This window comes from Carassius carassius, chromosome 11, assembly GCF_963082965.1.
Source record: "Carassius carassius chromosome 11, fCarCar2.1, whole genome shotgun sequence".
Lineage (NCBI taxonomy): Eukaryota > Metazoa > Chordata > Actinopteri > Cypriniformes > Cyprinidae > Carassius > Carassius carassius.
Genome location: NC_081765.1, coordinates 11557477 through 11629565, shown reverse-complemented (window position 1 = coordinate 11629565; position 72089 = coordinate 11557477). Strand labels below are relative to the sequence as shown.

General features: G+C 40.6%; 1 protein-coding gene across 3 annotated transcripts; it reads right to left on the bottom strand.

Moving 5' to 3' along the window:
- Window positions 1-21502: 21502 nt before the first annotated feature.
- Window positions 21503-46192, bottom strand: LOC132152769 (fibronectin-like). 3 transcript variants are annotated; one of them, XM_059561641.1, is made up of 46 exons: window positions 45872-46192; window positions 45514-45639; window positions 45200-45337; window positions 44968-45099; window positions 44321-44458; window positions 43885-44043; window positions 43536-43733; window positions 43216-43398; window positions 42530-42706; window positions 41007-41162; window positions 40794-40922; window positions 40462-40605; window positions 38714-38835; window positions 38443-38611; window positions 38079-38264; window positions 37812-37940; window positions 37369-37458; window positions 37063-37263; window positions 35925-36203; window positions 35463-35726; window positions 35254-35348; window positions 34901-35069; window positions 34699-34785; window positions 33614-33805; window positions 32867-33139; window positions 31539-31730; window positions 31367-31456; window positions 31018-31284; window positions 30807-30923; window positions 30111-30275; window positions 29806-29961; window positions 29583-29696; window positions 28671-28940; window positions 27766-27953; window positions 27236-27323; window positions 26961-27137; window positions 26762-26851; window positions 26502-26690; window positions 26305-26394; window positions 25059-25513; window positions 24332-24470; window positions 24082-24249; window positions 23592-23717; window positions 23395-23501; window positions 23147-23263; window positions 21503-22312 (listed from the first exon to the last, which is right to left on the bottom strand). In XM_059561641.1, exons 1-46 carry the CDS (start codon window positions 45987-45989, stop codon window positions 22244-22246), a joined length of 7428 nt encoding a protein of 2475 aa, XP_059417624.1. In that variant the 5' UTR covers window positions 45990-46192; the 3' UTR covers window positions 21503-22243. The 3 variants fall into 3 exon arrangements, with proteins under 3 accessions (XP_059417624.1, XP_059417625.1, XP_059417626.1); XM_059561642.1 differs by having other exon boundaries at window positions 28671-28937; XM_059561643.1 differs by lacking the exon at window positions 42530-42706.
- Between the last annotated feature and the right edge of the window lie 25897 nt (window positions 46193-72089).

The window sequence follows — 72089 nt, the reverse complement described above, 5'->3', positions numbered from 1 at the left end:
AGGCTTCCATAGCTGCTACTGCCTCGTCCCCAAAAAAGATGGTGGCCTCTGGCCTATTCTTGAACTCAGACACCTGAATCATGCCCTCATGAAAAGGTCATTCAGGATGACTATGCTGAAACAGATCCTTGTGCAAGTTCACTCAAAAGACTGGTTCTTTTCACTGGATGCATACTTCTGGCCCCCTGCACTTTTACGAAGTACATGGACATGGCTCTCTCCCCTCAGAGACAGATTGTAAACCACATTTTCAACTACCTCAATGACTGGCTCCTTCTGGCACAGTCAGAGGCAGAATTAATATCACCCAGGCCCCTCCTCCTCAGCCACCTGGAGTGCCTGGGTATCAGTTAAAATTTGCCAAGAGCATGTTGTTCCCCAGCTAGTGAATACCGTTCCAGGGAAGAATTTTAGTCGCACCAGATTGGGCTCTGGCTATACGGAGGCTGACGACCTCCTTCAAAACTGGTTCCGCTTGCCCCCTCAAATTGTTTCGAAGGATGCTGAGCCTCATGGCAGCAGCATTACCAGTGTTACAGTTGGTTGTATTTCGTATGTGCCCCATCCAGCTGTGGTTGAAACCACGAGTTCCATCCCATGCGTGGTGTCATGGACGCCTGCACATCAGGGTGAGTCAGGCCTTTGTAACAGCCCTGGCCCCTGGACGAATTCCCGTTGGATGGAGAGCTTGCAAAAGGACAGTTGTCATGACAGATGCCTCCAACTCAGGTTTGGGGCACTGTGCGAAGGCACACCAATTTTCGGCCACTGATCAAAGGCGGAAAAAGGGCTTCCATATCAATTGCCTGGAGATGCTAACAGTATGTCGAGCCTGTCAGTTCTTCCTGCCAATCCTGAAAGGATGCCACGTGCTAATCCAATCGGACAACATGCCTGTGGCGTCCTATATAAATCGCCAGGGAGGCCTCTCCTCGAAGAGTCTTTTCAGAGCTCACAGAGGGAAGCACACGCAGTATACCAGGCAAATTGAACCAATGAGCGGACATGTTAGGAGCAATGTCCCCTCAGGGGAGTGGGAGTCTGCAAACGGTTCAGAGGATCTGAGAGATCTTCGGTGCAAGGCCGAGGTAGAATTCTTCAACGCATTAGAGAACTCTCACTGCCTATTTTATTTCTTAAAAACCAAGGATGCATTGGCCCATGATTGCGCCAACCTCCTTCTTTATGCTTTCCCCCTGATCGTTCTGATCCCACATGTAATCAGGCGAGTAACGGAACAGAAACACAAAGTTCTCCTGGTGGCGCCCTTTGGATGAATCAACTGAGGCTATCAGCGCTAACTCAGCTGTTGATAGCAGCCCCTTGGCCTTTTCCGCTGAGACGGAATCTACTTTCTCAAGTGAACGGGACCTATGGGTCCTGCACCTCTGGCCGCTCAATGGAAGACTTCTAGCCTCCCAGAGCCAGTTTTGAGTACAATTTCTGAGGTTAGAGCCCCGTCTATGAGACACCTCTATGTCTTAAAGTGGTCTATTTTCTCTGCTTGGTGTCTAAACCACGGCAAAAACTCTCAGACTACCGATTTGACAAAGGTGTTGCCATTTTTGCAAAAGCTGTTGAATAAGGGACGCTCCCCATCCACACTCAAAGTCTATGTGGCAGCCATAGATTGTGGGACCTCGTCCCCCTACTGTCTCTTAATGGGATCTGCCCACAGTGCTACAATCTACAATCTGCCAGCATTCAGTAACTATTGCTGAAGACTGCCCTGCTTCTAGCACTGGCATCAGTAAAGTGAAGACCTGCAGCCGCTCTTTATTAGCCCTGCCTGCCTGTAATTCAGGCCTAACATTAAAGTCGTCCTGAAACCAAGGCATGGTTACACACCTAAGGTGCTCTCCACTCCATTCAGAGCACAGGTTATTATGCTCTCCGTGCTTCTTCCCTCTAAGAGGACAGAGATCTATATCTGCTCTGCCCTGTCAGAGTTGTGAGAATCTATATTAAACACTCTGTCACCTATAGGCAGTTGGAACGGCATGATTATACTCTGTTCCCATATGTGTCTAGCAAGACGCAGTACGAGTGTAGTATCGGGAATACGTAGTAAAGGGAATACGAGATACGGGAATGAGTACTGTGTTGCTAGCCGTGCTATGTAGCTGCATGACTTAGTCATCGCTTCTGTCCAAGTAACCTGAGAATCCTGTGACGAAAGCTCATACGTATATACAGACAAAGCGCCCCACCCATTTTGGCAGGCTTGGCGGTCTTCATCGCCATAGGCTGGTGCAGCTCCGCTACCCTTTGACGTGTACGATCACACTGGTGTTAAGACGTAGTGATTCTGGCTATGGCAGTTAACTCAAAATCACACTTCACAGACCTGTAAATTAACCACACATTTACAAATTGCAAAACAGTTTTTCTCTTATTCTTTTTAATGCAACTCAAAATGGGCTTATTTCTTTTTTCAATATCTCTTGCTTCAAAGCATGTTAAAGTAAACAACCAATAAACAACCAAAAATAAACCATCTCATGAATCAATACACCATATAGGACAGCATCAAGGGATCCTTTGTCTTTCAAATGAGTGAGAATAATACCCGGGTCAATGACTCAAGACAACATCAATAAAAATTCAAACAATAACATTACTTTGGTGCATCAAGTCCATAACTGAACCAAACACAACCAATCAACTCATATCACATTCATTCATATACATAAGGTTCTTTCAACAGTTCTGATGACTCTTTTGAATGATTGTGTTCTTAAATGAAGAGTTTAAAGTGGAAATGACTGATGTGTGTGTGTGTGTGTGTGTGTGTGTGTGAGAGAGAGAGAGAGAGAGAGAGAGAGAGTTAGATGTCCAGTAGACCAATTCTTTTCGAGAGTCATTGATGATTAATTAGCTTAGTGGAGATAATGAGTTTTCAAGGCCTACCTGGAGTCCAATGCACAATCTGGGGATTTGCAGTCCAGCCAAAACACCACAAACTCACTCAAAGTTACAGCGTTCCAGTCCCGCGTAGTTCAAACACAGCTCATAAACGAATAGCATACCAAACATCTGAACACTCGTCCACTGTGCAGCCAGCGAAACTTCTGTAACACCGTAGACTTCAAGCTTGTAGTTTCATTGTCAGCGGCTTCACTTCACAGCACCTACTGTCTGCTAATTCAGCTTTCATATGGCCCAGACACCACGAGGAAAGGAGCAGCTTGCAGGAATTGTAGAAGCCAGGCATTTCTCCATAGTGCAGCAAATGAAGCTTACTTAAGACAGTCATCTCCCATTTTGTTTCTTCCTATTTTGCACAATTTTAAACATCTATCTCCAGGCAGCTCAACCTTCTGACCATCGATTCAGCAGACAAAGACTCAGCGGACACACCACTCAACACTCACGATCACCTGTTTTAAATTGATTTGATCACTAAATTTCCTCCAGCTGACTGACTCCTCCCACTTGATGCATTGCATTTTGGGCTTTGTAGTTCGTTTTCGTCACACTCCCCCTCCGTTGGACAAGGCATCTCATAGTTCCTTATGAGATGTTGAAACATTAAAATCCGAAGAACTCTTCATCATTTGAGGATTCCTGAAAGAGATCAATAAGGTTTTGTTTGTCTTGTGCTTTTACTTCAGAGGCAGTTGGAAAACAGGGCTTTAAATTGCAAACATGGACAACACGAACATCTTCACCTGTAGATTCCAGTGCTATTTGGTAATTCACTGGTCCCATTTATTGGATTACCCGGTATGGTCCTTTCCATTTTGGTGCAAGTTTAGCAGTGAAATTGTGCTTTGCACTGTACTATGGAAAGTTTCTCATCCATACTCTGTCCCTTTGTTTGAATAACATGTCCCGTCAAATCTTATTGTAATTTCGAAGATGTCTTTGATGTGCTTTCTTACTATTCTCTATTGCTCTAACTTGCAATTGTTTTAAGTGATACACAGTGTCATAATGGGGTGCATTGGGTGACAGATCACAGCTTTCACCTTTCAGAAGCTTGTCCATGGGCCCCTGTAGTTTCCTTCCCAAGTGGAGTTCTGCAGGAGACATTCCAGTGGTTTCTTGCACTGCAAAGTTAATCGCAAATCTGATTTCTGGTAAGTATTGGTCCCATCGTTTATGATTATCTTCTACAAATGCTGCAATCATACTTTTAAGAGTTCGATTGACTCTTTCGGTCATGTTTGTCTGCGGGTGGTATGCTGTAGTTAATTTTGGTGTTACATTCCAACTCTCACACACTTCTTTAAATATTGCAGACACAAACTGTGTACCTCTGTCAGATACGAGAAAGTCTGGAACTCCCCATCTGGTTAGTACCTCTTTTCGGAATACAGTTGCAACAGTTTTGGCAGTAGCAGTACGAATGGGGAACAGTTCTACCAAAAGAGTGAAGTAATCAAAGATTAAAAGGTATTCATTTTGGTTAGTGCTACGGGGCAACGGTCCCATGAGGTCTACACCCATGATCTGATTTGGTCGTGTGCTATAAATCTTCTGTATTTTACCAGCAGGTTTCCGTTGTTCAGATTTCAGGGTCTGGCATTTAACACATCTTTAGACAAACTGTTTTATATCGGACCACATCCCAGGCCAGAAAGCAACTTCTTGAATTCTCTTGTAAGTTTTAAAGATTCCTGCATGTCCACTTGTGGGGTCACAGTAATAGTGTTCCAGTATAGCTGGCACAAGATCTTTGGGGAGAAAGATACGATAGTGTGATTTATTTTCGGACACTGTTTTTAGATAAAGCTTATCTTCAATTACCTCATATTTTTTCTGCTGCACTCCCTTGTCCTTAGCCAGAGTTTGAAATATCTGCACAATCTCTGGGTCACTGTGCTGTTTCTCCCAAATTAGTTCATCTGTAATTGGAAGGGTATTCACATTTTTCTGATTTGAATACAAATTAAAGTTTGCATGGGGGGGTGAGCCGTGAAAGTGCATCAGGAGCAGCATTCAGTTTCCCTTTCTGATATTCAACAATAAAATCATACTTTTCCAATTGCAGTGCCCATTGAATGAGATGGCTGGTAGTTCTAGGTGAATTCATCACCCACTGCAAAGCGGAGAGATCTGTCACAACAGTGAACATTCTGTGTTCAAGATAGTGCTGACATTTCTCTAATGCCCATATTACAGCTAAGCATTCTTTTTCTGTTGCAGAATAATTTGACTCCGCGGGATTAAGAGCTCGACTGGCATAAGCAATTACCTCTTCTATACCTTGTCCTCTCTTTTGGGTCAGCACTGCACCCAGTCCTGTCTCTTTGGCGTCTATATATACAATGAAGGGATGCTCGAAATTGGGATGTCCGAGGATGGGTGGAGTCGTTAGGCATGTTTTCAATTCTTCAAAGGCCTGTTGGCATTGTGGTGTCCATTGAAAAACTCGGCCCTTTTTCTTTAAGGAATTAAGTGGTTCAGCAATTCTTGAAAAGTTTGCAACAAACCGGTGGTACCACCCGGCTAGTCCTAGAAACCGCTGGACTTCCTTCAGATTTCTTGGAACAGGATAGTTTTGAATCGCTTCCACTTTACTTGGGTCAGCTGTAATGCCTTTGATATTTATTACATGACCTAGGAATGTAACTTCAGGCAAGCAGAACTTTTAGGAAGATTGATGTTAAGCCAGCTTCTTGTAATTTCTGGAAAACAGCTTTGAGGTCAAAGAAATGCTAAGCAACAGATGGGGAATAGACAAGTATATCGTCGATATATACAAAGCAAATACTTCCACGTAGGTCTCCCAAGACAGTCTCCATAAGACGTTGAAAAGTTGCTGGAGCATTTTTAAGTCCAAAGGGCATTACATTGAAGTGAAATAGCCCCGCAGGGGTGGTAAAGGCAGTCTTCGCTTTACTGGAAGCATCCATAGTAACTTGCCAGTACCCACTGTTAAGGTCTAGGGTGGAAAAGATAGCAGATCCTGAAAGTGACTCCAAAATTTCAGTGAGGTTTGGCATTGGGTATGCGTCGCTGTCAGTTATAGCATTTAACTTGCGATAGTCAACGCAGAACCGAAGTTGTCCATTTTTTTCGGCACTAGGACCACCGGAGAAGACCAACCTTATTGTGAAGGTTCCACAATGCCGGTCTCCAGCATTTCCTGGAGCTGCTGATTCACTATGGCTTGCTTGAAAGGTGACATTCGATTAGGCCTTTGTTTTATGGGTATTTGATGATGCGTGTAGATTTGATGTTGAAGTACATTAGTCCGTCCCAACCGAAGGGTGCACACTTGAGGATTTGTTTGTAGTAGGTGATTTAACTGTTGCTTTTGATCAGGTGGTAAGTGAGCTGCATCCACTGCTTGGTAGATGAGTGTTGCATCATCCTCACGGTCACCATCTTTCAAGGCAAAAGGCAACATTAAGGGTGGAACTGAACTTAATAGGGCCATACTTGGAGTGGAATGGTGAGCAATGGTTCCATCTTGCAGACATTGGAATCTCATCGGTGGTGGCACACTGGCATGACCAGGCTGGAAGTAGTAGTCCACTTCTGGAACAGAGTTAAAGGAATACTTCCCCCGAGACACATTTATCTGCATTCCACTAAAGATGATGAAGTCTAGACCCAAAACAATAGAATAAGCAAGAGCTTGGGTTGTCAGCACAGCAACAGGTAAGGGGGAAATTTGGTCATGCAATTTAAGAGAAACATTCAACCATCCCAGAGGCACTTCAGTCTTCCCATTGGCCAAATATAATGGTCCAAGGGTCCAAGAGTCCAGGGACTAAGGCTTTGTTCTGAGGGATCTAGTTCTTTACCTAAGCTTTCATGAATTAGGGTATAACTTGCCCCGGTGTCAACAATGGCTTTACCGGTCCAGGTACCAATACTGACTGGCACGATTAATTGTTAGGGTACAACAGCAAATTTTGGTTCATGTCTGGAATTTACATTCTTCTGTAAAGCATTTACAGTAGTCACCGAATTGTTAGTGGGTTTACCTCTAGATTTTGAAGGAAAGGTTGGTTGCATGTTAACAGCATGTTGGGCTGATGGTTGAAAAGGCTGTGAGGATGAAGTAAACTGTGGACAGTTACCAGGAGAATGATGGCCTTTACACCTCCAGCATTGAACTTGAAGCTTATCTGCAAGTCTGTTAATGTTGGGACCTTTAAACCCAGTTTGACTCTGCTTTGAGCTCAAGCGGTAGTCATACTGCATCTGTTGTAGATGATCCTTCTCAAGTTGTTGTCCAAGTCGTACCAATTCTTCCACAGTGGACACACGACCACGCAACTGGCTGGCCAGGTAAGGTTTTATGTTTTTCAGAATCATCTTGACCAAGTCCAACTTGGTTAAGGTAGGCTTCCACCTTTTGCAAAGTGCTCTATATGTAAAGGCAAAGTCTCTTACAGATTCTCTCTCACCTTGGGTTCTGATTCTGACACGTTCAGCAAGTTCATCCTCATAGTCTTCAGAGAGAAAAGCAGCAAGGAATGAAGACTCAAACCAGGTAGTTATCGCAGTTTTTGCAGTTCTTGCCACTTCCCACCAATCCCGGGCAGTGCCATGTAGGACTGTTCTAAAGGTAGCTAGAATTTCAGGATCAGATAAAGGATGTAATGCAAGAAAATCCTTACATTTAGTTAAATACAACAGAGGATCAGAGTCATCCGTTGGTCTTCCGAAAGTAGGAAAAGTTAACTTGAGATGGTCACTCTTGACAGCAACAGCATTCACGGGAGGTGATACACCAATGGAAGATGATTCAGTTTCAGTTTATTTCTGTGGGTTCAGAGGTGTTTTGTGTTCGGTACTCATTGTTAGCGCACTCATTTTATCACTGAGGCGGTCAAGTTGGAAGGTCCAATGTGAGAAATCTTTTACAAATTCATCGTTACTTTTTTGACAGTTTTGTTGGACAGCTTTAATGTCTGAGAAATCTTTAACAAGTTCATTGTGGCTTTTTTGGAAGTTTTTCTGGACAGCTCTGATGTCTTCTTGAACCTCTCGTTGAAGTTGCTCTACCATAAAACAAATATTGGATACCAATGATTGTTCAACTTTTTGGATTTCATCTTTAATTAACAACTTCATTGTTTTTACAATTTGATCTGTCTCCGTTTCAGTCTGTTGTTTATCTTTTGACAAAATCTTTGAAATTTGTTGAGTGTGGTTGTCCACTTTATCAGAAAGACTTTCCAATTGGCTTTTAAGTTGCAAAGAACTCTGCTTCTGTTCACTAGTAAGTGCACTTACAGCTTTCTGTTGTTTCTCCATGAGGTCAAGCAATTTGTCCCAGTTACCCTGGCCCTGGGAAGTAAGATGTCCAATCTCCCTTGCAGGTGTAGGAACCGCTCTGGGCAAATCATACTGGGACCCTGAAGACACTTGAGAACCATTCCCTGTGGTAGAGGGAGTACACAGTTGGATCTGGTTCTGGTTTCCATTGCTTCCATTCCATACAAGAGGTTGCACAGGTGTACCAGGGGGAAGGTTTGAAGGAGCAAACTGCACATGGGTTCTTGATTGTTATGCGGTCGATTGACTGGGAGTATAGGGATAATTAGACTCCCGAGTTTGCAGGGCAGGTGCCCAGACTGGAGTGGCAACATCTGGAACATCAGGAATATCAATGTCCACCAAGGTTAATGATGGGTGCAAAGCATCAGCCATTCTATACAGTGTGAAGGATAGGGTACTTGTAGGCTATGTGTTGTCAGTAGATGAAGTGCAAAACAATTATTCTTATAACTCACAAATGAGATTACCTCTCTTTGGTCTCTGATTACAAACTTAACACCACAGGTTCAAAATTAGAGTTGGTTTGTACAACAATTCACATTATTCACACCCTTCATTTTATAGGCTAAAGTTAAGTTCACATCACTTTAGTTAATTAGCTTTATACTTCAACAATTAAATGAAAATAAAACAATGAAAAAGTGTACAATTAATAAATCAAGGTTTCCAGCACAAAGTGACAAAGTTCAGAACAAGTCTTTACCCTTTCAATTTTTAACTTCAAGTCGGGCGCCATTTTCTGTGACGTAGTGATTCTGGCTATGGCAGTTAACTCAAAATCACACTTCACAGACCTGTAAATTAACCACACATTTAAAAATTGTAAAACAGTTTTTCTTTTATTCTTTTTAATGCAACTCAAAATGGGCTTATTTCTTTTTTCAATATCTCTTGCTTCAAAGCATGTTAAAGTAAACAACCAATAAACAACCAAAAATAAACCATCTCATGAATCAATACACCATATAGGACAGCATCAAGGGATCCTTTGTCTTTCAAATGAGTGAGAATAATACCCGGGTCAATGACTCAAGACAACATCAATAAATATTCAAACAATAACATTACTTTGGTGCATCAAGTCCATAACTGAACCAAACATAACCCATCAACTCATATCACTTTCATTCATATACATAAGGTTCTTTCAACAGTTCTGATGACTCTTTTTTGAATGATTGTGTTCTTAAATGAAGAGTTTAAAGTGGAAATGACTGATGTGTGTGTGTGTGTGTGTGTGTGTGTGTGTGTGTGTGTATGAGAGAGAGAGAGTTAGATGTCCAGTAGACCCATTCTTTTCGAGAGTCATTGATGATTAATTAGCTTAGTGGAGATAATGAGTTTTCAAGGCCTACCTGGAGTCCAATGCACAATCAGGGGATTTGCAGTCCAGCCAAAACACCACAAACTCACTCAAAGTTACAGCGTTCCAATCCCGCGTAGTTCAAACACAGCTCATAAACGAATGGCATACCAAACATCTGAACACTCGTCCACTGTGCAGCCAGCGAAACTTCTGTAACACCGTAGACTTCAAGCTTGTAGTTTCATTGTCAGCGGCTTCACTTCACAGCACCTACTGTCTGCTAATTCAGCTTTCATATGGCCAAGACACCACGAGGAAAGGAGCAGCTTGCAGGAATTGTAGAAGCCAGGCATTTCTCCATAGTTCAGCAAATGAAGCTTACTTAAGACAGTCATCTCCCATTTTGTTTCTTCCTATTTTGCGCATTTTAAACATCTATCTCCAGGCAGCTCAACCTTCTGACCATCGATTTAGCAGACAAAGACTCAGCGGACACACCACTCAACACTCACGATCACCTGTTTTAAATTGATTTGATCACTCAATTTCCTCCAGCTGACTGACTCCTCCCACTCGATGCATTGCATTTTGGGCTTTGTAGTTTGTTTTCGTCACAGTGTGATCAGTCTTGGCTGGTGCCTGAAGCGTACGATCACACCTGTGTGATTAGAACTTTCAGTGCGTCATGTCATCAACTGCTGAATTTAAATCCGCTTTCGTGCTTCGGCTGGTGCAGAGCCATATCGGACGCGCTGATCACTGGTCATATTATCACAGATATTCAGTGTTTTCAACCGTTTAATGCTTTTTTAAAGTTTCAGACATTTAAATACACATGAGTACTAGCAAAAACATACATTTACAGTTTGAAAAATATTCACTGATGTCTGTGGAAACGGCAATAATGATCCTTACAAATATAATCTGACGACATGTTTTTATTGATATCATATACAGATTGTATAGGTAACTAAAGTTTACTCTGCTCCTCTCCCAGTTTACGGGGACTTACTTTTATGTGTTTTTGGGAGGACAGAATGAATGTGTGTAAATTGTCTCTGTGTAAATCCCACAGCTCGGATTCAGCGTGAACTAACATGGTGGTGCCCATCACCCGGTATAGATCAACTAAAACAGTCGATATAAAAGGGTTTAAGCTACCAAATATATTTACTTGCACATATTTCAGAATCGGAATATCAGATATTTCATAATATAGTGAGCATGTTTAGGGGAACATTTTAAATAAAACGAAATAAAAGCGATCCATGTGTCATACAGATCTATTGCGGCTGTGTTGTGTCACATGACAAGCGTGACGCCTCGCCAACAATAAGGCGACACATTCTAAAATAACGGTCGTCCACACCAGGGTCTCAGTTAGTATATTTTAAACTCATGTGCGAAAGGGTTAATATATATAATATATCTTCATTTCAGGAGAAAAAATGCTTTTCCAATATGCGTCTGGCAAGAAGCAGTACTCGTTCCTGTATCTCAGGGAACCGAGGTTACATTAAGTATCTGAGTACATTATCCCTAGTTACAGCAAAACACACAGAGAACTTCAGTGACAGGAATGCTTACTAAGTTATTGAGTCACAGAAGACATTTGTTTCTGTCATTTAAGAGGAAAACTCCTAAAGAAAAGAAAGTGGCTGGAGATTGAGGGTGGAAGTTCACATAGAATTATTATTATTATTATTATTTTCCAAAGCTTTGCTTTAAGGCAACACTGTTTTACACCCCTGAGCACCCACTATATATATATATAGTTTTAACCCTTTGCGGGTTCACTAAATAATCATGTATATCCAGTATATGTATATAAGAGTAAACGTTACAATTTTGCCACAGTGTGTTGCGGTGCCCACCATAGAAACTGTATAATGTAGCAGAATACAATAGAACCTTAAGACAAAAATCAAGTTCAAAATCTCAAAATCAAACATCAAAATAAACAACTAGGATTGCAATGCTTACTGCAGACCAGCTAATTATAAATAATAAGAATTTAATGTCAATTGTACAAAAAAAATAAAACTAATTAAATATGATATATTATATGTTCTAAAAAGATTAGTAAAAACAAATTTAGTATATTTATTTATATTTATCTGGGAACTTTAAGACCTAAGAGATACAACATGAAATGTGCTGGTAATCAGTTTTCATTTAACTGAGGAGAGTCAAAAATTCTCAGTGTTATACTTTTGAGTATCAAAAGAAATTATCATTTTAGGGCCTCTCAAACAGAGTATAAGAGTTGATAAACAGAAGCTTCAAATATATTTTATGCATGTCTTCTTACTAAAGAAATGTTGCTTAACATTAACTCTTCTGTATTTAGGGGTGGAGTGAACAAACCACAGTGTTGTGCAACAGTGGAAATGTTTTGTGGAAAGAGGAATGTGCAGAGGGGAAAACTCCTCAAATGAGGACAGGGTAAACCATGATAATGATAAGGTGACCATTTAGCCATGATGAGAGACGCCTTCACTGATTGCAATCTCATCCCAGACAGCCCTCTTTCACAAAACAACAGAAGATTATTTTTGTCCAGAGAGATGATCTGATATGGGCAGGTCACTGTTACCTGGCTCTACACCTACCTGCCTCCAGGTGCACTCAGTCCACCATTCCTGCAGTATTAGAGAGGGAGGGAAACATTGCTGGTTTGTGTAGTTTATAGGGTTTAGTGTGCTTGTGTCTGACATGACTTTAGGAGGTTATTTCGGAGGTTAGAGCCCCGTCTACAAGATGCCTCTTCACCTTAAAGTAGTCTATTTTCTCCGCTTGGTGTCTAAACCGCTCCAAAGACCCCCAGACTACCGATTTGATAGAGGTATTGGCATTTTTGCATTTTTGCTCCCCATCCAAGCTCAAAGTCTATGTTGCAGCCATAGCGCCTTCTTATGGCCCTATCGAGGGCCAATTGGTGGGCAGACACAGCACAGTTATACACATTCTAAGGGGTGCCAGGAGGCTGAATACGCCTCTGCCCCCTACCGTTCCTTCATGGGCTCTCCCCACGGTGTGAGCCACTACAATCTGCCAGCATTCAGTCGCTATCGCTGAAGACTGCCCTGCTTTCAGCACTGGCATTAGTAAAGTGAATAGAGGACCTGCAGGTGCTCTCTATTAGCCCTGCCTGCCTGGAATTCGGACCTAACGTCAAAGTTGTCCTGAAACCAAGGCATGGTTACATACCTAAGGTGCTCTCCACTGTGTTCAGAGCACAGGTTATTACGATCTCCGCACTTCTTCCCCCTAAGAGAGCTGTCTCTGCTCTGCTGTGTATATCCAGTATATGTATATAAGATTAAACTTTTAAATTTTGCCACAGTGTGTTGTGGTGGTCACCATAGAAACTGCATAATGTAGCAGAATACAATAGAACTTTAAGACAAAAATCAAGTTCAAAACCTCAAAACAATTAGGATTGCAATGCTTACTGCAGACTCACCTGCATTACACAGAAGTGAACTCCACAGAACCCGCACCTGAAATTACCCTCAACTCACCTCTCACAAACTCTCATATCAATAAATACCTTGTGTTGAATTGCTGATGATCAGTTTTCATTTAACTGAGGAGAGTCAAAAATTTTCAGTGTGACCTTTGAGTATCAAATTCTTCCGAAATTATCATTTTAGGGCCTCTCAAACAGAGGAGAAGAGTTAATAAACAGAAGCTTCAAATATTATGCATGTCTTCTTACTAAAGAAATGTTGCCTAACATAATTCTTCTGTATTTAGGGGTGGAGTGAAAAACCACAGTATTGTGCAACAATGGAAATGTTTTGTGGAAAGAGGAATGGGTGGAGGGGAAGACTCCTCAAATGAGGACAGGGTGAATCCAGCAGAGCCCCTGCTAAGATGATAAGGTGACCCTTTAGCCATCCCAGACAGCAATCTTTCACAAAACAACAGCAGATTATTTTTGTCCAGAGAGATGATCTGATATGGGCAGGTCACTGTTACCTAGCTGCCTCCAGCTGCACTCAGTCCACCATTCCTGCAGTATTAGAGAGGGAGGGAAACATCGCTGGCTGTGTCCTCTCCTATCCTGTTTAATGAAACTAAATCATCCACAGATAACAGCATGAGAGACAGTCCTCAGAGTAATGTTTGTCATAAATCACACAATAACACTGATGGAAATTTCTTTTCTTTTTTTTCATCATACATTAACTTTAATATCTATCACATATAAAAGAACATCTTCACCTTATATAATGTGCTAAATGTAAACTGATACCTGGTTTAGAGAAATAAATTTTTGAAGAAGTGTTTAAGTAACACACACAGAGTATGTTGTGTGCATTGAAGTTGATATAACTCATGTTGACAAAGGACGGGCTCTCAACTACAATGTGCTGTGTGTTTTGTGAGCTGCTGGTGCAAATTGATCAATGGCAACATATTAAACACAAGCTGTGTTTAAAATCATAATAGGTGCGTAAGTGCTTGTTTGCTTTAGATTTATGAGTTCTTGTACCTTTAAATAAAATCTAATCTTATTAGTTCCTGGCATGCAGTATGGAGAGGCCTTAAATTGTTATTGTTTCTCAGATGTTTCCCAGAAGAATACTGCTTAATATTCGTTCGGGTTGATTTTACAGGATAGTGAGTAAGATGGATTTTGGGAAAACTGGCAAGTAGTTTCAAACAAATACAAAAAGTTTTTGAAACCGATAACAATAAGTCAGGACAGACTCAAGCACAGGGACAACTCAAGTACAGGGTTTCCCATCTACTGTAAGCTCATTATTTGTATTGTGGTCACACCCACACTCTATCCATACTGTCATCATCAGTGGAATTTGTGAATTCAGTTCATAATTCCAAAGTATAGCCTATAATTTGGAATTAAGAATTACAGTAGACTAATTATGGTGAAAACTTCAGTAAAGATTTATTATTTATTAATAATTATTATAGTATTTTATTATAAATATTATTATAAATATATTTATGTGAGGTTGGGATTTTCCCATGGAAACTATGTAATTATGTAAAATAAATAAATAAATTCTGCTGTTGTCTGTAATGAAAACGTTACCTGTTTTTCTAATAGGCCTAGAATAAAATGAGTAGGCAAAAAATGTCGTTGGAAATCACAGACTAGAGTAAAATTCAAATGCCGTTTAATTGGTTATGAATAAAGGAATTTCTGTTTGGTCAATAGCATGCAGCAGCCATGAATATATATATATATATACGTACAGTACAGACCAAAAATTTGGACACACCTTCTCATTCAAAGAGTTTTCTTTATTTTCATGACTATGAAAATTGTAGATTCACACTGAAGGCATCAAAACTATGAATTAACACATGTGGAATTATATATGGAATTATATACATAACAAAAAAGTGTGAAATAACTGAAAATATGTAATATTCTAGGTTCTTCAAAGTAGCCACCTTTTGCTTTGATTACTGCTTTGCACACTCTTGGCATTCTCTTGATGAGCTTCAAGAGGTAGTCACCTGAAATGGTATTCCAACAGTCTTGAAGGAGTTCCCCGAGAGATGCTTGGCACTTGTTGGCCCTTTTGCCTTCTGTCTGCGGTCCAGCTCACCCCTAAACCATCTCGATTGGGTTCAGGTTCAGATCACTCTCCTTCTTGGTCAAATAGCCCTTGATGCCTTCAGTGTGACTCTACAATTTTCATAGTCATGAAAATAAAGAAAACTCTTTGAATGAGAAGGTGTGAACAAACTTTTGGTCTGTACTATATATATATATATATATATATATATATCTTTATATATATATAAACCTTGGACAACAAGGTAGTAGTGTCTTAATGAACTGGTGTAATAACTGTGATTAAGATGCATTGCCTTCTGCAATCCATGGACTGAATGAAGCAATTATGAAATAGATGTCGGAGGAAAACAACAAAAGTGAATTCAACAGGTTCAGTGAATAAGTCAAATGAAAACACACTGGAGAACCATGACAGGATGTAGGATGAGATGGCAGTCTTAAACTGAGTAAAGAGCAATACTGCCCTCTGCTGTGAAGAGCTAAAAACAACATCATTTTGTGTCAATCAGCATTCAACCTCTCCTACAGATTAGATATATACTGTGCTTCCTGCTCAAAATAAATCTGGAATCCTAAAAATGTGCAGTTTTCAAAACATTTAATGAAAAAAAAATAATAATAAAAAAGGATGTAGAGTCAAAGGGTCAGATGAGTTTAATGGTACAATTGATTATGTTATGATTATATTATGCTGTATGTAAAATAGCATAAAACAATTCTGAGTGATTATATAAATGACTAATGAATCATTAATCTGTCCTGTATCATATCTGGACATCATTTTCTTAATTTGTGCTGATAACTGGGACTGGATCAAATCAAACATGGCCACCCAGTAGTAGACACTGGCTCTCAATCTTTTGACTCCAAGGCCCCACATTATCCAAGACAATATACAAATATACCTCACATGTAGGGAAACATGTTTCTGGTACTTCTGCGGTAATGACAACGAGGCTTTTAATTTATTGAAACTAAGGGTGTCAATATATTAAACTACATGAGTAAAAAATATATATTTAATTAATATACAATATTTTAGAGCTTGTCATAACTAGAACAATTTATATTCATTATAGAAAGTACAGAGTTTTTAAGATTTATATTAATTTCCTTTGCATTTTTCAAGTCTAGAAATCTCACTTAAAAAAAAAAAATAATAATATAAGCTATCAATGGTTTTAAAAACTGTGAGAAACCTGGTTCTTAAAATGAATAAAGAAATATGATCATTTTTCATATTTTAGTTGTTTTAGATTATATATATATATATATATATATATATATATATATATATATATATATATATATATATATATATATATATATACATATATAAGAAAACTTGATTTGTATTATATTTTAAAAGTCGCCCTAATGGAGAACCGATGCATTAGCCAGTTCAGAGTAACAAGCTATGAATCTGTTGCTGTATCCGTGTTACTATGAAATGTTTTGTGACAGAATTATTTGATGATACAGCCTAGATCTGCTCCTCTGAAAGCTTAAAGGCAAATTTCCCTCTGTCCCAAAGCTTAAATGTAAATGAAAAGGGAATTCCAAACAAACGTGTCCTGTCTCGGGAGCCAGAGAATGGGTCTGTCTGAAAAAATAAAGTGGCAGAAGGTCCTGGCTACATCGGTGGTAACGAACAAGCTTCTTTTAACATGGGAACACGAATTAGCATTATCTCCAAGAAGAAACAAACAACGAGGGATTTCACTCACAAAAAATATCTAAAGCAGATCTGCTTCATGCGGCAAGCCAACCTCCATCTGCTTGTTCCAGAGAAATCACTGAAGGAAAAGTAGCCTATGTGAAAACAATTTGATTAGATTATTGAAGTACAACAACAATAATAAAAGCTTACGTGAAAAAAAGTATGTAGCCTATATCACTGTTCATTTCATGAACCTTGTATACTGTACGTTGTAAACTTTTCATTTAATCATTTCCCAGTAGTAAATACAACTTGAGAAACGTTCATGTCTAATTTCCCATTAGGAAACTCATATTTACGATAATTCTGATAGCACGTGAAGGCAGCATTAGTACCCAAAATTCACTGTTATTTCAAATTAAAAATAAGCTTACATAGTTACTTTAACTAAAATGAAGGGAACTATTTTTGAAATCATAGGAACAAACTCTTCATTGAAGCCATATCTGTCTTTCCATATATAACAGAAATTAACTTCTGTTTATACTATAAATATGAAACATGTCATCTCTGCAGGCAGGGTTTCTTTTCAAACAGGTTTCCTAAACAATCTCTCATTGGTCAGATAAACGGGTCTGGATGCTTAAAGAAAATTAATAAGGAATTCATCCTATAAGTGACATATCATAGCTTAATATACATACACAACTAATAGTATTTTAAAGGGTTAGTTCACCCAAAAAGGAAAATTTTGTCATTAATGACTCACCATCATGTCGTTCCAAACCCATAAGACCGCCGTTCATCTTTGGAACACAGTTTAAGATATTATAGATTTAGTCAGAGAGCTTTCTGTCCCCCCATTGAAAGTGTGTGTACGGTATACTGTCCATGTCCATGTCTCTGAATTAAAATAAACCAATATCCCGGAGTAATTCATTTACTCAAACAGTATACTGACTGAACTGCTGTGAAGAGAGAACTGAAGATGAACACCGAGCCGAGCCGAACCGGTTCACGGAAAAGAACCGAACTTCCCATCACTACTGGTGACCCGAAAACCGATGCAACCAGATCTTGACTCGAGAACGAGTCAATCTTTCGTTCGTTATCTGGCTCGGCTCTGTGTTCATCAAAAGGTAGGGACACACGCATCTCGTGTGTTGTCTGCTTGAGAGTGAAGTGTGCAGTGTCAGCTCTCGAGGGAGTTGATGACTGCGATGCGAGTTTTGCTACACTCTCAGAAGGCTTTCTTTGAGGAGGGAGCTTTCAATGGCTTGTGGTTGTGCTTGCGGGTTTTGCTTTAAGATCCGCTGGAAGGATTGTTAACGGGCAAGTCCCTATCTTCTTCCTTAACCACCAGATCCGGCACCCGCATCGCACTGTCCCCTATGGCTTCCTCTGACTCATCCAGCTTCCCTGGGGCTGGACGCCATGGTACACACGTGGCCGAGGCTTCATCTGTACATTTTTCCCTCGACTGCTCTGCTCCTGGGAGTTCTGGAGAGAGTGCGCCGGGACGGAGTCCGGCTGCTGTTAGTAGCCCCGTTCTGGCTGGGCCGGGAATGGTACCTGGGCCTGATTTCTCTTTTTGATGGCACTCCATGGAAGGTTCCCGTCAGGAGAGATTTTCTCTCGCAGGCCGAGGGTGTGCCCCCGCATGGAGCTTAGAGGCTGCAGGTGTGGTCTCTGAGGAGGCTCTTAGCTTCCGGTCGCTCAACCAAGGTTGTTGAGACCGTTCTCCAATCCAGAGCTCCCTCAATGAGGAAACTGTATGCCCTGAAGTGGAAGCTACTCACTTCTTGGTGCGGAGACCGCCAGCTCGACCCAGTTAACTGCCCAGTTGGTACAGGGCTGGAGTTCTTGCAGGCTCTCTGCTGGGTTGACCCACTCCACCTTGAAGGTCTACGTGGCGGCCATGCCGTTACGTTAAGTTCAATTAAAAGACCAAATTCGATATATAGTTATTATTTAATGTACTACAAGGCAAGCAGATGGCTATGAACACAATGCGAACTCTTATGTGGCCTAATAACAGACTAAGATGATAAAGACAATTCAGTAGGTCTAGCCTATAGATACAGACAGTTGGTCTGGGAACGCCCCCGGGAACGCCCCGTCACGTGATGTGAATTTAGCCCGTGGGGGAAAACATTGCGTTGGCGCCAATTAGCCTTTCGCCGAGCCCCTTAGTTACTGTTGCTACTTCCGACAAACAAATGGTCAAACACGACCCAGCGTGACAGATTGCCATGACGGGAAGAGGTATACCCGTGCATGTCAGTGACCTTTTTTGGAGTAATACCTCTGTGATATCCTCCAGATTGAGGCAAAAGGGGTTACAGTATGCCGTGGAGGGAAAAAAAGCGAAATCTGAGAAACACCATGACCTGTACCTCAAATGCAACCAGCACAGCCTTGTGTACCAGTCATGCTCTTGCACTGCCGGGAAAGTTCTCTTTCATATGTTATGGTCTATTATTGTCTATTGCGAGTAGCTATTTTTATTATTATCTTGGTGAGTAAAGGTTTTAAAAATGATAACTAAATAATATTTGAGTCTTAAATGCATAATGTAGACATATAGGCTAGCCTATATAGGCTAATGTTGGCATTATTCTTTTATTAAATTGCAGCTGCTATGGCGAAGCAAATAAGTCTTTATCTTAATTAATTTCGTTATTGCCAAATACCCATCTTAATTTAGAATTTATCTTAATTAAAATTTTTTAAGAAAGACTCATTTTTATTGGTGCGTTGGCCTATCTATAGGCTAAATGAGTCTATACCTAGGGCTATTTAGAGTTCTGAGATGTTACGATGTCACAGAGGACTTATTTTATTTCTTTGTTCAAATTTCCAAGTGGCCTATTATGTTAGTCATGTATAAATTATGTTAAAACATGTATAAATGACTCATTCTTGACAAAAGGCAAAAGAGCTGTGTGCGTGCGTACATTTAAATAATATCGGGCTGTAAACGGGTTCGTGCTTTTAAAAAGCTGTCAATCAAAATGTACTTGTCTGGCTCGGGCCGAAATCTGTCGGGCTCGGGTCCTGTCGGGCCTAACTTTTAAGGCCCGATTACAGCTCTATTCTAGTGTCCGATTTACAAACACCGTGGGCACACCGCTTCACCATCTTGCTTGGTGTCAAAGTTTGTCGGAACTGCCTCACATAGTAATGGTTGCTATGATGTGTGATTGGACAATGCCGTTTTGGGGGAGGGGCCGGCGAAAGGCTAATTGAAATCCACAGGACAATCATGCCGAAGAGTTGTTGTGTCGTTTTCTGTACCTCCAATAAACTAACAAATTATGAAATGAAGTTCTACATCCTTCCTAATAAACATACAGAACCGGAAAGGATGACAAAATGGCTACAAGCAATAAGTTGTGAGGATGATCAAGGGAAGTTGTGGAAATGTGTGCAGTCGGCATTCATCACAGTCAGGCTACGTTTACATTGTGTTCATTATTAACGCTATCAAAACTGTGTAAGGTTGTTTCAGAAAGTGGCATGTATATATAATTAACGTTAGCCTTATCATTCTACCTTAAGCAAAACTATGTAACGTTAGCCTAGTGTCGAACATAAACCCGTTTACCCACTTAAAAAAGCTAACAACTGGACACGTAACAACTTAGTTTTGTGTCAGAACTTTTACACTTTCATTTATAAATTCACCCCGTCTGTGTTTGCGAAACGATTGAATCGCAGAATCCAGTCAAAAATAGAACTTGCTGTATAAAGCTGAACGTCAGGGAATTTGGCTATTTTTGAATGAATACATCTATATTAGGGTGTGTAAAATGAATCAAATATCGATATGGACTTGTGTATATGAATATTAAAGTTAAAAGAGACTAAAATTGTTCTCAATATGTGCATTTTTGTCATTCAGATACACACACGATGTTCGCAGTGTTTTCCCCAAATTCCCCCACGCCGACTCGGCCCTCGCCACGCCCCCAGCTATGACTAGATGCCGACTGTATGTAGCTATATGTCTTGTTGTTGACTCAACGTATATACAGACCAGCAAATATGAACGTGCATTATGAAATGCATTAAGTGATTTTAAAAGGATCAGCTCCGTACAGACAAGCAGACGAGCAGGCCTACAGAACGCAGTGCGTTAAATTGTACAGTAAACGTTTTCCTCCTATAGAAAATCATTATAAATAAAACACATAATGTAGATTAATGGACAAAGACAGTGATATAAACGAGTTGTAGACAGTTTATTCTATATGGAAAAATGCTTAACGCGAAACTTCGCGCGTTGCATTTATTCACCACCACAGCTTCTTGTCTCCATTGGCAACACGCACGATTTGTGTCGATTGCAAGTGTCGCAAGTAGCACAGAGTGCAAGTAGCGAATGCAAGTGACATTGTAATTTAGTTTATTTTTTCTTGTCTTCGCCACCTGGCTACTGTTATAAAATGTTGGGAAATTCAAACAAAAAGTAAAAAATAAAATAAAAAATAAAAAATAAAGACTGCAAGTGATGTCACTAGCGGAATTGCAAGTGTCTGAGAGTGCAAGTCTGAGAGTGCAAGTGCAAGTCTGCAGCCAGACCCTCTTGGACGTTTCTGGTTAAAACATTTTACAGAAACTTTGCATGCTGATATCTGCTATCCTCATCAAAACCACAAGAAAATAACAACAACACGCCAGCTGAATGCTGCTTTAGTGCCATTGAAACTTCTGACAAAAAGGCTTTGAATCACAATGTAAAAAATGTTTTATTAAAAAGTATTTTTGTCCACAGTAGTTAAGACTTTGGCACCTAAGACACAGACATAAAAACAGTATACACCCATAATCTGCATTCCATCAAAACAAATCAGAAAAGGGATAAATAAAATAAAATAAAGTTAACTTCATCATCAGTGCTTGCCTTTGTCTCCTGATGAACACAAAGGCCACAGATCAATCAACCAATCAGATTAGGGAGGGGTGAATATTACATCATACAAAAAGGATGCCTACAAGGCACAAAGGTTTTCATTGTAAGACAGTGCTTGTTTTAGAAAAAAACACCAATAAACGGTTTGATCACTGACAAAAAAATACACAAAAGTCAAAAAATCATTAAAAAAACCAACACAATCAGACAAAAGGCAATAATACTAAAAAAAAGGCAAAATGTGTTGATTCTCTGCTGATGTGATCCACTGATTTGAGTTTCCAGAGGATGTGGAAAAAACAGCTAAGCTTCAAACTAGTGGAATCTCAATGTAAATGGATAGTGTCCTTCCATCCACTACGCAGAGGAAGACTGGCTGCAGACTCGACCAAACAGAAGAGTGAGAGGTTTTGTCTCTGGGCATGATTTCACGGGTGGAAGCAGCAGGACAGAGTTTGCAGTGTGAGTGAAGATAAGGACAGAGAGGCACTAAAGGAGATAGACACAGTCTCTGGGGGTCATGTCCTCTCCATTACTGGGCAAAACTGATAGACACATTTATTCTGGAGGGCTCTGAGCATCTGCTAGGAGGTCTGGTCTCAGGCATTCGATTGGACATTGAATGTTCTGTTGGGGAAAAGTAAAAATGCACATTTGTTTTATGGCAAAATCCAAACATTTTCAAAATCTAACTTACTACTTTCTGAAATGCATGTTATTTATCTGATTGTGTACGATTAAGCAGTGCACAACATTTAAAAAAAAAAAAAGTTGGGGTCCATAATTTTATACAAATAAAAAAATTAACTCCATGTTTAAAATCATTTTCCTTTTCGAAAGACATCACAAATCCCTCCAACTCTTTAACCTCATTAAAGTATCCACTATAATTATAAATATAATAATATACAATATACACAGTCCATGAAATACAATATATATGCTGCCATTCTAAGGTTTCAGGTCGGTAAGATTAATTTTTTAAAATAAATTAATAGATTTATTCAGTGAGGATGCATTAAATTGATCAAAATGTGGCAAATCTTTTGTAACATTATGAATTTTTTTACTGTTTCTAATAAATGCTATCTATCTTTCGATCTTTTTATTCTAAGAATGCAGAAATGTCTCTTAAGCAGCAAATCAGACATTAGAATGATTTTTGAAAGATCATGTGACACTGAAGACTGAAGTAATGATGCTGAAAAATCAGCTTTGCATCACAGGAATAAAAAATAAAAAAAGTTTTATTGTTTTTTTTTCTATAAAGGCAGTCTTGATGAGCAAAAGAGACATTTTAAATACATTCGAAATCTTACTGACTCTTTTGAATGTACATAGTACATGATGCTATACAATATCTGCTATAATTAAACTAAAATCTGACAGTCATCAGAGATTTATCTGGTTCTTCTTTTCTTTTTTCTGAGCCTTTTTCTGTCACATCTTTAAAAGACTCACCAGTTTGCGTAGGGCATTCTCTCTGTAGCGGTCGTAAGTACCAGTGCGCAGTGGAGGCTGAATGAGGTCCACATCAACTTCAGCACCATGATGACGACAGTTCTCACAGCGCCAGCCCTGGAGAGACAGCATGGTTTTTAACATGGGAATATATATATATATATATGTGTGTGTGTGTGTGTGTGTGGAAACTCCTTCATATGTAAAAACAATTTGAAATATAGAGAAGACATAAAACCTAGTGTTACCTGTTGTCCTCCATAGCAGGTACATGTGCAAATTGCTCCGAGATACTCCTTCTGCCACTGGTTGCCCACCTGGTACAGCTTCCCGTCATCATAGCAGGTGGATTCATCTACAGCAGACGATGAATGTCAATCAACCGACCAACTGTTAAATTTTCATAAAAGTTGCATAGACTCAATTGTTGAAAATCTCTTCTTACTGGGTTCACACTTGAACTCTCCTTTTCCGTTGCCCAGACAGGTGCAGCTCATCATGTGACCGTTCTCAGCACGACGGTCCCACTTCTCACCGATTCGGTAGTTGTGGCCATTATCATGGCACCACTCTGTAGACACAAAGATGTGTGTTGGTTAGTACGTAAACCTTCAAATGTGTATAGAGAAAGACATTTGAGAGTCTCCAGTGAATTCATCCTTCACACACATTCATACAGTGGTTATTGCACATAATAAGCTAATCTCAGAGTTCAATATCGTCTGGTAAAAGGCCGACAATACAGATCTGAGACATTAGCCACCTCATCTCTGCCTGCCATGTTTGATAACCTCTACAAACAAATTTCACTAAAAATCTCAAGTGTATACTCAAGTGTAGCAAAAATATGAAACATGTCATTAACTGGCAAACGGTCACCAATGCTAGAGTGAGGTGTGGTGTTTAGCATGTAGCAGCACTGCTCATTCACTCACTGGATGAATCACATCTGAAATGCCCACTGCCGAGGCCAAGGCACTTGCACCAGAGTTTAAAGCCTGTCTCGGACATGCGCTCCCATTCTGCGCCCACCTCATGATAGGTGGCGGTGAATGTGTCATAGCACACATCCCTGCCTGTGGGAATAACTCCAGCCCCTGGAACTACAGAATATGAGGATTCAGGGACAAGCATGTACACTTCTGAAATATGGTTACAAATTTGTTGGGGTTAGGGATGATTTACCACTGTTTCCGACAGTCACGACATCCTCCAGGACTTTCTGTTGTTGGTCTCCATTGACAGACTCCACAAGAACATGATAGGAGGCACCAGAGGTGAGACCGATCAGTGTAGCGCTAGTGGATGTGCCAGGCAGACGCACCTGAAGGAGAAAGAGAGTGTATTAATTAATAATCACTGATAATATCATACATAAAATAAAACAGCAATAGCTAGTAGCTGTAGTATACAGAACCAAACAAGTACATTTGCATTTTACTTGTTTTTTATACTTTCCATGTGTATTTGTTTCATTATATAATTATTGCATTTAATATTACACCCTGAAATGTATATCTTCACCTTGATTAAACCAATTCTTTAATGACCATTCGATAATTTACTTTCTACCACAATAATGTACAGTAAAACATGAAATTATCTTTATTTAGAGGCTTCCATCAGGAATTATTGATATACACTACTGATTCGGTGTTTGTTTGGATATACAGTATATATATAAAAAAATGCATTATGGTTTCTAAATAACATTTCTTGAGTACTATCAGTATATAAAATTACATTTTTAAATAAAGAAAACCGGTCTTTTAAATTGTAATAGCATGTCACAATATTACTCTTTTTACTGTACCAAACTTTTAACATTACTTAACATTTAAACAGTAGTGTGTAGATAAAATACTGTAAAAATTACAGGAATTTTTAATATCAGACATGATTGTTTACTCACCTGGAAGGTCTTCTCATTGATCTCTGTAATGGGACTGCATGACACCACATACTCTGAGGTGTGCGGCACAGGCTGCCACATGATTGTGGTCTGAGTCTGAGCTTCCCGGGGCAGGTTTGTCTCATTGTAAAGGCCACTGAAGGGGAAGCCAGGTTCAGGCCCCTCGCTCACCAGCACCACTGGCACTCTCTGGCCATCTGCTCCTGGCAGGGGGATGTAGACCAGGGGCTCGCGATGGCTAGGGGGGTGAGGCTGCTGGCCGTTATTGCCCAGGTTGAAGCTCTGATATTCAGTGTAGATGTGTTGGCCCTGCTGCCCCTGTGTGTTGTGTCTGTTTGGCCCCAGCATGTGCACATGGTTGTTGAAGTGGTTGTTGTCCTCTGGCACATCCAGGATGTCATGGCTGGGTCGGTTGGGGACAGGGAGCTGGGGGGTCAGCTGGTGACTTTCCAGTTCTAGAGGGAAAATTGTGTTGGGGCAAGCAAAGGAGCAAAATAATGCAATAGCATATGTTATCAGCAGAGGGAACTGTACAATGCATTTAATTCATTTTTCTTTGCTTGTATCACCCCAGCATTTATTTCTTTTGAATTAAAGTCATTTAAAAAAAAAAGAGCAGAATATCATATAATACACATCACCAACTTTGCTATTCATATGTATTAATAGCTGTATTAAATATCATAATAAAATGTATTATAATAACTGTTTGAGTGCAAACAGTACCACCAAACTATTTTGTAGATGTTGAACACCACAACAGTTCCAAAGTTTGGGGGTAAAAAGAAGTAAATACTTTTATTGGCAAGGACACATTAAATTGATCAAAAGTGTCAAATATCATGTTACAAAAGATTTCAAACAAATGCTGTTCTTTTGAAGGATTCAAAAAATTCTAAAAAACTATCAAAATGTCCACAAAAATAATAACAAGCAGTGTTTTTAATACTGATAATAAGAAATGTTTCTTGAGCAGCAACTCAGCATATTAGAAAGATTTCTGATGAATCATATTACAATGAAGACTGGAGTAATGATGCTAAAAAATTAGATTTGGCATCACTGGAATTAAAGATATTCAAAAATATATTAAGAAACAAACAGTTCTTTTAAATTGTAAAATTTCACAATGACCATTTCTAACTTATTTTTGATCAAATAAAAGCAGCCCTGGAGAGTATTAGAGACTTATTTTAAAAACATTTTTAAAAATCTTACTGGCCGCAAACATATAAAAAGTACTTACGAGTTATTGCCTTTCCAATCAGTGGAATGCTTCTCTGAGCATTATTTAATGCCACAATCTTGATAACATATTCAGTGCCTGGTTTCAAACCTGGACATATAGACCACAAAAATGTTAATAAAAAACTATCAGTCTAAATAATGGGAGACAAAAAGGGTACAATAATATGAAACCCATAAACATGGAAAGAACAGTACCATAGATGGAACCGAAGGTCATGCCAGCCTGAGGTCGAGGGGTCAGCTCTGTAGGAACGTCTCCAGCCTCTTCATAGGTCACATAGTATCCTGTGATAGTGCTTCGTGGAGGCTCCCAGGTAAAGGAGATTGAAGTAGGAGTCAGAGAGGTGAAATGGAGGTTTGTGGGTGGGCTGATAACTGGTCTTGCTGAAAATATATTAAATAGTTTAATAAAAATAATAATGTTATGTTATGTTATATTATATGTTATAAGGTACCTGTAGTAGCTGTAAGGGTGAAAGGCTCACTACGTGCGCTTCCATTCAGAGTATAGATTTTGATCTTATAAGTGGTTCCTGGCTCCAGACCTATAGAAAGCAGAATAATATGATCAGATCAATCTCAGTTTTCAAAACGAATATTTACTAAGCATATGTTACAGCCTGTAATACAAGCTATCACTGTGTTGTGTTGTACCAGTAATGGTGTAGGTGTGTGAATCAGGTTCAATGGTTCTCTGGATAGCATTATGGCCTGCGGTGGGTGTGGCTTCTACCAGGAAGCCAGAGATGGCCTCAATCTTAGAGCGCCACGTGAGAGTGATGGAGGAGTCCTTCACATTGGATATACGGACACGCCGAGGTGGACTGATGTCTGGGAAAATGAGATCTAGATTGAGTTTTGGCCAGCACACAGCAAATTGGTGGATAATGCGTGTGTAATTCAGCGCTGTTTTAGGGAAAGAGGCTTACTGTCAGGTGTTGTGACTTCTCCCTTGACACGACGGCTGGTGAGAGAGTTCTTCACACCATAAACCTCCACTTCATAATCAGTGCCAGGCTAGGAACACACATACAAGAGGAAAAAATTAAGCAAAGCCTTGAAAATGTGCTTCACAAAATACCATATAATTTTCTGAAACAATCTGGTACAGGCTTTAATCTTTGATCTACCCACTGACCAAAATGACAAGGTAAATGTACAATGTGAGGTTTGCCTGATAGAGATTAGCATTGCTCTCTGACTACCAGTAACCCACAACCACAGCTAAAATCAAGAAATAAATGCCTCAAGACCTGAGGAACGGCTGTTTAGATTTTTCCATGAAACCCCTCAGTGCTCTTTTGAAGGACCTTTTGGCATGAAAAGCATGAACGCATAGCACGTAACATAGAAAAAAAGTAGTTTGTCCGACATTATGTCTAATATTGTTAACGTTAATATGTCTAATAGGTTAACATTTTGAGAGAATTAACTTCTGCAGTATAAGATAGTTATTCACCATGAGTCCAGTGGCGTGGAACTCAGTCGAGTCAGGGGAGATGTTGTCCTCTTTAGTGGGTCCATTCTTGCTCTTGGGGGTGATGGCCACACGGTAACCTGTCAGCCTTACATCAGAAGAAGACCAGGAGACAGTGAACGATGTTGGACCCACTTGGGAGAAATGCAGACTTGTGGGCCCAGTAATAGCTACAGGGTGAGAAGAGAACACTTATGAAACATTAAGTATATTACCAGATTTGAACACGAGACTCACTGCCACAATACTGCGATGTTGTAATGGTTGCCAGGATATTATTGTTTGTGTTTAACATGTTGTTGTGCAGTTGCTAAAGTGTTCTGGGTGATTGGTAGGTGGCTACAAAAGGTAAGTTACTGTAAAAATACAGTAAACACAGTAATAGTCTGTATAATAGTATATACGATAATAATGTGAAATATTATTGCAATTCAAAATAACTGGTTTCTATTTGAAAATGTTAAAATATAATTTATTTCTGTGATGGCAAAGCTGAATTTTCGGCATCAGTAATCATTCTAACATCATGATTTGGTGAACAATAAATAATTCTTGTTCAAAACAGTTGTGCTGCTTAAGAATTTTGTGGAAGACACAATCAATTTTATTTATTTATTTACTTTTGTTGCTTGGAAAAATAAAAGCACACTTCTCTTTAATTGAATGATTTTAGGTTTCTTTCAGTGCAGAACTAATGCATCAAAGATTTATAGTAAAGACTCAAAAATTAGCAGAATTTATAATGAATTTATGTTTTTATATAATAAATTAAAACTTTATAAAAATTATTTAAATTATTATTATACATCTATACATTATAATTGGAAAAACTGAATTTTGGTAGATCTGATCTTAAATAGTAGGAGAGCAGCTGTGTAAAGTAATACCTGTTGTCTGAGTGCCCACCAGTGGGGTGCTGGGGGTCCGGTCATGCAGTGCAATGACTTTAACAGTGTACTCTGTGCCCGGTCTGAGACCATGCAGCACTGCAGACTCATCATCCCCACGTGGGGCAGGGAACAGCTCTCTCTCTCCCTCCTCTGGACTGTAGTACAACACTCTATAAGAGGAGACCACTCCATCAGGACCCTTCCAGGAGATGCGCATGGACGTTGAGTCGACGTCAGTGAAGGACAGATCTTTGGGTTTATCCACCGCTAGAGAAAGAAATATTTGAATCTATGAATGAATCGGTTTCAGTAAAACCTGATGTTATTACATCTGCAATATTTTTGAATATTTACCAGTTGAAAAATTAACAGTGATACTTTCATAAATCTTTAACACCTCTTGTGAAAAAGAGAACTTAACTGTACTAATCATGCACTTGTAGTACTAACTTAAGAATATATTATATATAGTAAATTAATAATTATATAGTAAATTAATTAATAAAATTAATAAAATTAAAAGTCCACTTAAGTGTACTTACACTTATGACTTAAAACACTTAAGTACACATTTAAAATGTACACTTTGTGATAATTTTTACAACCTTAAAGTACATTTTAAATAATAGTTTTGCTTTAAAGAAGTACTTTTTGATGAGGTGACATTAAAGTACATGTAAAGTACTTGGGTCTAAAAGTATTCTAATGTTTAGCTAATTGCATTTAATATAAATCAAATCTATTAAATTGTTTTATTTCATTTAACATGCAAACTTTTTACTTCAAGTACTGTAATAAGTACTCTTTTTAAAATATCCTAAAGTGTACTTCTGTTTCACAAGGGATCCAATCACTTTTACACACTATGAGACTGTAAAGCTAAAAACAGTCACAAGTTTGTGCACCTACTTGTGACTACAGTTTCAACCAGAGGGGGGCTCTCTCCGTCCTGTCCCATAGCATACACACTGACAGTGTACTCCGCTGTCGGCATCAGGCCAGAGAACGTAATTTCAGTCTGGTCTGCAATTACATGTGGAAAAACACAGCTATGTAACTCTCACTTTGACAGCATTACCTCCTTCATTTCAAAAGTAGGCACAACACAATATTTTTATTGAGAGTGATATACCTGGTGCGACCACTTCAGAGAAAGTAGGACCCTGTCCATTTAGTGGCATTCCCATGACACGATACCCTGAGATAGGGCCCACTGCTGGGCTCCAGCGTACAGTAATAGTGTTGTCCTTCACATCAGTCACCTCAATCTTTGATGGAGACTCAATATCTATGTTTAAAAAAACAAAGTCCATTATTTATAACATCTTGCTCTCAGCTGAAAGATATGCTATAATTTAACACCATCCTGTCTTCCTTAATCCTTAAAAAGTCAGTCAAACCAACAAACAAAGACCTGACAGACATGCCTCGATTTACCTGTTCTGTGTATAACATGGATGGGGGTGCTGGACGCAGGGCTGTCCCCTCTGCCAGTTACAGCATAAACAGTGATAGTGTAATCGGTCCCTGGACGTAGGCCTTCAATAGTAGCAGTAGACTGGGAGCCTGGGACAGTAAATTCCTGAGGAGTGTCAAAACCTCCTGGATGCAAAAAATCAGAACAATTTAGTCAACAGAATTTACCCTTTTGGTCACATGACCAGAGTTGTAGCGGTTACATAAAACTAGTTATACCAAACATACATGATATTAATTTAAAATATGTATCGACACATAATTACCTTAAAGATTATTGTGAATGGTGTATAAGCTAGATGAGCCAATAGGATTACTTGGGGTCTTAATGGAGACCCGATTTATCATGACACCGGCCATTTGATACCATTTGACTTACTTTCTTTGTGACATGCAGCGGTTAGAGACATAAACTTGCATAGTACTTGTGTCTCGGAGAGACCAAGGCAATTTCTGCTTTTCTAAAAGAAGTTTCTCCTGTCAGAGTCAATCTACATTTTCTTTCAGTCCATCTGCTGTTTTTTTATGCATTGTTTTGAACAGGCCCATTGCATGTGAAAATCAGACTGAATTGTCATGCCGAATATTTGTGTTGGTGTGAACAGGCCTTAAGTGACAAACTTATCAACACTATTTCAATAGGATCCATTCACCTACCCGACTCTCCATGTGTGATCCTGTAGTACCTCACAGTGACAGAGGGGGCGTCCCAGCGAACGGTGATGCTGGTTGGCGTTGAGGAGATAACTTCCAGGTCAGTGGGAGCATCAGAGACTAACAGAGGAAAAGTAATGAGAGACAATTAGTACTAATCTAGATCTAAAGTGAGCTGCAATAAGAAGTCAAAAGGCAAGAAGTAACATCATACTGGTAGACTGAGTTCCAGTTACAGGCAGACTTTCACGGGGTCTGCTGACGGCATAGACGCTGATGCTGTATTCGGTCTCCGGGGTCAGGCCTGTGAGGGTGAAATGGCTCCTCGATGGGGGCAGTCTCTCCTCTTTAGCACGTCCCCCACTGGTCATTTGGTAGCGGATACGGTATCCTGAGATAACAGCCTGAGGAGCCTGCCAGCGTACGGTGAAGGAATTGGTGCCAACATCAGAGAACTGCAAGCCGACAGGTGCATCGAGGACTGTGAAGTAAAAGGATGCAGCCAATGAAACCGATCTTAATGCAAATCTATATATTTTCACAGTTTTAGCCAACAAACTCACCTGTTCTCTGAGTGCCAATGGCAGGTGAGCTCTCTCTCTCTTCATAGACACAAATCACACTGACCAGGTACTCAGTGTTTGGCACAAGATCTAAAATCACATGGAAAGACTCATTACTAATGGGTGTTCAATACAAAACTTAAAACAATCAATTCTGCCATAAGTCACTTACGGCGAAGAACGGCGTAGTTTGTGTTTCCATCCACGGTGTGCTCAGTGGTGTCATCGTCCTCATCGACTGGATGATAGCGGATGATGTAGCGGTCAATATCAGAGGGTTTGGCCACCTGAGGGGCTTTCCAGGTCACCAGCATGGTGTCTGCGGTCACTTCTCCAAATGACAGGCCAGATGGGGCAGGGACAGCTTAAAGAGACAGGAATTATTTGAATGAATAAGTTATTTCTAATCAAATGCTGCTGTGTTTTTTTTTTCTTTTTTTTGATGGAAGATTTATCTTTGTAATATATTTCATTAAATTATTACAGGTGTTTTACCAGTGTCACATTTTGGAGGGCTCTCAAACAGTATTATCTTTGATATTATTTATATACTATTTTAATAAATTATTCTACTGAACTACATACAGAACCTCTAGGTTTATGGCTTGCTTTTAAAGGCCATTGGTGAGTCAAAGAGTGAGAAAATGAGCACCATATTTAGAGGTGTTACAGAGAATCTGTTTATGTGAAAGCAGACTTCACACAGACTGATGCCATGTGTGTCTACTACACATCGGTTTCCTTCAACAAAAACAAAGTGAGGAAGAAAGACACATAAAAGGAGAGGGGGAAGAGTATGAAAAAGAACAAAGTGTTGAAACATGACACAGCTGCTAGTCTTTCCTCAATCTGCTTTCAGAAAGAGAGTAATTAATGACTCACCCTCAAGTCGTTCCAAACCCGTAAGACCTCCGTTCATCTTCGCAGCACAGTTTAAGATATTTTAGATTTAGTCTGAGAGCTTTCTGTCCCTCCATTGAAGCTGTGTACACGGTATACTGTCCATGTCCAGAAAGGTATTAAAAACATCTTCAAAGTAGTCCATGTGACATCAGAGGGTCAGTTAGAATTTGTTGAAGCATCAAAAATACATTTTGGTCCAAAAATAACAAAAATTACAACTTTATTCAGCATTGTCTTCTCTTCCATGTCTGTTGTGAGTGCGTTCACAACACTGCAGTGACACTGTTGACGTATGACGCTGCCGATGTGTTTTCTGGTGCGCCCAATAACAAAGAAAACATGTCATCAGCGTCGTACGTCACAGTAAATCGGACTAAATCTGAAATATCTTAAACTGAGTTCCAAGGATGAACGGATGTCTTACGGGTTTGGAACGACATGAGGGTGAGTCATTAATGACATAATTTTCATTTTCGGGTGAACTAAGCCCTTAAAATACAAAACCATTATTTGAAATGGTCAACAAACCTTTTTTTCTCTTAAGTCCTCAATAAAGACAATATGTTATTAGTTATACACAAACACATAAACTCTTACCTGTTTGCTGGGTGATGATGATAGGTTCGCTCTCTCCGTTTTCTGTGACTGTGGTGATGGTTATGTCATAATCAATCCCAGGCTCCAGACCGTGCACAGTATAAAAGCCTGTCGTGGGCTCCACAAATTCAACAAAGATTGGGACACTTTCCCCAGCAGCCAACACCGTAATGCGGTAACCAGTAACGGCGGTGGAGTTAAGAGGACTCCAGGTGAGGTCGATAGTGGAGTCAGTGATGTTGATGAAGGTTAGGTCAGTTATTCTGGGCACATCTGGGTGAGAGAAGATTCCAGAGACCCGACATAGACACAACACAGAAAGACAGAGGTAAGTCATCTGACTGGAAAACAGATCCTTCATGGTTCATATTGTGAATACTGAACCATGGAGATGAGTGTTAGGAATTTGTGATTTGAGAATAGAACAATCACAAATTCATATATGCCATTTTTTCATAAAACGGACCAAAAATGTGAAATGAAATTGAGCTCTTATGTTCTGTTTGCTAAAATCATCTGACTAGGATTAATGCAGACAACAGAAACATATGCTTTATTGAAAATTACTCAGAAAGCAATGTGTATTCAGTAATCTCTCTCTACTCTGTAGTTAAAGGTATCAGTAGACATTAAAAGCAAGTACTGCACAGATTAGAATGCATATGCTTTCCCAGTATATACATAGTTACTAACAAAGAATTATTGAGGTTACGGATAATTTGTGTTTCAAAAAGCTAAGATACCTACCTGGAGTCACAGTGGTGGAGACAGGAGCACTCTCCATGTCATCCTTCACCGTAAACACACTGACATTGTACTCCACTCCTGGACTCAGATTCTCTAGCGTGCATGAGTTCTGTCCTGCCTTCACAAACTCCTCTATAGAGTTCCCTTGTTGCCTTTTGGTGGGAGTGCAGGTCACTCTGTAACCTGTGATGTCTGCGGGAACAGAACAAGGGTTACCAAGGAAAGACCAAGCAATACATTTGCGTGGACAACAAATGAGCTAATATGGGAAAGGACAGAACATACTTTCATTACGAAGTGTTCCTGCAATTTTTTTTTTTTTTTTGACAATTAATTTTTGTGACTTTACAGTAACCTTTCTAGTTGTTTGTATGCAATTACTGGAAATTTGGGATTAATGTATTTGGAACATTATGAACTGGTTTGAGCGATTTTATTGAAAACAAATCGCTAAAGAGAATGATTCACTCAGAAATAATATTATTTTTGATAAATTAAAAAATAGAAGTTAAGTTGAACTAGAAAATATGTGTATTCACTAGAAATTTTCATTACTTTTATTCATTTCAATTACTATTATATATAATAAATATATATGATATATTATTTATAATAAAGACAATGTCTTTATTATATACAAGTAAAAACTTTAATATTTGTGAAATATTATTACAGTTTAAAATACCTGAATTCTATTTTAATATATTTTAATATGGAATTTATTCCTGTGATGCACAGCTGAATTCTCAGCATCATTGCTTGAGTCTTCAGTGTCATGTGATCCTTCAGAAATCATTCTAAATTGCAGATTTATTTCTTAAGAAACATTTCTCAATGTTATCAATCCTGAAAACAATTGTGTGGATTAATATATTTGTGGAAACTGTTATACATATTTTAGGATTCTTTGAGTTCAAAAGATCATTTATTTAAAATATAATAATATTTAGTACATCGTAATATTAGAAATATGCCTTTACTGTCACTTGTGATTTTCACAGAAAAATAAGTGTATATTTGTTTGAAGTTTAACAAGCACATATAAAACAGAATTAGTTCTTTATGAGGGATATCTCGGTAATAACCTGGGATTTTAGCATCATTCCACTGAACGGTCAGCTCTCCAGTGTTCGGGTTGGACACCAGGTTCAGATCCGTGGGTGGAGAAAGAGCTGTAGACAGAGAGACAGACAGTCATAAGATAGCTGCACAACTCCACCAATCCTCCCACATCTTCAGTGAGCTCAGTATAATAAGGACAGAGAAATGCTGATTCTTCACACTTACGAGTGACCACGCGTCGAGTGATGGGGTTACCATGCTCATGACCATTGATGACCGGCTGGACGCTGTAGGTGTACTCAACTCCAGGAGTTAGACCTGAGATAAGGACACTACCAGACTCTGAAATCACATCCCTTGGAGCTTCTCCACCTTGGCTGGGCCTCACGGTCAACTGCAGAGCAGAATTAGAGATTAAACACTGTGCATTGAGTGATCATGACTGAAATGTGTGTAAATGTGAGAGAGAAGAATGTCAAAAGTCAGTTTCTCAAGAGTAGTTTCACATGTGTCTCACACCAGCCATACAACCAAAGAGTGATCACCTACAGCTGTGCTCTGGTATGTTTCAACAGTACCTTGTATCCAATTTTGGGCGCAGGGGTCCAGGAGACAATGATGGAGGTGTCTGTGACATCCGTGCTGAAGTAAGGAGCATTTCTCATCGGCTGAACTGAAAGACAGAAAATACAGGACTATCGTTTTATCACTCTTTATTTATATGATTTGTTTAGAACAAGCAAATATATTTGGAACGTTTTTTTTTGTTTTATAAAAAGAAACTCACGTGTGGTGAAAGTGGCGAGGGATCCCTCACTAAGCACATTGCCTCTTTCTGCATGCAGAGTGGCAGTGTATTCAGTATCAGGCTGCAAGTTGAGGAGTGTGTACTGCGACAGGCGGGCAGGAATACGCAGCTGTTTGGGGTTTGAGCCCTCGACAGTCAGGAAAAGTCTGTAACCTGTGATTTGAGCCCTAGGAGCTGACCAGATGATTACAGCACTGTCTTCAGTAACGTTAGTGAAATGAATACCGATAGGTGGGTCGGGCTCTGTGAAGAGAAAGATGTACAGGGTTAGTATGCACCATACTGCCAAAAATAATAGAAACAGTTAGGCAAGATGTTTAATATTGTACAATTATCTGATTATGTAATATTGTTATGTATCATGTTTTTGTAAATATATTATGCAAAGTTGATTTAGAAGCCTGTTTTTTTGCAGTATAGATATAATCTTTATTTTCTCACTTGTAGCTTGCTCTCCAACCAGCGGCTCACTCTCTTCCCCCGATTTGAGAGCAAAGATAAAGAACCGGTAGAGGGTTCCAGGCTGGAGGTGTGTGATCTCAGCGTAAGCATTCTGTGTCACTGGGAACGGGAGTTCTCTCTCGACCAAGCCATCTGGACCCAACACGCCCACAGACACACGGTACCCTGACACAACTGTGGATGGTCCGGTCCAGGTTATTGTGATTTTAGAGTCAGACACTTCAAAGAACTGCAGCTCGGTTGGAGAAGGGACTTCCTCTGTGAGTAGAAAACAATATTTTCTTTCAGACTAAAATGTTATCATAACACTTGCTCCTCAACAAATCTATTTCGACCTCTTGAGTCATAAAACCTAATTCCTAACCTTCCTTTGAAGGGCTTAACTTTATCATAGCCTCTCATTTAAACATGGCAATCCATGTGTTTACCATTCTGTAAAGGAATTTAGACACCCTACCAACAGACCAGCCTTGCCTGACAGGGAAAGAATAACAGGCTTTCCGGATTGTTTGTTTTAGAACCAGCCATAATGTTTCACCATCAAAACCTGATTGCATGTGAAGCCAAAATGTTTGTGGAACCAATTTTGAAGCACTTGCATCATCAAGATTAAGAATACTATAAAAGTCAATGTGGGTAAACACCAGACAAATGTCAGTTTTGCTGATTCTCCAGATCAGTATGAAACGGTCAGTCCTCTGAAATTTTCTCCCAGCTAGTATCCATAAAAATCAAGATCTGCAGACTTTCCACATATCATCATCATGAAGTTATCATCTTCAGACCCATCCTGACACACATCTGAGGTCAAGTTACACATCTCTTCTCTAAAAATGAGGGCAAATCTCATAAAACCATTCAAGAACAGAACTAGACTGTAATTCACTTCAAAAACCAAAATAAATATAAAGTTATATTTAATAAAACAGATGCCTATTTTAGGAACATTATAGTTTTTTTGTGTTGTCCCCTCATGATAGTTAATCATATGTATTAATATTTAATTTGACATTAATTATTTCAAACGCTTTACACCAAAGAGATTTGGGGGGGTATCATTAGGTGTTACATTACTAATATCCCTTTTTTGAGATTCACCAATACAGTGATTTCATACCTGCCAGAGGTTCTCCAGCAGTGGTGACCTGAACAAAAATAGGTTCACTCTCAAGATTCTCTTCCACTGAGTAGATGCTGATGTTATAGAGCAGTCCAGGACGAAGGTCACCCAGGGTCAGTGATGTGGATGTGTTAGGCAGGTTCAGCTCAGTGCTACCAGAACTTCCCTCTTCAGATGGTGTGTAAACCACACGGTAACCTAAATAAGCAAGACATACACTTGTTAGCATCTGTATTGTGTGTACAGTTTGTGTAGAAGTCACATGATGGTTTGTTTTACATCAGGCTAAAAGCCTGCATTTACCTGTGATGGGAGCCACCGGTTTAGACCAGCTGATGAGGATGGAGGTCTCTCCCACCTCCTTCACTTCATGATCAGAAGGAGCATCAGGAGCTGCAGAAGCACAAGCCAAAACATCACATTATTATCATGTGAAATACTGCAAGTGAAAGTATATGTCCGTGGCAATTGAACTTCAACAAGAAAAAGTTATTTTTTACAGCAGTGAAATTTCTCACATAAACACACTTTAGTCATAAGTATGTAGACTTTATTTAATCTTTATTTTTTATTAATTAAGATGAATTTAAATATACAAGGCTACATCTTATCTAATGAATATTCAGTGCACTCAGAAGTACATGAAGTCATATGGTTCATCCATGAGTTTTTCGTAAAAATAGAAACAGGACAGAAGAAGCAGAGAGACTAAGAAAAAGCAAAAAAGACAGAGAGAAAGGGTTCACCTGTGGTCTGGGAAGTAGTAAGGATCAGGTTAGGTTCTTCTTCTCCTGTCACTTCATACACATTTACAGTGTACTTCCTTCCTGGGAGAAGTTCACTGATGTTTACGGATGTGGCCGTATGAGGAAGGTCTGGAAACAGATAATAAATATGGCTGGTAATACAAATACAGATGCATTCAACATCTACAGATCAACTGAGGACAAATGAGGTTTGCTAGCCACAGACGATTAAAATAAAAATGCCACACTTGTGATGCACATACTGACCCAAGACCATGGGCTGTCCAGTCTGCGCTCCCTCCTCACTCAGCTCATATTCCACCCTGAATCCAGACACCGTGTTGGACGCAGAGACCCAAGAGATGACGAAACTGCTGGAAGTGCTCTCAGTCAAAGACTCAGAGGTGTCCACCATCGGAGGAGGCAGGGTGGTCTCTCCCTCAGAGGTTGCCACTAGGGAAGAGATGGAAAAGGGAACATTAGCAGACATTTGGAAACAATTAATCCAATTCACAAACTTACTGATGAATTCAAGCATTAATTATGCTTGGAAATTGTTTGGTTTTATGCACAAATACATGCACAAGCATGTTTAGTGAATGAGACCCATTTGCACTGTTGGATGACCTACATGAGCCATGCACAGTGGAGAAATCAAAGCGAGTGGTTTCTCTCCGTCCAAAACGCAGGATGCTGATGAGGTGACCCTCGTAGGTGACTCCTGGCTTTAGTCCAGCAATGGTGTAAGAGTTCAAATGACCTGGAATAGTTACCTCCATCCACTGGGTATGGGTATTTTTCTGTTCAAAACGAGTAGGATGATCATTTTTATTAGGCAAATAACCACTCTGATACAATCTGAACTAAATTTGGGGACATGCAGCATCACAAAAGAGACTCACTGGTCTCCATCTGAGTATGTACTGTGTGATGTGTGCAGAAGCCGGTGCGTTCCATTGAATGGGGTGAGAGTTGGGCTGGTTGCCAGATTCTGATATAATCACCTGGACTGGACGATGACCACCTGATGGAGATTATATTCAATATTTAAATAATATTTACAGCCAAGAGTACCTGTACTTTCAAAATGTAATATTTAAAAACCTGTCTTTAGAATATCATGCTAGTAAGCTCATCATGCTAATACTGTAACACAACAAACAGAGTATTTGAACAGTGTTTCCACAACCGGCATTTTGAGAACAAATGAAGATCTTTTCTGGCATAAAAATGCATTGTGTTCTAGGGAAGAGAAAAAAAAAAGTTTGTAGAGTTACTGTGTTCTGTTAAATGGGAAACGTAGCACTAGCCTGTGAGATTCTTACCACAAATATGAGGACCACCACAGTCTCAGACTTTTAAACCTTTAAATCCAGCAGACAAACTGCTTTAACAATCATGACAGTTTAAAACCCCCAGCAACTTTTCCGATGTGGTAAATACCTATTATTTGCCCCACAAATTTCCCAACACTGTATTTAAAACTTATTAAGTGTCTTGCAGTCCCATAAATTGTTTCCGATTTCATACTGGCCCTATTTTTTCCCCAGTTACTGCCATGAGGGTAGTCTGTACACAGCACTTAAAATTTACTGAGTCTGCATTTCATTCTGCCAGCCTGCACCAGCTTCACCACCACTGCTCTCAGCCTTCTCACAGCTGGCCGCCATTACTAAAGGATATTGTTTTGGGGTTGCTTCCACTCACTGAGCAAAGGGATCACTTCTGACCCCCACAAGCTCTTACAAAAAGGGAAACTTTATTAATGAAGACCTCATCTGATCTTGTAGTGGAGATTTGTGGTTCTGTATAAATACAAGTAATTCACAAATTTAATTTTGGGCAAAAAAGGACTGGATAATTTTTTTTTCAAACAATAACGTATCATAAATAGAACAGGATGAGCCTATATTTGAAGTCATTAATAAACACCAGGTTTAGCATGGCACAAACTCATCAAAATTAAATCACTCTTATTGTAATCAACAAATCAGTCTACATTTAATCTTGAATATTTTTTTAAGTAGTAGAATCTCAGCCAATTGACATTTCCGCCATCATACTGTCCATCCCTACTTGTCAGTTTTCCTCTACAAAAGTTTGGAGACTTGAGGCAACCATAACAGTGGAAACTACCTAATCACTAAATGACTTTACTGATGCTGTGTAACAGAAAAAGTAACAGGTTTGGTTGAATTTCAAACGTATTCCTAGCACAGGACAAAAGAAACTCAAAGACAAACAAACAGTGCCAAAAGGGCCGTAGGGGGTGATTGAGACAGCTGTGTTGATTGGGTGTGTGCTTTTCTCCATCCAAAGGTGTTGATGAGTGCATCTTAAAACCAACATCCTTAATTTAAAATACTTCTAGACGATGAGCATTTGTTGAAAGTTGTAAAAGAAAGATCACAAGGAAGAGTGAACCCTAATTGCCACTCCAACAAAACACCTGGGATTGGGAATAAAGGCAAATGGCACTCTTGCTCGCAGTAAACATCTGGAAGCTTTTGACTTCCAAACCTCTCCCCACCCACGCCCACAAGACTACTTATAGCAATACATGTTGTGACCCACATACTGTGTGTGTGTTTGTGTGTATGCGTGCACGAGAGAGGGAACATGTGCCCCAACAAAGATGAAGTTTACTCACTAGAGAAAGACTGCTGAGGCTCGCAGCTCAACTCTCCAATGCCATTTCCATAGCAGTAACATCTGTAATGGATTCCCCGAATGAATTTGTCCCAAGACTCTCCAATCTGATAGAACAATCTAGTCTCTGGCTCCTGGCACTGATCTTGAAATGGAAATCGGAGTAACACGGTCATTATCCAATCATAATTTCGGTCATTTATAGGGAACAAGGCTAAAACTGCTGATGCTAAGGCTCCAATTTGAAGGAAAAGACAATCTAATTGTTTCAAGAATTTTTATTTATTTAAGTTTCATTTAACTTCTAATTGATGAAATGCTAGGCCGGCTCACCGATAGCATCACATTTCCAGTGTCCACGGCCTTGACCAAAACAGGTGCAGTTCATTATATAGCCTTCGTCATGTTGTTTAGCAAAAGTCTGATTTACTTCGTAGGTCAAATTATCCACAATGCACTGGTCTGAAGATAAAAAGACATATATGTTAACAAACGGATACTTAAGTTCCTCCATTACAAGTGGGAGAGAAAATTGTCAACTCTCACCTTGGACTTGTGAGTAAGCGATGCAGCTCCATTCTCCACGGCCATTACCCACACATGTACAGCGCATCATGTGACCCAGAACATCATGGTGTCTGTCCCATTGATCTCCCACACGATACATCACACCCTCACCAGTGGTACACACCTCCTCATTGGCTGATGAAACATTAACACTTACATCAGTAAACAGCAGAAATATATTTAATCATACACTTGTAGCCCCTGCGATGTTGACATTGTTCACAAACTTCTAAATTCTCCTCAACTGTCCTAAAAAATCTAACCAAACTTTAAGTCTGTTCAGCTAATGAGATGAGCATATATCTGTTTTGGATGTACTTGAGAACTTCCAACCCTCTAAATCCTTCAAAGAACAAGAATAAGCATGAAGAACAGCAGGAGCAATAAAGGATCAATGAGCATGTGAAAATTATACATTTTAATAAATCTTTAAACAATAAAGATTGTTTCAAAGCAGGTTCACAGTAATAAACAAGGAAATAACAGTATTAATGTTGCAACGTTCTTGAATTATGAAACAACTACAATTTCAACCATGAAGCAGATCTTAAAAGGCAACTGTGTCATCATTCAGTTCAATATATTTCAATGTTGATTCAGGCAAGTTCAGTCATGGTGTCAACTTTGCAAAGTTCATTAAATCCATTTAACTAAAATGCAGCTCTGAAGAAGTTTCATTATTTAAGGAGGAAATCTCTCCAAGGTTTAGAGTGGAGGACGTTACAGAGCTGCCCTGGAGACCAGCCAGATGTATATGCCCCACTGCCAACCAGACTCTGGTCCAAAGCCAACCTCCCCTCTGTCTGCAGTCCCACACAGCCAAGGGGCCATGACAAGCTTTGAAAGTTCTCTTACACATTTTGCACATTCAGTACAGTAAATAACACCTACAAATCAAGATAATGCACTGAAAACCAAAACTGTTTTTGATAATGGTTTCTGCGTCAAGACAAGTATCTCTGCCCCCTGCAAAACAAACATTATGGGGCAACACAAAGAGCAGCTCAGATCACTGAATCTCACCACTATCAATAAATTCCCCAGGACTCGCTTGGCTCTAACTGACACTGTGGTGAAAGAGACACCCTTCAAAGTTCAGTCAGAAGGGAGTGTTTATGTAAATATGGCTGAATAGGTGCCGATTGATCATTTGTTTCACATAGTTAACATCTTCATCTTAACTGTTATCAGATCTCCTTCCATACAGAGCACAAGGTGACTGAAAAAGCTGTGAGATGCATGTAATGACACTTCATTTATCTATTTAGCCTTTTTGCTAATATGCCCGAAGTAAGAAAAAGAATGGGGCCTAGAATGCAATGTTTAAGATAAAATGATGTGCTCAAGGCACGTTATTAAGATCCAGGACCATTAGAGGGCAAAATTGCTTTCATAACATTAGAATTCTCCATCTCCTATGTTCCAAGCTCCTGTCAAGTCCTAACCTGTCACTCTCTCTTTCTCTCTGGCTCCAACATTGCTAGTTTAAAACTGGTGTTTACCTGCCATGGGACAGAAGCCAAACTGCTGCTCTCGGTCATAGTTATAAGTTGTGCCGCACCATTTCATGCCATCTCTCCTGCCTTCAGCTGTGCAGTCAGTGTAGTTATGGCCATTGTAAAGGAATGGGAAGTGACAGAGTGCACCATTGGAGTTTCCACCTCTGGTTGTGACCATAACTAAAAATGAAGATATTTACCAGTGAAAAACAGTAGCAGTTTTGAGGAAAGTTTCAACTTCCAATAAATGTATGACAGAAACAGCCACCCAAGGGCTAGGAGTTAGGTGCCTTGCTCAAGACTATAATCGAATTACAGTACTGTTTAAATTTTTTTTTTTCAGGATGCATTAAAGTGAGAGCAAAAGCATTTATAATGTTGTGAAAATGAGCGTTATAAATATTGTACTTTTAAACTTTCTTTTCAACAAAGAATCTGAATATTATTATTAAATTATTAAAATATTAAACTGTTTTCAACACTGATAATAATAAGAAATGTTTCTTGAGTACAAAATCACCAAATCATTTTTTGAAGGATAATGATGGACTGAAGACTGGAGTAATGATGCTGAAAATTCAGTTTTGCCATCATTATTATTTAACTGCTTGAACTATTTTTTCAACTAAAAACAGCATTTAAAAAGTTTTACTGACCACAAACTTTTTCAGGATTGTATATAAACTTACCATTGTTGCTGGTACAGAAGGAGTACTTGTAGTCTTTCTCAAAATCGGATGAGGTGCTGCACCAGAGCTGCCCATCACTGCGTCCCTCAGACGTGCAGGAGTAGAACGTTTTCCCCATGAACACGAAAGGAAACACACACGGCTGGCCACCTGAGCTCCCACCATACACCTGGGACTGGCTCTCTGCATACATATACACACACACACACACACATCACACATGAAAATAAAACAATGAGATACAAGCACAGCATTCAGTATAAATGAACACTTGTCATTTTATTGACAATGACATAAACGTGATTGATCAAGACACTAACCTGACTCTTCACAGCTGACACCGTTCCCCAAGCAGGTACATAACATCTGTTTGCTGCCCTGGGTCTTGATCCAGCGCATGCCCAGGGTGTAGGAAACACCTGCTTCTGTCAGACAGAATCCCTCCGTGGGGTGTTCAGGCACTGCTTGTGGCTGAAACACTGCAGGCTGGACATTGGTCACCACACGAGACCCATTACCTAGTGCACAAAATAACACAAGAGGACAAATGTTTTGCCTCAACCAGGCAACTAGGGTCCACTAGGGGGCCTCTACAAACATCCTGACGCACCCAAAATATATATATATAATTCAGATTTATTTCAATTAACAAATATGTGAGGTTCTTACCCAGGTAAGCGGTGTGCAGTGACGCATGTCTCTCGCATTTCCACTCTCCACGTCCATTTCCAGTACACAAACACTGTATCACGTGCCCGCGAGAATCCGTCTTGCTCCATGTGTCTCCGATCCGGTAAGAAGTGCGTGTGTCCTGGTCATTACAGCGATCTGTGATGCACACAAAAACATTCAAAGGAGATGTTTCTCATCAGAATCATATTGCGGTTAAGCTCTTCTAAATAAACTTTTTTTGAAAAACACAGTAAATTAAAACATTTTCCCTCTTCTAGCTAGTTAAAAAAGTCCTTGCGCTGAAGCCAGAGGGTTTCTCTGCACTTTCAGTGAATAAATAAAGTGAAATCCAGTTGGACAGATGGGAGATTGGGAAAGGGAGTTTCCATGGTTTGTACTGTTACCACTATTCTAAAAAGGGTAGGGTTCTTACTTCTGGATGTGCATGTAATATGTCCACTTCCTTCTCCTAGGCAGGTGCAGTCCACGATCATCCAGTCTTGGTAGGGTTTCTCCCAGGTCTCACCAACCATGTAGGATGTGCCAGCTGCATTATCATAACAGCGCTCCGCTATCAAGAAAAATAAAAAAAAGCTTTAATAATATGATGATGTTAATACTATTACTTATATAATGTACCTCAGTTCCTTTCCATCATGTGCAAAACCACTATTACATTTTAAAAGCCCATTAAATTGATTGACTATTACAGTTTCTTGCCTAAGTCAACATATTTCATATTAAAACAGGAAACTGGGGTGCGACATACTGCAGGAATCAACCCCATTACAAACAAGAGAGCTTATTTATGCGACACAGCCATGAATCATGACTTGATACTTACTAGTAGGTTACAGATGGTAGTAAGGGGAAGTACATTCTTATTCTAGAAAGCATTTGAATAGACATAAATCTGTAGTGCACGATGAGTCATCCATAGCTTTGGTCTGTTTTAAATTCCATATATTGGCTGAAAATGAATTTTGCTAATTTTTTGCTAAGTATACAATCATATATATCATAGCAAACACACAGACAAAAAGCCACAAAATTCCTGATTCTTTAAATGCTCAATCTCACCAACAGGTTTGCAGGTCCACTCTCCTTTCCCATTTCCCAAACAGACACACTCCAGCATGTAGTCTCCAGTGTCATGGGGTCTCCTCCATGTGTCTCCAATCTTGTAGGAGTGCCCTCCCTCATGACAGCGGTCTACAACAGAGGCCAAGTAAATAAAAACTAGCACAACTCCAAAAAGCGTAATTTCAAAAGTGCCATTAGATACAGTGAAGGAAAGTTCCAGTCTACCCACTCCCAATGGTGCAGCTGATTTTCCCTCGGCCAGAACCAATGCAAGTGCAGTCCCAGATCATCCCATCCTTGGGCCTCTCATAAGTCTCTCCAACCCGATAGGAGTGAGCATTTACTTTATCATAGCAGGTTTCCTCAGCTGGGAACAGACATAGACTTTGTGCTTCATACTATTCACAGTTAACACTTCAGACTTAAACTTGTCGAATGCAATATACTTTTACGTGCATATAAATGGTAATTAATTTAACCAAGTTTGGAAATATTCATCCAGTACAGTGTCCCAAGGGACAAACGCAATGTAAGAAGACTAACCTTCAGACTTTGATTTACACTTTATTCCAGAAACTCCATGACAAGTGCAGAGGAGTGTGCTGCCCAGATAACTGCGCTCCCACTGCTCTCCAACTCCATAAAGCTGACCACTCTCAACACAACCATCTGCAGAGGACACAACAGAACCCTTCTGAGCAATATTTTAAAACCATTCTCTACAATGTTTTAACTTTCTCAACAATAAACCACGATCAAACAAAGAAGAAAAAGAGGATCGCTAATGTATATTTTTTTCAGCGTTTAATTAACAATCTGCGTGCGTAAAACCCAAAATACGTTACTAAATTTACCCTTTCGATGGATCAAAACAAAAACAAACACATGGAAAATCGCATACCTTGGGACACGGATGACACCGAGTGTTCCTGAGCTTGTCTCCTATGTTTCGGCATACACTGCACAGTGCAGGCGAGCAAAGCCACTGCCAACGCCGTGCCCAAAGGGCCACCGGTCATTTTTACAGATGAGATGAAACACAATTATACTGATAGTTAAACCTTCCTCTCCTAACAATGGAGTCTAGAGAAAACGCAGCCGTACAGTGGCTGAGGTAATCCTCTTCAAGTATCCAAGTTCCCCCGTTTCTCTCCCTGTGCGTCCTGACCCTCCCGCTCTCGCGTGCACCTCTGCGGAGAGCTCAGGCGGGCGGAGCGCTTTTATTTGACCTCCATATTCCGCCCTGGAGGAGGAACTATTCCTGCACACGCGTAAGAGAGCTACACAAACAGACACCCAATCTGAAGCTCGCCTTTTGCCTTCAAAGTTTAGGATAATAATTAATTCAGAGGTAAAACTTGCAAACAACCACTTCCAGTGCAGTCACCTTTTGTTTTATAAATATTGTTGTGCCTCTAATCCAATATGCCAATGTTCACTAATGACCCAAATTTGTCAGTTTAAGAAAGCCTGTGACTGTAATAATCTAATAGAGATCATGCTACATTTGGAGTGAAAAAAATGTCCCATGTCCCATTCACAGATGGTTCAAACCGCTGCATCCATCAGAACATCAATGAGACAAACGTTTTACTTTAATTACACTTCCCTGATGGTAAAATAAAGTCATTCTCAGTTTACTTTCACCCTTAGAAAGAAATAAAGATTGAAAGAGGACTCATAAGACAGATGTAAGTAAGAAACAAAAAACAAATACATTGCTATGACTTTCTTGTCTTTAGCTTAGTTTAGTAGTCTTTCAAGCAAGTCAGGAAGCTGATATTTGAATATGTTCATCTCAAGGCAACTATATGACACTCTATAAAGTTTCAAGACCCTTGGATATTCCTACATCTCGTGGACCACTTGTAAAATACATGCAAATGCATATATTTTTGAGGCATACAGTGAAGCCGCTTTGACTTTTATAAATGTCTTCCTAGCAAGACTGAATCTTCAATATGTCGTCAGTAATATAGAAAAAAAAGAAAAAGAAAGAAAAAAACATTAGGCTCATTGTTTTATTTTTGCTACACTTTAAAAAAAACATTTCAAATGTTAATAAGCTGATATTTGAGCGATATAAATGGCTAAACACATTGGGAATCACTAAAAAAAAAGTAATACAAAAATACAGATTGTATATGTTTAATACTGTGAAACTGTCTTGTTTTCTTTTCTTTTTTCTTTTTGTTATTTACAGTTTGATGGATCTTTTTCTATCTGTATGCCTTATCTTTAAGACTATCTTGAAGGTTATTCGTGGAAATGTCCGCACCTTCTCATTTTAAAATAATGCTCCTCTCTCTCTCTATGAATGGAGGCCGCTATGCTGACAGAACTCCCATTTAAACATCAGCAGACTTTTAAAAAAACTGTGTTCTGAGCTTTCTGTGTTTGTAATAATCATACCACCATGTAGTCCAATTCTTCATATGATGAAAAGAGACAGATTGTCGCTTAACAGATGATTTAGTGATTTCCATGCCAGATGCTTGGTTTGACTCATGCTTACATGTCTCCCCACTGCTCCCTCCGCAGTCGTTCTTTACCCTCCACCAAGATGAGTGTAATCTATGCTTATGAGCTGATATGCAAAATAACTCTCTTAATGGGCTTATAAAGACTTCTGTCCACAAAGTTTTAATGGCATTTTGCTCTTTAAACATCTCAGTTAATCCAGTTTTCTGCTTTGAATTTGGATGACTCTCTCAACACGTTGTTCTTGTGGTTTCTCAAAAAGCCCATCTTGTCATCAATGAAGTACATGGTCTGTGTGAATCAGTTTTGATTTTCCCAAAATGTGTCTGTTTATGAGCATATGTTGAGGTTGGTCTTCCTGTGCTCTGGGTTCTCTCTGAAACCACTGCCAGTAGTCAGTGGCAAATGTTGTTCTTGTTGGGGGATTTTTCTGGAAATTACAGAGGTTTCAGAGATTGAACCTAAAGCTGCTGCCTCGTAGAGGTGAATGCACTAAGAGTGAATCCAGGAGATATGATTGCTCCAACAATGGTCTGGATATGTGAGCACATCTGGCTGCGTTTGCGATGACTCAATGGCTGACTCAAAGTCATTGTTTTTGTGCATAGCTGCATGACAATATTCCAGAAACAACCATAGTTCATGAAAATGCTGACAGTTGACAGACAGTTGACAGATGTGTTCAGGAAGATTAAGTTTTCAAATAAAACTAACCAGGAGCTGTGGATAGAGAGGTAATGGTACTGTTTCTAAGACACAGTTTACAAAACAAAACAAAGGTTTTACTGATAAAAGTCATTTAATGAAAATAAAAATAAAATAAACAAATATACTATTATAATTTGATAATTATATTAAAACTGCAAGTTACCTATATGGTTGGGTTCAGTAAGAATTTGTCATATTTTTTTAAATGAGGCTTACACTCACCAAGACTGTATATATTCGATCAAAAATACAGAAAAAAATATAATATTGTGAAATATTTTTACAATTTCAAATAAGTGTTTTCTATTAGAATATAATTTAGAAATTATTAAAAGCTGAATTTTCAGCAGCCATTACTTCAGTCTTCAGTGTCACATGACTCTTCAGAAATAATTTTTTTATGCTGATTTGCTGCTCAAGAAAAACAGTTCAATTCAGATCAATTCAATTCAGTTAAAGGTACTTTATATTTTTGTGAAAACTTTGATGATTACTTTAGGAGAACATAAGTAACAATATAAAATGTATTTACTGTCACTTTTGATTAATTTAATACAACTTTGCTGAATAAAAGTATTAAAAGTATTGCTGGAATTTCCCTGTAGAATCATGTAAAAATTATCCTTTTTGTAAGTAAATAAGTAGTCTCATTTATAGTGACACATTTGAAAAGGACATTCCCAGAAGAACCTATAAGCACGTTTAGATATATGCCACCAAACAAAATGATGTGATTAAATGATGGTTAATGGGACAGGATTTGTAGTCTAAACCCTTTTTAATCTCTACATCTCTGCTGCACTATATATGACATAATTCTCCCAGAGGACAGGGGTGGGGACAGCTGCAACCCCCATCAGTTTACCAAGCCCCCACCAAATCCACAAGATCACATCTAACTGCCGTTTTCTGCCTCCCAACACACTTTTTTTGAAATGCCATCTAAAGTAGTTTTAGCTTTAGTAAGTATGTGTTGTGGACTGAAGAGGGATGCACATGTATTATGCACACTAAAATTTATATTTTTTGGTTGATCCTGAAATTGGTGCAGTTTTCTTCTAAATAAAAATGGTAATCATAGTGCAACATTTGTGTGGTATATTTATCATCTCTGGATTTGTCAGAAGTGCTTTCAATGGCAATGGGCAAAGGAAGCCACAAATTTATAAAATGACTTGCCAGAGGAATTAGAGGAAGTTTCTAGCTGGTTAGAGGGGTGTTTGTTTATTTAAATAAATTGTCCATCATGTCAAAGCAGCTTCCTCTCTGATGTAATTGTTGTCTGTCTGTCTCTGTGCACACATGATTTTTGCAGTTTATTACTGAGCTGGCAAAAAGATCAGAGGGGAAAGGGGAAAGATCTTGTCACGTCTTGTCATTGATGTCACAGAATTTCCTTTCCATAGTATGAAACACTGCAAGGAGGACAGAGGTTCCCTTTCAATATTACACTCGTACTGCGTCTTGCTAGACGCATAGGTGAAAAAGTATTTTTTCTCCTGAACTGAAGCCTTTTTTCATTCACACAGTGAAACTGCACGAGCAGTGGTTCGTGCAGTATATTAAAAAACTAACCAATGGCTAGGCAGTGGAGCTGCACTAGCCTATAGCGACGAAGCCCGCCAAGGCTGCCAAAGCCTGCCAAAGCCTGCCAAAATGTGTTCTCTGGCTATATAAGCAGGTGTTTGCCACAGGATTCTCAGATTTCTTCTCCTTTAGTGATGATTCTAAGCTCATCGCTGATCATGAAAAACCCGATCACCATTGACACACTATCGCAGCTGGACGAAGACCTCCCTGTTTGGCTGACCGGCTCTCTTCATGCCTAAGCATCGCAGCAGTTCCCATCCTGTTCCCCTGCCACGATATCCGGCGATTCTGGAAGAGCTTATTCTAGCAGGTAAGCCCTAAAAGAGCAAATTCTAGTGACATTGTTGCAAATGTCGCGCTGCAAGTGTGGCCTGTGCAGGGAAACTTGCACCATGCAGAAGAGCAGTGAGGATGTCATCTGTCTGGGCAGACCCCATGCAGAGACCGCTCGCTCACTGAGATGGAATGCTCTCTCGAGCATGAATCTCTCTCTCTTCTCCACTGGCGGACCACCTTCACTGGCTGCACTCACATACAGGCTACCTTTATCATGAAAGCAGTCTGCCCCTGTTCGTTCACGGAAGGCAGCCTTGCCTCCCCACGCTCATGTTTCTCTCCTCCCAATTACCATCGGAGGAAGCAACAATGAGTTTGTGGGTTGAATGATCAGACTTGAGCAATCCTCGACACATATTGTGTGTGCTTAATCTGCCAGTATGTGTTACACAGGAGGATCAGTGCACCTCATTATATGAGCACCTTAATCCCCCTAGACAGATCAAAGCAAAACGCAGGCAGCTTTGCATGTGTGTGTGTGTGTCGCTGAGCCCTGCCTCACCCACTCTTGTTTTTCTCTCCTCCCACTTACTTGGAGGTAGAAATGGCAAAACTCACAGGTATGATCAATCAGGCTGGAGTGATTAATGCCGGAAAGGCCCCCACTTGCATCACTCTCCATGCAGCTCTTTAACCTGTCAGTGTGAGGATCACCACCCCACATTGTCGAGTGACTCAATCCTGCTGGGCAGTTTGGAGCAGAACACTGTTACCAATGATTTGTTTTGCTGACAACTTTGTATTTGACAGCGCCTCTTGACTGGTCACACCCACGCTAAGGCTGCACTGCTGAGACAGACCACTTTTACTACGAGGGTTCATGTCTTGCTCTGCTTTTCTCGCGGCTAACCTTCTTTAATAAAGACAGCCCTACCCCTCCCCTCATCCACTAGGAGCGGATTTGACTCTTATACATACATACATACATACTCTTAGTGCTGCGTTTTGACACAATTGACCACAACATTCTTTTGCATAGACTTGAACACTTTGTTGGCATCAGTGGAAGTGCATTAGCATGGTTTAAATCGTACTTATATGACCGCCATCAGTTCGTACCAGTGAATGAAGATGTATCCTATCGATCACAAGTGCAGTATGGAGTACCTCAAGGCTCAGTACTAGGGCCGCTACTCTTCATGCTTTATATGTTACCCTGGGGAGATATCATCAGGAAACATGGTGTTAGCTTTCACTGTTATGCTGATGATACTCAGCTCTATATTTCTTCGCGGCCCGGTGAAACACACCAATTTGAAAAACTAATGGAATGCATAGTCGATATAAAAAACTGGATGACGAGTAATTTCTAACTGCTAAATTCTGAAAAAAACAGAGGTGTTAATTATAGGACCTAAAAACTCCGCTTGTAATAACCTAGAACACTGTCTAAGACTTGATGGTTGCTCTGTCAATTTTTCGTCATCAGTTAGGAACCTAGGTGTGCTATTTGATCGCAATCTTTCCTTAGAAAGCCACGTTTCTAGCATTTGTAAAACTGCATTTTTCCATCTCAAAAATATATCTAAATTATGGCCTATGCTCTCAATGTCAAATGCAGAAATGTTAATCCATGCATTTATGACCTCAAGGTTAGATTATTGTAATGCTTTATTGGGTGGTTGTTCTGCACGCTTAGTAAACAAACTACAGCTAGTCCAAAATACAGCAGCAAGAGTTCTTACTAGAACCAGGAAGTATGACCATATTAGCCCGGTCCTGTCAACACTGCACTGGCTCCCTATCAAACATCGTATAGATTTTAAAATATTGCTTATTACTTATAAAGCCCTGAATGGTTTAGCACCTCAGTATTCGAATGAGCTCCTTTTACATTATAATCCTATACGTCCGCTACGTTCTCAAAACAATTTGATAATACGTAGAATATCAAAATCAACTGCGGGCGGCAGATCCTTTTCCTATTTGGCGCCTAAACTCTGGAATAACCTACCTAACATTGTTCGGGAGGCAGACACACTCTTGCAGTTTAAATCTAGATTAAAGACCCATCTCTTTAAAGGAGCATTTCACCCGTGGGAACATTGACCTTCATTGAAAGTGGGTCATATATGTAGTCGAAATCTATTAAAACTTTCGAATTTGGTGCCTTTTTGACCGAGTTATTACAGAAAGTAACTTTAGGGCTCATTTGTATGGAAAACCACAACTCCCACAATGCAACACATTTGCACAGCTCCACAAGCCACTCCCACTAATCCAGAACACCACTGTTAGGCTGTTAGGCTGTTAGGCGATATTGTCTACAAGACATTGAGGACACAGTTAGCGATGTATGGTATTTACGTGCCACAGTAGTATTCTGAAATATGTCTCCAGGACGCCTCTGTCCATATGCGGGGCGAAACTAGGATGGTTCACAACGCAAACATCCGTGTCCTTGTCTGCCTCAGACATTTCTTCGAGGAGAAATTGGCATCTTTCAAATTCTTGCAGCAGACGCACTCGAGCTCTGTGTCCGTAGGCGCACAACGAGAGCACAGGCACCACCAGTCCGCACCAGTTTGAGCACGGCCGGGCTCCTCGGACGCGACAGGCAGGTCTCCGGCCTCGGCTGCAGCCGCCGCCTCCTGTTCCTCCTCTGCGCTATATTGTTGCTCGTATAGATAGCCACGAACATCTGTTTCGAGCAACAGACTTTGAAAATCCTCTTCTTCCATATCATGAGTTGTTCCTCCAGCCATTCTCGTAAATCTGACTCCATAAGCGCTTGTTAGCTTAGCTACATAGCTTCCAAACAAGATGGCGGATTTCAATTTTCGTTTCTGTAAGTTAAGTCCCACCCACTGATCTGTAATAGGCCTGTAGGGTGAGTGGCTCCCACCCCCTGGAATAATAATAAGCTAGTGTCTGTAGTCTCTACACTTTTCAATGAATTTTGACTTCCTGCTTATTATGACGCAAAATGACGATTTTTACGTCATAATAAGCAGGAAGTAAAACAATTAAATCCTTATTTCTCCCATCTCAGGGAAAAACAAAGGAAAAATCCATGATCATTATAATATATGACTGGGTTTCTAACAATACAAAGCTAAAGGCAAATGGGTGAAGTGATCCTTTAACCTGGCATACACATAACATACTAATATGCTTTTAATATCCAAATCCGTAAATTTTTAGGCTGCATTAATTAGGTAAACCGGAACCGGAAACACTTCCCATAACACCCTATGTACTTGCTACATTATTAGAAGAATGGCATCTACGCTAATATTTGTCTGTTTCTCTCTAGTTCCGAGGTCACCGTGGCCACCAGATCCAGTCTGTGTCCAGATCAGAGGGTCACTGCAGTCACCCGGATCCAGTATGTATCCAGACCAGATGGTGGATCAGCACCTAGAAAGGACCTCTACATCCCCGAAAGACAGCGGAGACCAGGACAACTAGAGCCCCAGATAAAGATCCCCTGTAAAGACCTTGTCTCAGAGGAGCACCAGGACAAGACCACAGGAAACAGATGATTCTTCTGCACAATCTGACTTTGCTGCAGCCTGGAATTGAACTACTGGTTTCATCCGGTCAAAGGAGAACTGGCCCCCCAACTGAGCCTGGTTTCTCCCAAGGTTTTTTTCTCCATTCTGTCACCGATGGAGTTTCGGTTCCTTGCCGCTGTCGCCTCTGGCTTGCTTAGTTGGGGTCACTTCATCTACAGTGATATCATTGACTTGATTGCAAATAAATGCACAGACACTATTTAACTGAACAGAGATGACATAACTGAATTCAATGATGAACTGCCTTTAACTATCATTTTGCATTATTGACACTGTTTTCCTAATGAATGTTGTTCAGTTGCTTTGACGCAATGTATTTTGTTTAAAGCGCTATATAAATAAAGGTGACTTTATACGAGTGGTTTGATCCTTTTTAGGCGGATTAAAAGCAAATGCTGTAAATATGATTATTATCACTGACAGCTTCAAATTGGACGCGTCTGGGCCATGCCCACACTGAGGCAGTGCGCACGGGAACTGACTGCTTTACTTTGAGAGCATTAAATCTAGCAAAGTATTTTTAGGGAAAGCAAATGTCCTATTTTGAATATGGGGTCCCCATACAGCGACCAGCCTCTCAATTTAATCCAAACCGTTGTCACATGGGCTGAGGCCTGACAGGCCATCCCTGTAGTGCCAAACTGGATGTTGGAGACAAAATGGGGTTATTCGCTGCAATTAGCTCGAATACTCACAATTCCCAAAGGTGATTAATGTGCTGGTTTTATGAGCCATAGAGACAGTTCACTCAGCTCAGAGCGATTCAGGCTCCCACAGATGCTACTGCCTCATCCTCAAAAAAGATGGTGGCCTCCGGCCCATTCTTGATCTCAGACACCTGAATCACGCCCTCATGAAAAGGTCATTCAGGATGACTACGCTGAAACAGATCCTTGCGCAAGTTCGCTCCAGTGACTACTTGTTTTCACTGGATGCATACTTCTGGCTCCCTGCACTTTTATCAAGTACATGAATGTGACTCTCTCCCCTCAGAGACAAATGGGAAACCGCATTCTCAGCTACCTCAACAACTGGCTCCTTCTGCCCCAGTTAGATGCAGAATTAATATCACACAGGACCTTCCTCCTCAGCCACCTGGAGTGCCTGGTTCAATTTTGCCAAGAGCATGTTGTTACCCAGCCAGTGAATATCATTCCTGGGAACAATTTTCGACCCTGCCCAAATGAGAGCTGTAGTCGCGCCAGATCAGACTCTGGCTATACAGAGGCTGATGACCTCCTTCAAGATCAGTTCCATTCTCCCCCTCAAAGTGTTTCAAAGGATGCTAAGCCTCATGGCAGCAGCATTGCCAGTGCTGGTTCTGCTTCATACTAAAGGGCTCCCAGTCAGAAAGCAAAGACTCTCAAGATGGATAGTAGACTCCATCTTGCTGGCGTACTATTCCTTGGGCCTTCAATGCCCCATTTGATTTCAGGCCCACTCGACTAGAGGCATCTCCTTGTCCTGGGCATTGTGGTGTGTCCATTGTGTATATTTGTGAGGCAGCCGGCTGGGCCTTGCTGTCCACATTTGCTGTGACTTGACCTTGTTCACGAAGATCAACGGTGACTTGACTTTGTTCATGAAGATCAACGGTGACTTGACTTGACTTGAGTTTAACTGTGGTTTTACTTGACTCATGGATGTTAATGGTGACTTGACCTGACCCTGGACGGGCAGCTGTGACTTGACTGGACCTTGATTCTGGAAGATCAACAGTGACTTGACTTTGTTCATGAAGATCAATTGTGGTTTTACTTGGCTCATGGGTGTTAATGGTGACTTGACCTGACTCTGGACGATCAACTGGCGGCCATCATCTTGTGCAGCGGCACTGGGCTGCCGGTCATCTTGTGCAGTGCTGCTGGGCTGGCTGCCATCTTGTGATGAACCTCAGGTACAGGGACCACAGAACAGAAAGGAGCTGGACACCTCAGAGTAGTAACCTCCTCAACTGTAAAGGGAGAGCCACAAAACTGCAAAACAAAGTCAATAAACTGTTCCAGGGTCCAGCTAGGGTCTTCCTCTGGTAAATTTAAGCTTATATTAGCATCAAGACCACTCCAGAAACAGTCCTTTACCAAATCCTCATCCCCAGGCATAAGGTGGCTATACTAGAAGTCTTCAATGGGTTGGCCATCTTGAAAAATGGAGCAAAACTGGCTCCATACCTGGTCTGGTGCTCAATAAAGCTGCTGGATCCTGGTTTGGCGAAGTGTTCTGTAACAAGGAGTCAGAGATGTCCGGATCCATATGCAATACTTTATTTTCAAGAGTGGTCAAACAGGCAGAGATCAGAGAACAGAGATCAGGTATGTCAGGGGATATCCAAAATCAGCAACAGAAACAAGCAGAGGTTGGGGCAGGCAGCAGAGAATCACAGTCGGTATACACAATCCAAGATCAGACATGGAAGGAACAAACACAGGGAAACCGCTTGGAAATGCCAGACAGAACTAAACAAGACTTTACACTTAACGAGAGTCCAAACTCAGTTTATATAGGGGAGTGGTAATGGGTAACACCTGGTGGTGATTAGTCCTAAGTGTGGGATTCTGGGGAAAGGAGTTGGAAATGGAAATACAAAATTCCGGAGTCCTGAGTGGAGTGCCCTCTATAGGAGTTCATGGGCACTCCAGCTGATGATCGTGACAAATATATATAGCTTTAATCCTTTGCTCTATCATTAAATAGTCATGTATACCAGAATATGTTTATAAGAGTAAACTTTTACATTTTGCCACAGTGTGTTGCGGTGGTCACCATAGAAACGGTATAATGTAGCAGAATACAGTAGAACTTTAAGATAAAACTCTAGTTCAAAATCTCATAATCAAACATCAAAATAAACAACTAGGATTGCAATGTTTTTCAAATGTTCTTTATATTTATCTGGGAACTTTAAGACCTAAGAGATACAAGAACAACATGAGGTTTGCTGATGATCAGTTTTCATTTAACTGAGGAGAGTCAAAAATTCTCAGTGTGACTTCTGAGTATCAAATTCATCCGAAATTATAATTTTAGGGCCTATCAAATAGAGGAGAAGAGTTAATAAACAGAAGCTTCAAATATATATTATGCATGTCTTCTTATTAAAGAAACGTTGCGTAACATAACTCTTCTGTCTTTAGGGCTGGAATGAACAAACCATAGGGTTTTGCAACAATGGAAACATTTTGTGGAAAGAGGAATGGGCAGAGGGGAAAACTCCTCAAATGAGTCCAGAGCAGAGCCCCTGCTGAGATGATAAGGTGACCCTTTAGCCGTGATGAGAGGCACCTTGACTGATTGCAATCTCATCCCAGACAGCCCTCTTTCACAAAAAATAGCCTATTATTTTTGTCCAGAGAGATGACTTGATAAGGGCAGGTCACTGTTACCTGGCTCTACACCTACCTGCCTCCAGATGCACTCAGTCCACCATTTCTGCAGTTTTAGAGAGGGAGGGAAACATCGCTGGCTGTGTCTTCTCCTATCCTGTTTAATGAAATTAAATCATCCACAGATAACCGCTTGGGAGACAGTCCTCAGAGTAATGTTTGTCATAAATCACACAATAACATTTTTTATCCTAGATTAATATCTATCACATATAAGAACATCTTCACCTTATATAGTAATGTTCAAAATATAAAATGATACCTGATTTAGAGAAATACATTTTAGAAGAAGTGTTTAAGTAACAAACACTCAACACAGAAGATGATATTCATTCAACTCATGTTGACAAAGGACAGGCTCTCAACTACAATGTGCTGTGTGTTTTGTGAGCTGCTGTTGCAAATTGATCAATGGCAACTACTGTACAATTTAAAGCTGTGTTTAAAATCCTAATGCGTAAGTGCTTGATTGCTTTAGATTTATGAGTTCTTGGACCTTTAAGGAAAATCTGATCTTATTAGTTCCTGGCATGCAGTATGGAGAGTGTCTAAAATTGTTATAGTTTCTCAGATGTTTCTCAAAAGAAAACTGCTTAATATTCCTCCGGGTTGATTTTACAAATAGTGAAAAAGATGCATTTTAGGAAAAGTGACAAATAGTTTAGAACAAATACAAGTTTTTGAAACCGATAACAATAAGTCAGGACAGACTCAAGCACACTAAACCCTATAAACTTCACAAACCATTGAATTGAATGATGTGCATGAGTGGAACAATAACTTAGTGCCGTAATTATGTTATGTCATAGAACAGCGTCTGTGGCCAATTTGAATGGAAACCCTGAGACATGATAAACACCTATGCATCATTCCAGATGGTGCTGCAGAACTGCAATGTTAATAACGAGAGAATGTCATTGCATTCTAAGGCCAGTAGTGTAGAGTGACAGGCATCGAGAGGAAAATTTCTGGAGTTCATCACAATCTGAATCATGGTTTTCCATCTTTAAAATGATTCTTTCACCACCCACTAGAGTAGGAGATTTGGATAAGGCTCCCAGAAGGCATTTAATACAAAATGACAAATACATGTTTATCTTGTCAGTTAATCTCTCTGTGTCATTGCACAATAAAGGAATGGTATAATGTTGTAAAGGCTTGTGGTGGGAAATAAACCATACAAAGTACATTCACCAACAAATTCTCAGTGGTTTCCCAGGAGTGTAAACTTTGACTTTTACAGTACTCTACAGGCAAGATGCTAAGTTTTAAAGTGAATGCTAAATGCACATTATTGATCTTATTATAAACAATTGCTCCTTGCATTTGTTTAATTCTAAATGTTATGTCTTGTTTTTCTTAAACCCTTCCCCTTTCTTAAAGTTGACAGGTTCAGCTTGCATTTAAATCTGCCTCCGTCTTCCATCATCTGTTGTAAATATTTGACACTTTCAGGTTTAGCCTTGAAAATGACTGTGTTTCTCATTTGTCTGCACAAACTGATGTCAGAATTATTGTCATTGGTATAAATTACATGTCATTGCAGCAAAAAATCACCTGACCACCAATAAACACATTCACTTGCAAATTCTATGATCCTTTATTATGTGAAATGCTGTGATATGTTATTAACTTTTAGAATTCATATGAATTTGACTTTTTTTGTGATTTTAAATACCACATCTGTCAGATCAGCTTTGGCGTAAATGGTGATCTGTCTCTTCTGACCATCGGATCACCCAGGGTGAATACCAGGTGTACACAGGGCCTGAAGCTAACGACCACCAAGTCAACAAAGCAGCCTCACTCACCTGCCTTTAAGATAGGCCTTATTTAAACCTTCTTCCTGTTTAATGTAACGACTGGGTGAAGGGGTGGCTGGAAGCAAGGGCGAGATTAATGAGATTTAATGAAGACAATGAGACAATACAAAACTGAGACACAAATAACGCTGGGAGGAAAGCACAGTCCAAGATGGTGGTGAGGAATGACGAATCCGGAAGGCGGAGGTGAGTTGGCAGCAGGAGAGGGTGACACAGGAACTGGGGGAAGCGAGCCGAAGGTAAGTGGTGTTGCTTGGTGGTGGGTTGCGTAGAGTGGACAGGGTTCTGGAGAGACATGGACATCCAACGCAGAAACACACAAGAAAACAAGGCATAGGTTGCAAACATGAAACAACGCTCTCACGAACACAAGACTCTAGACAAGCCAATATATAGGGATGAGTAATGAGTGACAGCTGTTGCTGATGACAATTAATGGAGACACCCACAAACTAATCAGTGCTGACGCATAACACACAGACTTCACCCACAAAGTGCAAAACCTCGAGATCACGGTTTAGCAACCGTGACAGTAACACCCCCCCCCCCCCCCCTCTAAGAACGCCTCCTGGAGTTCCCAGAAGGGCCTACCTGCTGATTGTAATCATCAATAAGGGAGTGATCCAGTATGTCCCTAGCAGGTACCCAACTCCTCTCCTCCGGACCGTAACCTTCCCAGTCCACCAAGTACTGGAATCCTCGTCCCCTCCGTCTCGAGTCCAGAATACGATTAATACGTGATAATGTATGATAACCCAAAGATAGGCTAACTGTTGCTCCTAGCAACGTACAAAATTTTTTCCAAAATTTGGATATGAATTGGGATCACCTGTCAGAAACCACGTCTACGGGGAGGCCATGTAACCGAAAGACGTGATCTAGGACAGTGACTGCTGTCTCCTTGGCTGTCAGTAATTTGGGAAAGGGAATGAAATGTGTCGCCTTCAATAACTGTTCCATTACGGTCAAAACGACCGTCATGCCATTAGAGGGCGGGAGGGCGGTAACAAAATCTAGTGCGATATGTGACCAGGGTCTCGAAGGGACAGACAGCGGTTGAAGAAGCCCATCAGGAGGCCGGTTAGACGACTTACCACTGGCACAAACTGAGCAAGCCAAAACAAAATTGTGGACGTCACGAGCCATAAGTTGCCACCAGAATCATTGTTTAACTAACCCCTTGGTTCGGCTTATCCCTGGATGACAAGCAACGTTAGAGCAGTGACCCCACTGAATAACTTTGGACCGTAACTCTTCCAGCACAAATAAACAATTCGGTGGGCAACCGGGCGGAGGCGTTACCCCTTCTAAGGCCTTCTTGACCTTCGATATGACCTCCCATACGAGTGCTGAGACGACTATTTTCTCAGGTAAAATACACTCGGGAGTCACCGGGCGGGCGGAGGGATCAAAAAGACGTGACAAAGAATTGGTTTGACATTTTTGGAACCTGAACGGTACGGTACGAATAAAATCAAAACGACCGAAAAAAAAGTGCCCACCGAGCCTGCCTGGAATTGAGTCTTTTGGCAGTTCTAATGTACTCTAAATTCTTGTGATCGGTCCAAACAATGAAAGGTACCCCTGAACCTTCCAACCAGTGAAGCCATTCCTCTAAAGCTAATTTGCGGGCCAACAATTCTCTGTTACCAATGTCATAATTGCTTTCAGCAGGAGATAACCGATAAGAGAAAAACGCACAGGGATGCATCTTATCGTCCGAGGCAGTACGTTGGGAAAAACTGCTCCTGCCCCCACCTCTGATGTGTTGACCTCCACCACGAACTGCCGTGTGGGATCAGAGGCTACAAGGATGGGAGCCGAAACAAAGCGACTCTTGAGGTTGGTAAATGCAGTTTCGGCTGCATCCGACCACCTGAACAGAATACTGGGGGAGGTCAAGGCCGTCAGAGGTGAGACTAGTTGGCTGAAATTACGAATGAAACGTCGATAGAAATTGGCGAACCCCAGAAACCGCTGTAGGGCCTTACGGGAATCTGGAGATGGCCAATCTATCACAGCCTTAACTTTGTCAGGATCCATACGTATTCCCTCGGATGAGACGATATACCCTAGGAAGGGAACAGACTGTGCATGGAATACCCATTCTCGAGTAATCTCTGTAACACTCGTCTGATGTGTTGAACATGTTCCTGGAGAGATGAAGAAAAAATCAGTATGTCATCCAGGTAAACATATATAAACTGATCTACCATGTCTCTCAACACGTCATTAACGAGTGCTTGGAAAACCCCTGGCGAGTTGGAGAGCCCGAACGGCATCACCAAATATTCAAAGTGCCCTCTAGGGGTGTTAAAGGCAGTTTTCCATTCATCCCCCTTCCTGATGCGGACCAAATGATAAGCGTTACGTAAATCCAATTTTGTGAATACGGATGCTCCCTGTAACCTCTCGAAAGCTGAAGACATCAACGGTAACGGATAGGTGTGCTTTATAGTGATGTTGTTCAGCTCTCAGTAGTCAATACAAGGTCGCAGAGAACCATCCTTCTTACCCACAAAAAAGAATCCCGCCCCCGCTGGAGAAGAGGAAGGGTGGATGAACCTCTATGCCAAGGAATCAGAAATTTATTTCTCCATGGCCTCCCTCTCCGGAATAGAAAGAGAGTAAAGTTTGCCTTTAGGCGGAGACTTACCTGGCACTAAATCTATAGCACAGTCGTAGGGATGATGCGGAGGAAGAGAAGCAGCACGGGACTTACTGAAACCTCCTTCAGGTCCAAGTACTCTGCGGGCACGTTTGATAACACCATGGTCTCTTTCTGAAAGACAGAAACAGGCACAACAGGACAAGCAGAAACCAGACAAGACTCATGACAACTTTCACTCCACAAGGTGACAGTGTTGGAACCCCAATCCACTCGTGGATTATGTTTCATTAACCAGGGGTGACCTAAAACAATGGGAGCTACAGGGGACTCAATGAGGTAAAAGGATATGGTTTCACTGTGGTTGCCTGAGGTGAGCAGAGAGATGGGTTCAGTGTAGTGGGTGACGTGTGGCAGTTCCTGGCCATTGGGTGCGGTGACATGGATGGGATGAGACACAGGAAGGACAGGAAGGTTCAAGTGACGTGCAAGGAGAGAGTCAATGAAATTACCTTCGGCCCCAGAGTCCAGAAGGGTGTGACAGTCGTGAGTGTGGTTCTCCCACCGCAGTTTCACCGGAAGGAGAGTCGATGATGTGGTTGAGGACTTCCCGGTGGAGATCCCACCCGATAGTAGCCTCAAACTTACTACCGGGCTGGCTCTTTTACCGGGCATGAATGGACGGAATGCTCCGAGCCACTGCAATATAAACACAGTCCTTGGGACCTCCGCCGCTCTCTCTCCCTCCGGGAAAGCCGAGCTCTACCCACCTGCATGGGTTCGTGATCGTAGACGTGACTTGTCTACCCATGCGGTTAATCCGAGCGTCCACCCGAAGGGCCAGGTCGATTAGGCCGTTGAGCGTTGGGGGCAGCTCGAGGAGGTAGATCTCCTTCTGAACACGGTCGGCCAGCCCATGCAGGAATCGATCCCACTGCGCCACCTCGTTCCACTGGCACATGGCCGCCATGGTGCGGAACTGAATGGAATAGTCCGCCACTGATGATTTTCCTTGTTTCAGGTCCGAGAGCTGGTGAGTGGCCTCCCTGCCAGCTGCGGCTCGATCGAATACCCGTTTCATCTCTTCGGAGAGGGAGTGGAACGAGGCGCAACACGGATGTTGATTCTCCCACACCGCCATCCCCCATAAGGCGGCCCTGCCAGAGAGTAGGGTAAGAGCAAACGCAACTCTTGGACTCCTATGTCACGAAGGTGCGGGGCTGCAATGCAAAATGCATGGAACATTTGTTAAGGAAAGTCTTGCAAAAGTTTGGCTCACCGGAGTAACTCTTTGGCGCCGGAAGTCGCGGCTCTGGCCGAAAGTGGTCCTGGGAAGTCTCCCGTGGGACGGGCGGCGCAGGCGGTGCAGTGGGCGCAGTGGGAGAGGTGAGTTGATGAATCTGCTGGGTGAACTCGGACACCTGTGTCACCAGCGCTTGGATCGCGCGTCCGGTGTTCACGATGCTCTCCTGCTGCTGATCAATGCGGTTTATGCTGTGGTGAATGAATTCAGATAGTTAAGTGGTGCTCGCTGCTTCCATGGTTGGGTGAGAGCGTTCTGTAACGACTGGGTGAAGGAGTGGCTGGAAGCAAGTGCGAGATTAATGAGATTTAGTGAAGACAATGAGACAATACAAAACTGAGACACAAATAACGCTGGGAGGAAAGCACAGTCCAAGATGGGGGTGAGGAATGACGAATCCGGAAGGCGGAGGTGAGTTGGCAGCAGGAGAGGGTGACACAGGAACTGCGGAGAAGCGAGCCGAAGGTAAGTGGTGTTGCGTGGTGGTGGGTTGCATGGAGTGGACGGGGTTCCGGGGAGACACGGACATCCAACGCAGAAACACACAAGAAAGCAAGGCATAGGTTACAAACATGAAACAATGCTCTCACGAACACAAGACGCTAGACAAGCCAATATATAGGGATGAGTAATGAGTGACAGCTGTTGCTGATGACAATTAACGGAGACGCCCACAAACTAATCAGTGCTGACGCGTAACACACAGACTTCACCCACAAAGTGCAAAACCCAGAGATCACGGTTTACCAACCGTGACATTTAATTTATTACATGTTTCGTAAGATGCCTGGAGATGAAAGGCTCCGCTATGTTTCATCACCATGTGTTTTGTTGTGTGTGTGTAATACTGAGAGATGTTGAAAACAGACAGTGTGCCAAGTGTGCAGAGGGATCAGGGGTGGTAGTGTGATTGAAGCGGTTAAAAATCTGCCCTGAAGTTTTTAGGCTTGAATTCTTCAGTGGCAACCAATAACCACCACCACTATATCTACAGGCAACATTCTACAAGCAAAAACGTTTTTTTTTACATACATTTTTAATTATAATAATAGCCCTTTTTTCTGAATCTGAAAATACTGTCAACAGCCAAAAAAAAAAAAAAAGAGAGAGAGAGAGAGAGAGAACAAACACAAGAATGAACATAATAACAATGATTTTAGTTATATGTATAAAATCAAGGCAATGATATATGAACAAACCTCTTTGTAAAAACCCTTAGAATATAGAAAGCAATTAAACTTTCATGTTTGTTTGTAAGTGCTGCTGAAGTTGAGATTTCTGAATCAGTGCAAGATGGAAAAAAAAGCCCCTTTAGTTAAATGTTTTACTCTTTTGACCTGGGGTGTCTTGCCTTAAAGGGATTCTCCTTAGCATAACCCAGTTGGTTACTTTAGAGTGAGTTGATTTGGAAAAGTCATAACTTCTACTATAATCTTTCATTTTGATGAAGACTGACATGTCTATAGCCTCCAAACTTTGATGACAAAAATCACACCCATCAAATGGCTTAAAATTTATTCTAATTGCATTTATCACAGATTTTGTGGGCATGTTTGCATTACTTGATTTACCTCCTTTAGTAAATCAGGCACTATCATGTATTAGTAAATCATATCCCTTGAGCAAGCCCTTGCTCCAAGGGTACTGTTCTTGTGATACAAGCTCATTACTTGGAGTGAATGAGAACCAGTCATGCTCAGTTTTTGGTGAGAGTGTCCCATTCCAAAAGCAAGCAAGCATATTTGCAGTTAATATAAGCAATTCTATGGTCAGGAACTTTAAAACTCTCTTGTGAGGGTTTAAAACCCAAATTAGATAAAAATGGTAATAAAGAAGCTCAGACCGGTGGTTTAAAAAAACAAATTTGGGAATTGTAACCACAAACCCCTATAGGAGCCAAAGGACACACATCTGAATGACCACAATGCAATGATCGCAATACAACAGACCACACACTAATGCAGTTTCCACAATGTGTGTACATGGATTAACAAACTTTGCTCCACAGTCCACTGCCATACGTTTGCTTGTGTTTGAATTCAGTAATAATTACATTTTAATGTTTGGGCTGATGACATATTATGATTACTTCAAATTACGTTTCAGGAATTAAACATTTCATGAAATATTTTGTCAGTGCTTCACCATTTTAATAAGGAATTAATAACCTTTTCTGGCACATCAGCATTTACCACAAACGTCAAGGGCCGATTCAAGCACATCTAGATAAGCTGTTTGCAATCGCTGCTCCCCAGGGGATGATAAATGAAAGGCAGACTCAACACAGGGACTCCACCTTATCAAGTTCCTGTCCCATTTCTGCTACAGAGGCATTTCCAGAGATAAACAAACTTGGAAAAGTTACAGTACAAATTCGATTTTACATTTGTATAAAAAGCTAATCTTAAAGTGGCTTAGGACGTATTTTCAGACATGCATTAAAGGAATAGTTCACCCCAAAATAAAAATTTGCTTACATTTACTCAACCTCAGGCCATCCACAGTTGAAATTGTTAAACCTTAATGATGGATTTGTATATTAGATACACACAGCTTTTACAGTTCAGAAGATTTTAACTGATGGACTTGAGTTGTGTGGATTAGTAGTTGATTATCGTGATGTTTTTATCAGCTGTTTGAACTCTCATTCTGATGGCACCCATTCACTGTAGAGGATCCATTGGTGATGTAATGCTAAATTCTCTCTCTGTTCTGGAGAACAAACAAACTCAGTTACATCTTGTATGGCCTTAGAGTGAGAAAATTTTTAGTGAATTTTAGTGAATTTTTCCAAATTAAAGTTCTGCCATTGTTCACTGATTTTAAAATCATTCCAAACTTGAATTACTTTCTTTTTTCTGTGTAATATAAATGAAGGTGTTTTGAAGACTGTTTCAGATATTGTTGTCCATACAATGGGCAAGTGTTGTGTTCGAACTCATTGACTTTCACTGTGTGAGGCATTATATAAATATCTTATTTTGTGGTCCACAGAAGTAAGGAAGTCATATAAGTTTAGAACTACACGATGGTGAGTAAAATTATTTTGGGGTGATTTACCCCTTTTAGTTGCTTTAAGACTTTGTGGCTTTTTCAAGTTTTGCACTTGATTTTAGTTCATGGAAATTTTCACTTTAGATTGTAATTATTTGCCTTGTGCTTTTCCCATGGAGATGTAAATGAGCACATGCATTTTATTAAAATAAATAAGCACGTTCTCACAAGATAACTACTAGGATCAGTCAGCTGCAGGGCCATTGCTTGATAGCTTGTTCCTGTGGCTCAGTGCTAGAGTATTGTGTTAGCAGTGCAAAAGGATGTGGGTTCAATTCCCAGGGGACACACATACTGGTATAAAATGTATAGTCTGAATGCGCTAAAAGTGTCTGCTAAATGCATAAATGTTACACACAAGACAGTGTGATTATGGATTTAGTGGATTCTCCCTAGTCAGAGGACAACATTTCCGGCTATCTGCCTTTCACGAAGAAGATCAATATATTGACTACTAACAACTTTGCATTACCTAATGTTTGAACTCAGTGTGGGAAGGAACTCAACTGGTCATCCTCAGGCTGTGGAGTTCCCCATGCCTGATTTAGGAGAATACTAAAGCCATTTTAGGGAACACTGGGAAAAATCAAAAAGTCTTTATTGTAAACCGCTATGATAAGCTATTGGATAATAAATTCAAAAGAGTGAAGAATAAAAAAAAAACAAGCAAGAAAAAACATATATACGCAGAAAGAGAAATGTAAGTATGTAAGATGCGCTACAAGGAGGTTCTCAGGGGACATAAACAGCGGAAACACACACCACACCATATCCTTCCTGGAGAACACTGTACTTACAGATGTTTAGAGTTTATTCAACTTGGGACAAGTTGCTACATGTAAACAACAGACTGCTCACCCATAGGCTGCTTTTATTGTCACGGGTGATTTTAATCAATGCAAATTAAAGACAGTGCTCCTCAAATTCCACCAGCATGTTTCCTGCCACACCAGAGGAGACAAAACTTTGGGTCATGTTTACACAAACATTGATGGAGCTTACATCGCGACCCCCCTCCCCCACCTCGGACAGTCTGATCACCTTTCTTTGTTTCTCACCCCCAAGTATTCACCCCTCATCAACCGTGTGAAGCCATCAGTGAGGACCATCAAAGTGTGGCCAACTGGAGCAGACTCTTTACTTCAAGACAGGTTTCAACACACTGACTGGAGTATGTTTGCTTCTCAGGCTGCCTGTGGCTCTCACACGGACATTGATATCTACACCTCCTCTGTACTGGATCACATCAACACCTTTGACAGTGTTACAACAGAAAAACAGATAACAACATACCCTAATCAGAAGCCATGGATGAACAAGGAGGTGCGACTTCTGCTGAAAGCCCGCAACACTGCCTTCAGGTCAGATGATGCTCAGGCCTACAGTAAATCCAGGACTAACCTGAAAAGGGGCATCAAAAAGGCCAAGTACTGCTACAAGCTGAAGGTAGAGGAACACTTTTCCAACTCTGACCCCCGACGCATGTGGCAGGGCATCCAGATCATCAGTGACTACAAGTCAAGCAACTCCACTCCAACGTTCACGGACGTCTCCTTCCTTAACGAGCTAAATCACTTTATGCTCGCTTCTACAGTGACAGCAAGGAGACGGCCACCAAAATTACACACTCAGCAGACCACCAACCTCTCAAACTCACCTCCACAGATTTCCACACTGCATTGAGCCGGATCAACGCACGCAAGGCTGCTGGCCCGGATGGCATTCCTGGACGTGTGCTTAGGGCATGTGCAGAGCAGCATGTAGAGGTCTTCACAGACATTTTCAACCTGTCCCTCACCCAAGCAACTGTGCCAACATGTTTTAAGTCCACATCCATTGTGCCAGTACCGAAACACTCCTCCCCAATATGCCTGAATGACTATCGCCCCGTAGCACTCACACCCATCATTATGAAGTGCTTCTAGCGACTGGTCCTAGCACACCTCAAAGACTGACTCACACCCACACTGGACCCACACCAATTTGCCTACCGCAGAAATAGGAGCACAGAGGATGCAGTATGCACAGTGCTGCACTCTGCACTCACACACCTGGACCATAACAACACGTATGTTAGGATGTTGTTTGTTGACTTCAGTTCAGCATTTAACACCGTCATTCCCTCCAAACTGACCACAAAACTGCAACTGGATTATGGACTTTCTGACCAGCAGGCCTCAGCATGTTCGGTCAGGCCACACCCACTCCACCACCATCACACTTAACACTGGCGTACCACAGGGCTGTGTGCTGAGCCCATTCCTTAACTCCCTTTACACCCACGACTGCAAGCCTGTGCATGGATCCAACTCCATCATTAAATTTGCAGATGACACCAAGGTGATTGGCCTCATCACAGACAACTATGAGACTACCTACAGGTAAGAGGTACAGCACCTGGCCACATGGTGTGCTGACAATAACCTGCTCAATCACACCTATAAGACTAAGGAGCTCATTGTGGACTTCAGGAAGAAGAAAGGAAGCACGCATGACCCCATCCACATTAACGGGATGGTTGTTGTACGTGTCCTCAGCTTCAAGTTCCTGGGAACCACCATCTCGGAGGACCTGTCCTGGGCCACAAACACCTCCAGCCTGGTCAAGAAGGCTCACCAGTGCCTTTTCTTCCTCAGGACATTGAAGAAGAACCAGCTGTCTTCAGCCATCCTGATGAATATTTACAGGTGTGCAATCGAGAGCATCCTGACCAGTTGCATCACAGTCTGGTATGGGAACTGCTCAGTGGCTGACCGCAAAGCACTGCAGAGGGTGGAGAAAACTGCCCAACGCATCACAGGTACACCACTTCCTGCTCTGAATAATCCATTTGCACACTGAAATATTTTCTATGCACTTTCTGTCTATTGCAATAGTGTAAATTTTGTTCATATGTTCATAGTCCTGCCTATAGTGTACATACACTTTTACATAATCCATCTGTATAGTATCTTCATAGTACACCTATCTGTATATCATGCTAAGAGTATTTAAAATCTGTAAATTATGTCAATAATACTTATTTGTATAGGTATTGTACATATTGTAGACCTGGTATATTCTGTACTTACTGCTTATTGCACTTCTGGTTAGATGCTAACTGCATTTCGTTGCCTTGTACCTTACATGTGCAGTGACAATAAAGTTGAATCTAATCTAATCTAATCTAAGACACTAAAGCCCCTTTCACACTGCACGTCGGACCCGGCATATTGTCGGAACATTGCCGGGTCGCCTTCTGTGTGAAAGCAAACATGTCCCGGGATTGATTCCGGCATTGAACCCGGGTCGGGGACCTAGTAACATTGCCGGGTTCAACCCGGGACGAGCGCTGTTTGAACAAAAGCCAGATCTAATGCCGTCTCGAAGTGATGACACGCATTATCGCGCAACTCTTTTACCGGCTGTTTTGAAGGAAGATCAACGTTCGCGACGAAAAAATATGTGCAAACTGTAATGAAGCAGAGATCAGTTAGTTCCTCACTTTCTGCGCTGACGCCGAGATCGTTCGCTTGCTTCAGTTAAAGTATAACGTGCCTAATGTTTTCGACTCGTACATTACACGTCATGCCCTGATGTCACGTGTCGTTACGGGATCTTTATGGGTTGTGTGTGAAAGCACGCACATATCCCGGGTCACTGGCAGTGTGAAAGTGCAAAATCTAGCGACCCGGGAACAATTGCCAGAACACTTTACCCGTGTATTTGCCGGAATGGCAGTGTGAAAGGGGCTAAAGTGACCCTACTGAGAAGCATGAATCGCTCTCTCTTTCTCTCAGGTTCTTTCTCTCCTTAGTACGTCATCTGACCTTGAATTGCCTGACAAAGCCATGTTGTTTCCACCCCTAATGGGAACCTGAGAAAAGAACAAAGGTCAACACACTTATGTGATAAATTAGCATCTGGACACTCCCTTAAAGCCAACCTGTTAGCGCTTTACCATTTAGAGTCCTTCATGGAATCTGCACCAGACAATAGATCCATTGTTAGAGCTAGTTAGTGATTTGACATGCAGTAGAACTTAATCATATGACCCCAGGGAACTTTCTGCAATAATGTATGAGATTTATGTGAAATGGACCATAGAGATGAGGGAAACTGTGAGACTTATGCTGGACAGTATGGCTCGTCTATTCCAAAAATGAACATATGAATTTTTAATCCAGTGGTTTTTCTTTGGGATTCAGAAATAAAGCTATTTAATATCATTAATGGAAGTATAATTGCTTATGAACAATTGAATGTAATTTACAAAAGAATGCCATTTACTTTCTTTGTCCTTCTTTGAGACTGTGTGAGGACTCTCTAAGGCAATTTATATTTTTTTAAATGGGACGTGATAAAATGTTTTATATATTTTTGGGACTTCAAAGCAATTAGCAAAGTCTGGGAGTTACATTACATCCAAAACAAGAACATATCTCTGATATAGTGCACACTTAAACTGCATCTTCAAAAACATATTTTTCCATGGGAGATTAGGACAGGAAGTCCACCGGAACTCTGTGATTTGGCAAAACTTAAGCACTTGGTGTTATCTGGTGACCGGCTAAAAAACTGATGAATCATATACACGAAGCCCGCTTGAACATTTACTGGCCTGATACGGGTTATTTTAACTGATGCTGATAGGTATTAGTGTAGAGGCTGCTTTCAGAGGGGGCAAGAGGATAAGCTGCAGAGTGAGAACAAGCTATGTGTGACTAAGTCCATGGTGAAGAGACAGGAAACTAGCAGTCCCTCATATCCATCTTTAACACCCCCTCAATCTCCATACACTTTTCCTTTGTAAATGACCTATAGAAGGTCATGGGTTTGTGTCTTTGGTGCTTGTGACCTTCAACTTTGTAAAAGTAGCATTCATGGAAAGTTACAATGGGAAGTGAAATAATATTAGGGAAAAAAAGCAGTTTCTTTTTTTATTCTGAACTACACTTTGTGGCTCCTGGGTCAATGGTATGACATTATTTTTGTCTATTAATTTAATCCAAAATACATTTATTTCATACACACAGTGACTTAAATCTTCTGATGTTCATTTTTTTCTCCCTCTTTACTGAGTAATTAATTATTAATTATTTTTAATTCTTTACTCAAACAGATCGTCATTTACTCATCCTAAAATTGTTCCAAACCTGTTTGACTTTCTTGGAAATACCACTAAGGATTAATTGCATATCAATGACCCTCAGAATGTGAGCTGTTTCTCCATAAAAGGGATCCTGGGAGAACAAACTATTTTTACACCATGGAGGACCATGTCTTCAATTTGTTGCACATCACAACTGTTGACAGCATTTACAGCAAGTTTATCATACCTCAGTGCTAAAAGTTCCTCTGCTGAATTCGTGGGCGGACCAAAGAGCCGTGGAGAGTCGTGAAACAGGCACAACATGGCAGCTATCAGCACATCTGCACACATACAGTACATGTGCCTTTGTGAAGTAAAACCATACAGATCCCCTTAATGAAAAACAACACACACACAAAGCCATACATAATGACTTACACATGCACACAGACATGGCCGGTACTGGCTGCCTTTATTATTTATGGAGTTTCTATGATTTCCCACCCCTGCTTTGCCTCTTCTGAGGTTTGTGTGTCTATACACAGGTCATTCCGTATTCTGCCCCACAAGTCTCACAGACCGGTGTTGGAGAGCAAAAAGACGAGGCTGATGTCATGCACATAAATATTTTTGGAGAGTTGAAAAACTAATGGAATGCATAGTCGATATAAAAAACTGGATGACGAGTAATTTCTTACTGCTAAATTCTGAAAAAACAGAGGTGTTAATTATAGGACCTAAAAACTCTGCTTGTAATAACCTAGAATGCTGTTTTAGACTTGATGGTTGCTCTGTCAATTCTTCGTCATCAGTTAGGAACCTAGGTGTGCTATTTGATCGCAATCTTTCCTTAGAAAGCCACGTTTCTAGCATTTGTAAAACTGCATTTTTCCATCTCAAAAATATATCTAAATTACGACCTAGAGTTCTTACTAGAACCAGTAAGTATGACCATATTAGCCCGGTCCTGTCAACACTGCACTGGCTCCCTATCAAACATCGTATAGATTTTAAAATATTTCTTATTACTTATAAAGCCCTGAATGGTTTAGCACCTTAGTATTTGAATGAGCTCCTTTTACATTATAATCCTCTACGTCCGATACGTTCTCAAAACTCAGGCAATTTGATAATACCTAGAATATCAAAATCAACTGAGGCGGCAGATCCTTTTCCTATTTGGCGCCTAAACTCTGGAATAACCTACCTAACATTGTTCGGGAGGCAGACACACTCTTGCAGTT

Coding starts and splice junctions, on each gene's coding strand:
- LOC132152769 (XM_059561641.1), bottom strand. CDS start 45,989: ATGACCGGTGGCCCTTTGGGCACGGCGTTGGCAGTGGCTTTGCTCGCC. Junction 25,514..26,304: donor GATTGGAAAGGCAATAACTC/GTAAGTACTTTT, acceptor TTTTCCCTCTAG/AACTGGAAAGTCACCAGCTG. Junction 23,502..23,591: donor AGAGTTCAAGTGTGAACCCA/GTAAGAAGAGAT, acceptor CGTCTGCTGTAG/ATGAATCCACCTGCTATGAT.